The 61010-nt window shown below is 44.2% G+C and overlaps 1 protein-coding gene across 10 annotated transcripts; it reads right to left on the bottom strand.

Annotated features, from left to right (window-relative positions):
• Window positions 1–2898: 2898 nt before the first annotated feature.
• Window positions 2899–39759, bottom strand: LOC124049022 (serine/threonine-protein kinase ULK1-like). Of its 10 annotated transcripts, none has more exons than XR_006841342.1 (27): window positions 38992–39759; window positions 38098–38190; window positions 37946–37987; window positions 33284–33316; window positions 25398–25434; window positions 24394–24567; window positions 23166–23239; window positions 22809–22910; window positions 19890–19948; window positions 19481–19563; window positions 19332–19382; window positions 19056–19141; window positions 18140–18299; window positions 16677–16740; window positions 16468–16554; window positions 15771–15905; window positions 14447–14601; window positions 14269–14346; window positions 13682–13932; window positions 13202–13514; window positions 9516–9638; window positions 8877–9061; window positions 7728–7918; window positions 7426–7544; window positions 6980–7217; window positions 6494–6629; window positions 2899–5691 (listed from the first exon to the last, which is right to left on the bottom strand). XR_006841342.1 is itself a non-coding variant. In XM_046370306.1 (27 exons), the coding sequence occupies exons 1-27, from the start codon at window positions 39079–39081 to the stop codon at window positions 5636–5638; spliced, it is 3129 nt and encodes a 1042-aa protein (XP_046226262.1). In that variant the 5' UTR covers window positions 39082–39759; the 3' UTR covers window positions 2899–5635. The 10 variants fall into 10 exon arrangements, 8 of the variants coding, with proteins under 8 accessions (XP_046226262.1, XP_046226258.1, XP_046226260.1 ...); XR_006841343.1 differs by having other exon boundaries at window positions 7020–7217; XM_046370306.1 differs by having other exon boundaries at window positions 7060–7217; window positions 16677–16737; window positions 18140–18296.
• Between the last annotated feature and the right edge of the window lie 21251 nt (window positions 39760–61010).

The following is a 61010-nucleotide window of genomic DNA, read 5'->3' as shown; positions in this document are numbered from 1 at the left end:
GTGTTTACATCCCCGTCAGTGAGCATTTCTCATTTGCCAAGATAATCCATCCACCTGACAGTTGTGGCATATCGAGAAACTGACTAAAGAGCATGATCATTACACAGGTGCATCTTGTGCTTGGGACAATAAAAGGCCACTCTAAAATGTGGTTTCCTCACACAACACAATGCCACAGATGTCTCAAGTTTTGAAGGAGCATGCCATTGGCATGCTGACTGCAGGAATGTCCACCAGAGCTGTTGCCAGATAATTTGATGTTCATTTCTCTACCGTAGGCCACCTCCAACTTAATTTGAGAGAATTTGGAAGTACGTCCAACTGGCCACACAACCGCCAACCACATGTAACTACGCCAGCCCAGGCCCTCCACTTCCGGCTTCTTCACCAGCAGGATGGTCTGTGACCAGCCACCTGGACAGCTTATGGAATTGTGGGTTTGCACAAGCAAAGAATTTCTGCACAAACTGTCAGAAACCATCTCAGGGAAACTCATCTATGTGCTCATCGTCCTCACCAGGGTCTTGACTTGACTGCAGTTTGTCGTCATAACCGACTTTAGTGGGCAAATGCTCACCTTCGATGGCTACTGGAGCTGGAGAAGTGTGCCTTTTACGGATGAATCCTGGTTTCAACGTATCGAGCAGATGGCAAACAGCGTAGCGTGTATGGCATTGTGCGGACAAACAGTTTGCTGATGTCAATGTTGTGAACAGAGATCCCCATGGTGGCAGTTGGGTTATGGTATGGGCAGCCATAAGCTACGGACAACAAACACAATTGCATTTTATTGATGACAATTTGAATGCACAGAGATACCGTGATGAGATCCTGAGGTCCATTCATCCGCTGCCATCCCCTCATGTTTCAGCATGATAATACACGGCCCCATGTCACAAGGATCTGTACACAATTCCTGGAAGCTGAAAATGTCCCAGTTCTTCCATGGCCTGCATACTCACCAGACATGTCACGCATTGAGCGTATTTGGGATGCTCTGGATCGACAGCATTGTTCAATATCCAGGAACTTCACACAGCCATTGAAGAGCGGGACACCATTCTACTGGCCACAATCAACAGCCTGATCAATTCTATGCAAAGGACATGTGTTGTGCTGCATTAGGCAAATGCTAGTCATACCAAATACTGACTGGTTTTGTGATCCCCGCAGCCTCCTTTTTTAAAGGTGCTTGTGACCAACTGTTCCATATCTGTATTTCCAGTCATGTGAAATCCATAGATTAGTGTCTAATGAATTTATTTACATTGACTGATTTCCTTATATGAACTTTAAGTCAGTAAAATCGTTGAAATTGTTGTTTCTATTTTTATACAGTGTACAATAATGTTATAAGTATAGAAGTAGCTAGACTAACATCAATTACATTTGAGAGTTTGTTGCACACCTCCAGAAGTATAACATTGCAACTTCAACTTCCTAGAATATAAAACCACCAAATTGACCACATGCACTAATAAAACAAATAATAACTTCATTTCTTGCACAATTTTATTTTTTTAAACCAAAAAATGATACATCACACAGACATTTAAATGTGTATAGTTTAAAAAAATATTTTACAGGCTTAAGTGTACAACAGTCAGAGATATACAGTGAGCTCCAAAAGTACAGTGACACTGTTATTTTGGCTCTGTTCTCCAGAATTTTGGATTTGAAATGATACAATGACTGAGGTTAAAGTGCAGACTGTCAGCTTCCATTTGAGGGTATTTAACCGTTTAGAAATTACAGCACTTTTTGTACATTGTCTCCCCATTTTAGGGGACCAAAAGTATTGGGACAAATTGACTTATGTGTATTGAAGTAGTCAAAAGTGTAGTATTTGGTCCCATATTCCTAGAACGCAATGATTACATCAAGCTTGTGACTCTACACACTTGTGCATTTGTTGTTTGATTATTTTGTGCCCAATAGAAATGAATGGTAAATTATGTATTGTGTAATTTGAGTGACTTTGATTTGATATTTGTGCTTCTGTAACTTTCCCACGCATCATTATTCAGGAGTATTCATAATCATAGTAGCATCCATATGAATGTAGAAGTGTTCTATCAGGCACAAAATAATCTGAAACTCAACCAAAACAAACAGCAAATGCATCCAACAAGTTTGTAGACTCACACACTTGACGTAATCCCGGTGTACTAGGAATATGGGACCAAATAACAAAACATTTGACTACTTTAATATACGTATATATGTGGCACCTTCATTGGGGAGAATGGGTTGGAGCGGAATTAGTGGACTGGTATCAAATACATTAAACACATGGTGTCCATGTGTTTGATGCCATTCCATTTGCTCTGTTTCGGCTATTATTATGAGTCGTTCTCCCCTCAGCAGCCTCCTGTGAATTTTGTCACGATACTTTTGGTCCTCTAAAATGGGGGAATCTATGTACAAAAAGTGCTGTAATTTCTAAACGGTTCATTCACACGATATAGATGAAAATACCCTCAAATGAAAGCTGACAGTCTGCACTTTAACCTTTTAGTCATTGTATAATTTCAAATCCAAAGTGCTGGAGCACAGTCAAAAAAGAGTCACAACCCCAAAAATGTTGGAGCTCACTAACTCTCACTAAAATCTAGAATTTACTGTAGGGATTGTTCTAATACTATTATTTTGAAATATGTTTTGAAATGTGTGTGTGCGGGGGGGGGGGGATTCTATCCATGCTTTGTAATATAAACACATTCAGAGCAATAACATACTTTATAATCATTATTTATAAGTGATAGAGTCTGAGATAGTAAGGTAAATTAGCAGTGTGGAACAAACTTGCAGGTATACTGCATTTATAAAGCATAGAAGCAAAACTGCAAACCTCTCAAGTTGTATGGCAAAACCTTGTTTTTCCAGTAATATCCCTTATGGAAGTGGGCATGTATTGTTTATTCATCATCACCTAAGCATTGGCGTGCAGATCAAGCTTTTACGTCATGGGCTTTTCAATTAACCACCTTCTAAGTTGTAATTCTTCTACAGAGTGATTTATTTGACATTTATGTGGCTTTAGGCTACTAATTGTAAGAAACAAAACAAAAAAGTGACAGATGCATAAAAAGCTTAAAGGTCTACCATTGCCTTGCTACCAGCCACTCGTTGAACATTTCCCACTTTACACTAGCTGATCTGTAGGAATCACACTGGGTGACAAGAAGCATATGGGTCACTAGACATGACATAATAATCTGGAATGTGTATCATATAAAACTAGAAATTAATGCATTGTCATACGCTGTATGCAAATGAAACATTTCAGAGTAAGAAAAAAAATAGACTTTTTACTGACTGGTGAAAGGAAAAGGCCAGAAACATCTATGGGGAAACCAAAATATTCAATCTTCACAGGGGAAATGCTGCCTTCCTCATACTGCTCTAACCATGACGAACAAGGCAGTCAGGTAGGATCCATAGCTCGATATGCAACAGAGCTGCAGGACTGCTCTCGTTTCTGTTAGTTCCCTGTAGTGAGGAAATATAAAAGCTCTTCACTCTTTCACAAACACGGTTTCACACAAATGCATACACGGAACACGCAAGCCTCTTGGAGTGGGTAGAAGAAGTCGCTTCTAACCACTGGTCCATTGCACCGTCAGAGATATTGTCAGATGTTTTATCTAAAAATAAATTGTTATTGCTGGGGTTACAATGATGTGGTCCTAGAGCTGTGGTTGGGGAAACAGCCACCCACCTCAAACAAAACTCTTTCCAGCAAATATCCATTTAACAACCGATACACTACAATTCGATAAACTCCAAGTATCAGTCCTCATTTTGGCTACTGTGAAAGGAAACAAACACACTCAATACAACAAATAATTTTTCAGTGTACAAATGTAGAGTTTTTTTGTAGGGGGGGGGGGGTCTTCTTCTCAAAGGCACCTTTCAAAATTTAATAGCTTATGACACTTCCCTGTCAAGATTCAGACACCCATCATACATCTGACTATGAATAAACCTAAAACAAAACCGCCTAAAACTACAATAAAACCCATAGAAATGATCCTATATAAACTGAAATCTCTCCTAATATGTACATGAAAAACTGAACATATAATGTTTCATGTACATCTTATAAGTCACCTTCCCTATTCTTTCTGTACAGTACTGATAAACCTCAACACAGTGCTATAACACCAGTAATCCATCACTGGTGTAGTCCAGTCACAGGGGCTGCTACTCTACTGCCAACATGTCTTACAAACTGATTGTGATTGCTGTACTCCGATAAGAAGTTTGAATGGGAAAATATGCAATAAATAAAGCTCAACTAAATCTCACGTGTCTGGTCAGAGATCAGTGCAAATTGGTTTATTTTTCAATTCGGGCAATATTCATTTGTCTGATTGGTCTACAAAGTGCTATTCCTGGCCTATACTGGATAAAATAACAATATTTGTTACAAACTTCAGGAAATATTAATAAGATGATCCATCTCAAGCACTCAGACTAAAAAGCTCAATGGGGTTTATGCAGTTCCAGCTGTTCTTCCACCATGGCAGCCATATCAAACACTTTGGTCAAAAGGAAATGCGCAGTGAGGTCCATTTCCTGTCAAGGCCCAGAAGTGGCACATACAGCAATCCTCTCTACATTCTCCTGTTTATGGTAAAAAAAAAATCTATCTGCTGGGTCCAAAAGGGCAACATTGTCATTGTTAATACGGCAAACTTAGCATCGACAAATCGTCACAGACAGGGATGAATAAAGTACAATACTTCTGTAACAGCCCCTTTATATGGTTCTATCACAGGAATGTACATTAAGCTGGGTCAATAACAACACACATTTTTTTCTCCACACACAGGCCTGTGGGCTGTGACAGGCCATACAATTGTGTTTAACGCTCTTAAACTCTTCTGGTTTCCTTGAAAACGACAAATAAAATATAAATCAATGTAAACCATCAAAGAAACCAAAAAGAGGCAAACAGACAAGTTAAGCCCACTCGCTGTAATATCACGCTATACTATTGTCCACAAATCACCATTACAAGCCAAACTAAAAATAGCACAATGCCCCGCGTAGGGGTTGAGATTCATATTTGTTACACAGAGTGGCTTCTTATAGAGTGATACCTCATGTCTTAAGAGGAGTGAGGGTCTATTTGTGATTGCTTAGCGCTGAATTATTGACAGAATCAAATGGAGCGTGTCTGTGACTGCAATAGAATCCTCCGGCAGACCGCTTGGCTGCGATTGCTCAGGGCAGCGTTACTGACTGTAAGAGGCTGTGTGTATGGGACACTGCACAGAAATGAATAGCTAACACACTCAGTCCGTGTAGTGGGGTCCTGTCTGACACACGGAGGAGTGAGTAGTGGCCTTCTCACAAGCCCTTCATCTCCAACATCAACCAGGCAGTCACAGGCTCCACTGTGAGTATGAGAGACCAGCGTCACCAGTCCCAAGCATACCCAGTCCAGGCCCTTCATAACACCCCCCCCCCCACCCCCCCACTGGCTGGTATCTCCATGGAAACTAGAGGGAGGAGGGAGGATACTGAGTTGGTAGGGAATGGGGTCAGATTGAATGGTCATGGTGGTATCTGTCCAGAATGAATGACATCATAGTTTAGCAGCATCCACAGGTGCTGAGCAGAGTCCTCAGATGCAGAGCCCTGACTGTAGTGCTGTGAGGCGACGCTCGATGTACTCCTTACCTGCAGAGAGAGAACGGGGATGGGGGTTTAGAAGCAGTAGTTAATCAATGGATATGGTCAAAGGGACAAGTCACTGAGCTAAGTAAACAACAGTATACTTCCAAAACTATTTAGTGTGAAATTGCATTCCTGTAGTCATGGAAATAAAATGGTGTTCTATGAAGATATATGTTCCTTTATTATTTTCCCCTAACCCCATCACACCTCCCGATTGGAGAAAACTAATGGACAACAATACTTAGGCTTCTATTTCCAGCTATACATACATTTTACAGACACAGTATATTTAAGCAATAAGGCACGAGGTGTGGTATATGGCCAATATACCAGTGCCCGGACACATACCTTAGTCGTGGTATATTGGCCATATATCACAAACCCCACAGAGGTGCCTTATTGGTATTATAAACTGGTTACCAACGTAATTAGAGCAGTAAAAATACATGTTTTGTCATACCCGTGGTATGCGGTCCGATTATAATTTACATTCGTTCTCTTTTGTTTGTTTTAGTCCCATCCTTCAGCTTTCTCAACCCTGCCAACCATCTCTGAAGAACATCCAGTTTTGTTTGTTTTAGTCCCATCCTTCAGCTTTCTCAACCCTGCCAACCATCTCTGAAGAACATCCAGTTTTCTAGCTGCCATTTATTTTTTCCACTGTGCTGTTTCACAAAAGTTCTGAACCTTCCTATTCTCATAGTTTCTACAGATTGTAAATTAAAGATACACATTTTTGCTAAGAATATTTTAGCTACCCCAGATCTAGGTAAGGGGTTGTGGTGAGAGATGAGAGATGACTTGCATTTGGTAACGATGAGGATGTCTTCGTGCTCGGTGAGGAGCAGGGACAGGCCCTCCATCAGCAGCAGGGCCTTGTGGTAGCGCTGCACCGACGCCTCTCCCTGGTGGAACATCTCATCCAGAGCAGCAGCCTGCACCTGGGGAGAGACAGAGGGGGAGTTAGTGGGCAAAGTCAGAGAGGAGAGAGGAATACTGCCACGATAAAGGTTTGTAAATGGGTTTGAATACAAGGGATTCCGTTTGGAAGTATGGGTGAATAATAGCAAAGAACCCAATCATACTCCTTATTATCAGGTTAACTCAAATATCACTTTATGACAACTACACACTACATGCACGAGGTTGATGAAAACATGAAGCTGTATAAATGGTTAAACGAGTCAACCACAAGCCTAGTAGAGGGTGAAGAAGAGATCAGATGCTGAAGAAGAGATCAGATGCTGAGATGACAGAAACGGTGTTGAGCTGAACACAGTGTCTCCCTCACCATCTGAACGGTGTTGAGCTGAACACAGTGTCTCCCTCACCATCTGAACGGTGTTGAGCTGAACACAGTATCTTCCTCACCATCTGAACGGTGTGGCTGAACAGCAGCCTCTCGGCGGTGATAGTGTTAATGTGGTCCATGAGACGGTGCTTCCTAGAAAAGAAGCGCTCTAGACGGGCGTTGAGGGAGAAGCAGGACGACACGCTGGACTTGAAAAGCTTGTTCAGTCTCTTCACCACTAAACACACAGTCACAGAGGAGAGGGTTAAGAGAGGAACAGTGTTATATACAGACAGAGAGCTTATCTACTCCAAGTAGGGTTGGGCTCAAGAATATTTACTGATATATCATCTACTACTTAGGTTTAATGTTATATCCTCCTGTAAATGTTGGCTTTTAATTTTGGCTTCTCCAATCAGCCATTTTGTAAGGTTGTTGGGTCTTACCTTGTTTGACAGTAGCAGAGGGGTACAGTTTGCCCTGTTTGATGCACCCCATGGCTGTGTGTAAGGCAGACGACAGGAGCTCTGCAGTCTTCATGTACAACACCAGCTGCTCTGCATAGCTGAGACACAAACACACACAGATCAGACTCATGGCAAGTTTTTTTTAGCTAGTGCTACAGTCATCTCAAAGTGTCTCTGAATGTCAAAGTGAGCATCCATTTGTAAAGAGCTCCTCTTCCATAAAAAGGAAATACTGGACAAAGTCGTTTCAGTAATAGTGGTAGAACTGGTTGAGCTCTCACCTCCACTCCCGGCTGAGGGAGCTGATCTGGTCTGCCACCAGGCTCTGCTGCTGCAGGAGGGAGGGTGGGGAGGTGTCCCCTTGCTCCGCCACAGCCCCAGCCCCGGTCCCCCTGACTCCTGCCACCTCCATCAGACAGCAGGCAAAGTCCAGGGTGAAGTGAAGGCTCCTCAGGGTCTCTGTGTGCTCCTGCTGCTCTCAGACAGTCAGAGGGAGAGAGAGAGAGAGAGACAAGGTCATTCACATTGACCACTACAAAGTTCGCTATTACAAACCTAATTATCTTAACATGTCACGTTAATTCTCCTAACCTGCTACAAAAAGTCACTTCTGCTATTCAAAACTGGCAGATATGCCCTGAGAACAGTCTTGGTTTCCACTAATGCGATAGAGCCGCTCTGCATTTGAGTAGCCATAGCAACTGCTGCGTTTGGCTGCTGCTCTGCGCTCACAAGACAGTTGCCTAGGCTGCACACAGGTGATAATAACCACATTATGAGATTTTGGCAATGAAGGCAGCCCTTGCACTTTATTTGACCTGATGAGAATCTGTTTGGGATGAAAACATTGTCAATAAAGTAGTGAATTGGGAGCTTTAACAGTGTGAGGGCCTTCATGTTCTATACTAGTATTCTTTATTAGCCCTGCACCTAGGTTTTTAAGGATGTGCATATGACCACAAACTTTTCTAAAGACAGCCCTTGTACTTACCCAGAGTTGGATGAACTCATGGATATGGACATGTGGAATTGTGTAAATCTTTGCATGCATTTGAGGTAAAGTAGTGACTGGCTACAACTGGAGCGAGACTGAGCCGACATGAGGGGGAGGGGCAAAATGACCATGGATTTTTTAATAGATTTCTATTAAGTTAACTATTAGGCCTACAAACAGTCTCCTTCTGAAATTATCCACATAATACATATTAACCCCCCAAACAAACTCTGTTTAGAACTACTGCCCGTTACTGTGGAGTGTCGATTCTGTCCTGTCCTGAACTTGACTCTAGAACTTCACTCCCATTCCTGCTGGAATACCACTGGACCTGCAAGACACATGGGAGTCCTGTTCCCGTGTCACCCTCTAATGGGCATTCCTTAATACAGACACAGATGAAATGACCACCCCATGCCCACTCTCATCCTCTCACCGCCATCAGTGTCTCCTCTGGCAGCTCAGGGGCCAGGAAGGTGACCGGTCCCCCCATGTTGGCCGTGATGGGGTCCGTGAAGCTGTAGCGTGGACTGGAGGGATCCTCGAAGCCTTCCAGATAGGTGCCTGTCTGATATCGGCTGGTAAAGGACCCCACTGGGCTGATAGAGCTGGAGGAGCCTGCTATAGAAAGTAGAGGTTAGAGCATGGCAAGAAGCTCAGAACAGGCACTGGGTGCACTGGGTAACAGGCACTAGATCATGGCTAAACATAGGGAAATGTATTGTGTACATTGTTGCCACTGAGATCGCCATAGCCAGTCGCATTCTAATTTTGTGGTGGGACAGCTAGGAGGGGTCTCACTATCTTCCTGGCAGGTGGGAGCTGGGGAGGGGGGATGGGAGGGTCAGGTCTATGGGGACCTGGGATTGTGGGAGGAGGAAATCTTATAGTCTACCACAACCTTTGTTTCATTACTGCCATATCCAAATTGTACCATTTGTAACCTTTACCAAACTGTGCCATTGTATACTCTACTGCTGTTTTTCATCATTGGTATCAATATAATTTTTTAACACATTACATAGTGGTGCTGTGCTGAGGAAAGGATGACATCACCAGGCTGCTGAGAATTTACCTGAGTACTGCCTGGTCCTGGAGGTGTGTGGTAGGGTGCTGCTGTTGGGCGGGGAGCCCACAGTGAACACCACCTGGGCTGGGCTGGCTGAGCCTGCAGCCATGGCACCATCACCAGAGGGTGCTGATGGACAGAAACACAGCACTAATCATTTTTTAAATGTATTTAATTTCCCCTTTATTTAACCAGGTAGGCTAGTTGAGAACAAGTTCTCATGTGCAACTGCGACCTGGCCAAGATAAAGCATAGCAGTGTGACACAAGCCAATAACACAAACAAGTCAATGACACAGTAGAGAAAAGAAAGTCTATATACAGTGTGTGCAAAAGGAGGTAGGCAATAAATAGGCCATAGGAGCAAATATTTACAATTTAGCAGATTAACACTGGAGTGATAAATGAGCAGATGTGCAAGTAGAGATACTGGTGTGCAAAAGAGCAGAAAAGTAAATAAAATAAAAACAGTATGGGGATGAGGTAGGTAAATTGGGTGGGCGATTTACAGATGGACTATGTACAGTTGCAGTGATCGTTTAGCTGCTCAGATAGTTGATGTTTCAAGTTTGTGAGGGAAATAAAAGTTCAGCGATGTTTGCAATTCGTTCCAGTCACTGGCAGCAGAGAACTGGAAGGAAAGGCGGCCAAATGAGGTGTTGGCTTTGGGGATGATCAGTGAGATATACCTGCTGGAGCGTGTGCTACGGGTGGGTGTTGTTATCGTGACCTGTGAACTGAGATAAGGCGGAGCTTTACCTAGCATAGACTTATAGATGACCTGGAGCCAGTAGGTCTGGCGACGAACATGTAGCGAGGGCCAGCCGACTAAAGAATACAGGTCGCAGTGGTGGGTGGTATAAGGGGCTTTGGTAACAAAACGGATGGCACTGTGATAGACTGCATCCAGTTTTCTGAGTAGAGTGTTGGAAGCTATTTTGTAGATGACATCGACAAAGTCGAGGATCGGTAGGATAGTCAGTTTTACTAGGGTAAGTTTGGCGGCATGAGTGAAGGAGGCTTTGTTGCGAAAAAGAAAGCCGATTCTAGATTTGATTTTGGATTGGAGATGTTTAATATGAGTCTGGAAGAAGAGTTTACAGTCTAGCCAGACACCTAGGTATTTATAGTTGTCCACATATTCTAGGTCGGAACTGTCCAGGGTGGCGATGCTAGTCGGGCGGGCGGGTGCGAGCAGCGAACGGTTGAAAAGCATGCATTTGGTTTTACTAGAGTTTAAGAGAAGTTGGAGGCCACGGAAGGAGTGTTATATGGCATTGAAGCTCGTTTGGATGATTGTTAGCGCAGTGTCCAAGGAAGGGCCAGAAGTATACAGAATGATGTCGTCTGCGTAGAGGTGGATCAGGGAATCGCTCGCAGCAAGAGCGACATCATTGATTTAGACAGAGAAAAGAGTCGGCCCGAGAATTAAACCCTGTAGTACCCCCATGGAGACTGCCAGAGGTCCGGACAACATGCCCTCCGATTTGACACACTGAACTCTGTCTGCAAAGTAGTTGGTGAACCAGGCGAGGCAGTCATCAGAAACAACAAGGCTATTGAGTCTGCCGATAAGAATACAGTGATTGACAGAGTTGAAAGCCTTGGCCAGGTCGATGAAGACAGCTGCACAGTACTGTCTCTTATCGATGGCAGTTATGATATCGTTTAGTACCTTGAACGTGGCTGAGGTGCACCCGTGAAAATGGTCAGTGATCTGTTTATGAACTTGGCTTTCAAAGACTTTAGATAGGCAGGGCAGGATGGATAGGTCTCTAACAGTTTGGGTCTAGGGTGTCACCCCCTTTGAAGAGAGGGATGACCGCGGCAGCTTTCCAATCTTTAGGGATCTCAGACGATACGAGAGAGTGGTTGAACAGGCTGGTAATAGCGGTTGCAACAATGGCGGTGTAGAGTTTTAGAAAGAGAGGGTCCAGATTGTCTAGCCCAGCTGATTTGTACGGGTCCAGGTTTTGCAGCTCTTTCAGAACATCTGCTATCTGGATATGGGTGAAGGAGAAGCTGGGGAGGCTTGGGCGAGTAGCTGCGGGGGGGATGGAGCTGTTGGCCAGGCTTGGAGTAGCTCGGAGGAAGGCATGGCCAGCCGTTGAGAAATGCTTATTGAAATGTTCAATTATCATGGATTTATCAGTGGTGACCATGTTACCTAGCCTCAATGCAGTGGGCAGCTGGGAGGAGGTGCTCTTGTTCTTCATGGACTTTACAGTGTCCCAAAACCTTTTGGAGTTAGAGCTACAGGTTGCGAATTTCTGCTTGAAAAAGCTAGCCTTGGCTTTCTTGACTGACTGCGTGTATTGGTTCCTGACTTCCCTGAACAGTTGCATATCGCGGGGACTGTTCGATGCTATTGCAGTCCGCCACAGGATGTTTTTGTGCTGGTCGAGGGCAGTTAGGTCTGGAGTGAACCAAGGGCTATATCTGTTCTTAGTTCTGCATTTTTTGAATGGGGCATGCTTATCTAAGATGGTGAGGAAATTACTTTTAAAGAATGACCAGGCATCCTCGACTGACGAGATGAGGTCAATATCCTACCAGGATACCCGGGCCAGGTCGATTAGAAAGGCCTGCTCGCAGAAGTGTTTTAGGGAGCGTATGACAGTGATGAGGGGTGGTCGTTTGACCGCGGACCCATAGCGGATACAGGCAATGAGGCAGTGATCGCTGAGATCCTGATTGAAAACAGCAGAGGTGTATTTGGCCCATGTTTACGGATTTAGGGTTGTACCTGGTGGGTTCCTTGATAATTTGTGTGAGATTGAGGGCATCTAGCTTAGATTGTAGGACTGCTGGGGTGTTAAGCATATCCCAGTTTAGGTCACCTAACAGAACGATGCTAGATGGGGGCGATCAATTCACAAATGGCATCCAGGGCACAGCTGGGAGCGGAGGGGGGGTCGATAGCAGGCGGCAACAGTGAGAGACTTATTTCTGGAGAGGTTCATTTTTTAAATTAGAAACACATAGGCCAGAGAACATGAACCGTAGTAACTAATGACCTAGCTATGTGCAGTGGAGCAAGTAGTCATCTACCGTGGTAGTTGGATGCATGCTTTTAACATCCAGTTTGCCCATATTATTAGCAGAGCAGTATAAATAAAACCTGATGTCCTCCAACAGCAGGGGTTTAAAAACAGTTAATGTTTTAGTATGTTGAAACATAATATTCCAGTAAGGAAACCTCCATCTTATCAGAATCAACTTTCACTGACCCACTTAGACAGGCAATCTTGAAAAATGATTGGCTCTTTGTGTGGTTTTGCATGCCAAATGTGCTAGTTACAGTCCAAAGCCACACTGAAAGCCTCTCTCCTGACCAAACTGACTAGCATGGTATTCCACCTTATCCCATCTAGAATACAATGGGATCCTTGTCCCTTTTTCAAAGGTTTAAGTGTTGAAATTGACCCCTGTGGAATATCACCCAATTGATACCGTGACCCCAGTTAAAAAAGTGAGTGAAGAAATCTGTTTAGTCTTGCTGAACATTCATACAAAGAGTGAACCAACGAAGTTGCTTAACTTTAAACAAGGATCTCCAGTCAGACACTGATATATACAGTATATATATAATCTAGTCAAGCTCAGTTCATGAACATAGCAGTTCTCTCTTTAGTCATTCAGGTAGTCATCTACTGAAGAGTAAAACTTGGTAAACAGCTCTACTAAGCCCACCTGTGATGTCTATGGCTCCTCTGTTAGAGCAGAGGTTCTCACTGCTCCCCCGCTCCCCCAGCGGCTCTCCAAATGCAGCCATCAGCAACATGTCAGACAGACGACTTGCACTCTGAGACCTGCCAAAGCTCTTGTTGTCCTCTGCGGTCCTGTGGCTGTATTGACCAAGCTGCCCAGTGGGCGGCTGTCCTGGGTCCCTGTGGTCTGAGGCAGTCCTGCTGCCAGGTGGGGCCAGAACCAGGCCCTGCTGGGCCAGGAAGGTCACCAGGTTGGGGGTGCTGGGAGGTTTTGGAAACTCAAAGGGTGGGATGGCCTGTAGACAGGATGTCAGTGTCAGAGGCAAGACTCAGCCAAAGTAGAGAATATAAAGACTATGGACAGTGAGATTGACTGATTAAAGCCATTTGCTGGATACCTCAGCTTCCTGTAAACACAAGCATAGGTCTTATACTTGATGCGCTGTCCAAAACATGAACTTACTCTCGAGGGAGATCCTAGAATGGTGGGGAGGGGGCTGCGCTGCATGAGTTCACTCAGCCTGGGGGAGGAGTGCAGGGGCCGCATAGTCACCATGCCTGCCCGGTGGTTGGCCACCACTGGGTCAGAGTGCTGCTTCCTGATATTTTGCCTGCCGCCCCTGCTAGCAGCCTCGAGGAGACATGGGGCGCTGTGAAGCCGGGTGACCAGGCCTTGCTGCTGAGCGGGAGGCCGCATGTCGAGGAACTGGAGAGCTGGAGAGGGACAGGGGTTAGAGGAATAATAGTGTAGCACAATGTGAATAATGAAATGTCAATATATATTATACTAGATGAGGGACTAACTATATACACCGACAAGGTGAGGGAAAGACACATGGAAGTAAAACATCAAAAGGTTCCTTTAAGTCAGTTTTAAACCCCACTGATCAAGCCAACAGGAAGTCATTAACCTTGGGATACAAAGCAAGAGTCTCCAGTGCCCCTGACCAGTTTAACCATGACATCCACCACTAACAAAACACTAAAACAGTCAACATAGAAGTTAGGGGGACGAAAAGGGAAAGAAAGAGGGGAACTCTGGGTTCTCACCTCCGTCCCGCAACCCCCCACTACCGGTGTCTGTGCCCAGCGGGCGCACCTGCCCTGGCAGCTCAGGGATGGTACCCACTTCAGACACAGAGGGAAATGAGAGAGGGGGGGGGAAAGAAGAAGAATAAGAGGAGAGAAAAAGAGACATTTTATGACACATCAGTGCACTCTGGCAGACCTTGAGGTGAAAGCTGGAAGGGTCTGGCCCCTCCTACAGACAGCCTGCGGAGGCCAGCCAAGGCCCCGTGGCCTCCTGGGTAAGGCAGAGATGGGCCAGTTCTTCCAAATCCCAGTGAACTATTGCTGCTACAGCGACGCACTGGGGTGGACAGCCTGTGGTGGGGAGAGAAACAGAGAAGTCACAGAATAAGACAATATTCCCCATTACCGCCAAGCCAGAAATTATACTACTGTGCCGCAGAGGAGACAGGTTAATATAAGCGTGTGTGTAGATAATGCATGTATATTTGCAGTGCTTTCAGAAAGTATTCATACCCCATGAGTTATTCCACATTTTTTTGTGTTACAGCATGAATTCCAAATTGATTAGATGCACGTTAGAATCACCTTTGGCAGTGATTACAGATGTGAGTCTTTCTGGGTAAGCCTCTAAGAACTTTGCACACCTGGATTGTACAATATTATTTTTAACATTCTTCAAGCTCTGCCAAGTTGGCTGTTGATCACTGCTAGATAGCCATTTTTATGTCTTGCCATAGATTTTCAAGACGATTTAAGTCAAAATTGTAACTAGGCCACTGTCTTCTTGGTAAGCAACTCCAGTGTATATTTGGCCTTGTGTTTTAGGTTATGTCCTGCTGAAAGGTTCAATTTGTCTCCCAGTGTCTGTTGGAAAGCAGACTGAACCAGGTTTTCCTCTAGGACATTGACTGTGCTTAGCTCTATTCCGTTTATTTTTATCCTAAACAACTAGTCCTTGCCGATGACAAGCATACCATAACATGATGCAGCCATCACCATGCTTGAAAATATGAATCGTGATACTCAGTGATGTGTTATATTTGCCCGAAACATAACAATTTGTTCGTTATTCAGGACATGCAGTTTACTTTAGTGCCTTATTACAAACAGGATTAATGCTTTTTACCCATCTACCAATAGGTGTCCTTTTTTGCGAGGCATTGGAAAACCTCCATGGTCTTTGTGGTTGAATCAGTATTTTAAATACACCGCTAGACTGAGGGACTTTACAGATTATTGTATGCGTGGGGTACAGAGATGAGGTAGTCATTCAAAAATCATGTTGCACTATTATTGCACACAGTGAGTCCCTGCAACATATTATGTGACTTGTTAAGCAAACGTTTACTCATGAACTTATTTAGGCTTGTCATAACAAAAAGGTGAACTTACTAATAAAACAATTCTAAAAACGTAATACCACTTTGACATTATGGGGTATTGTGTAACAACAAAATTTAACAACAAAATGTGGAAAAAGTTAAGGGGTGTGAATACTTTCTGAAGGCCCATACACTGACCGTGGGGAGCCGTCCTGGCTGGGGGAATGGAGCTTCTGCTCCATACGCTGGTAGTTTTGGACCTGAGTGGGAACCGGAATGGGCACCGACTGACCATAGTTACCACAGTTACTGCCAGAGAACTCGTTAGGCCGACTGAAAGAAGAGAGAAAGGGGGCGTTGGTTACGTTTAGCCATTCCATCTGTTAAATGCATTAAGAGAGTGAAATGGCAAAAATACTGAGGAAGAAATCTATGTAAAAGTGTGTGAGAGAAAGAGTGAAAGAGAGAGAGACAGAGTGAGAGAGAATGAGAGCTGAGAGAGCCCTTGCTTTGGGGTTGACCTACTGGCCAACCGAGTGGCGCAGTGGTCTAAGGCACTGCATCTCAGTGCTAGAGGTGTCACAACAGACACCCTATTTCGAATCCACGCTGTATCAGAACCGGCCGTGATTTGGAGTCCCATGGGACGGCGCACAGGGTTTGGCTGGTGTCGACCATGAATTGTAAATAAGAATTTGTTCTTTACTGACTTGCCGGTCATCGAGCCTTACACACTAATCCTCTTACTATAGAAGGGTATATCATCGACCTTTGCTTTCAGTACTCAATACACCACCCAGCTACCAGGGTGACCTGACTAGCATGTCTAGATGGCTTAATCCTTCTGAACACTGAGAATTAATTCCTGTCCAGTAAGAGTGTGTTTTGCTCTTACCTGATAGGATTGGGGGAGCCACTGTAGGAGGGGGAGTGGGGTGGGGTCTTGCCCTGACTGCCCAGGCCACCAAAGGCTAGCAGAGAGCTAATGAGGAGTTGAGAACACAAATATTTTGTGATTATAATGTATATTATATTACTATGAAGAAGTAGGATTGGGTGTATTTCCCATCAGCATCTAGGTACGACCATGACCACTAAACTCACCCGCTGTTCATCAGACTGTCGTGGAACACCTTTCCAGTAGGCCCCTCACAGGTGAGCTCACCTGCTGAGAAACCATGGCAACACATCAAACTGATGAAACCTTGGAGTAGAAACCTACTACATCCTTAAATCCAGACTTAGTACGTCTCATTTAAATAATTTGTGATTATGAAATATCAAATTGTCGAGGCGACAAAACAAAACCAGGCAAGACATAATGTAAACAAACCCAGACAAGACGTCATAATGTGCTCTATCTGAGAGTTCTCAAGTGGCTCCTGGGCCAGCCACCCTTCCATCAGTCAGTACCAGACAAGCATGTAGGTTACTCTACTGCATAAAAATGACAATTTGCAAGTGAGTCACCTACGAACGTTGCAGCACTAAAATGTAATTCTAATTGACATAGACATGTTCAAAAATATAGGCCGTCTATTGCCATGCAATGGTAGCGCTGTCATAAGCTTGATCTCTTGCAGTGCAAACACTTGCCTGGAAAAGTTGACACTCAGCAACTATAGGGTTTAATAAATTTGCCATCAAAAAGGTTGCATTAGAATAAACAGAATAAATAGAATAAACTCCACATCCAAGAGGAAAACAATAAGCCAGCTAGCAACTCCAGATAAATTTGCAAGAGTATGAATGTTTATTTAGCTGTAAACTAATCACCCAACGGTAGGCTATGCACATTTGCAAGCAATGCGTGTGTGGTCAGATCTATCTGTTTCCTAGCTAGCTTGCTTCACTTCCCAGTAGACAGAACTGACTTTTGTAAATATTATCCATAGTGTCCGGCATGCTGCTGGCACAGATCGTGCTTAGAAGTCTGAAATATGGTCAAACTAGCAAGTGCTGCACTAGGAAAATATTCTCAATCCCCTGCTGAATGAACATTGCCCACAATTCATTAAGAAGCTCAAGCTAGCAACATCAAATCAACTCTAACAACAGACCCACCAGTGGTTTCAAATCTGCAAATCATCAGCTGTCGCAGACAGACACACAGACAGGAGCCAATATTAATAACCTTTAAGACATGCATTTGTCAGCTAAATTACATGTTTATTCTGTATCACTCATCTCTCATTTGTGAGTCTTGTTTGTATTCAGAGGGATATAGCTAGATTGTGTTGCTGTAGTCGTGGATGGATCAGAGGGACAGATCGGCCTAGTGCATGTTCTGTGTCATAATTACCTGGATAAATCTTACCTGCAATTTCTTAACAATGCTGCTGTACTTAGAATTTGTAAAAACCTTCATTTGTATCACTTCACAGTGATCCAAATGACAAATTCATCATACATTGAGATATATATTTTTTTAAAGTAACATTTTATTAGTCTGGCTTTAAACCTTTATTTTTTTACTCAGAGAGAAACGTCACTCACAATTTCTGGATTCTATACATCACTGACTGAGCTCTATGGGAGTACATTGGTAGAGTAAAGAGTGTACTCACTGGGAAAGTGGGCGGGCACCATGACAAAGTCGTCTGTGTCACAGGAGGAGTTCTTACTGCTGCAGCCCCCTCCAGACGAGTCCTTGAGGAAGCCAGGGGAATCCTGGGTAGGAGAAGCGAGTGTCTTAGTACGGACCTGCTGGACCTCAGCCAGGGACTGCTGCAGAGAGAGAAAGGAGAGAGAAAGAGAGAGGTAGGCAGGAACGATGACCACAGCACCGACTCTGAACTACCCACACCGTCTATGTTTCAAACAATCAACCATCCACCATATACAGTATCACTGATAACAGACTATAATCACAAGGGTGTCATCAAATTTCACAGGCAGCAGCACGTTACACTACAGATTAGACAAAAAGCCCTATACCTGCCAGACAACACAAGACTGAACATAAACTTTGACAGTATATACCGTATTTTATACCATCTATTGCATCTTGCCTATGCTGCTCTGTCATTGCTCACCCATATATTTATATATTATTCCATTCCTTTACTTAGATTTGTGTGTATTAGGTAGTTGGTAGGGAATTGTTAGATGACTTGTTAAGATATTGCTGCACTGTCAGAACTAGAAGCACAAGCATTTCGCTACACTCACAATAATCTGCTAACTATGTGTATGTGACCAAAGGCAATTTGATTTGATCAACAGTAGCTCTAACCTAGTATGTTTCAGTTAACAACTGTTGGGCAATAACAGTCTATTCTGCCTATGGGTCATTAAGTCAGACAGCTGGGCCTTATCACACAGAGGTGAACACATCATCAGTGATAATACTGAGGCCCCACGGATGAGTTACTACGGTCACCTCTGAATCACGCTGCTTACAAGATGCTTTAAACAAACACATGGTATATACACTGTATAGCATGCACACAATCATGTATATATTGATGCACACACACTCACCGGTGGGGAGGCCAGGTGTGAGGTGGAAGAGCTGCTACAGGAGCTGGCTGAAGCGGAGCTGGGAAAGCACGTCATGGTCACAGTTGCTGTATGAAAGAAAAATATCAATATCAATTCTCAAAGTAATAAATCAGACTGTCCTCTTGATATGATAGATAGGCCAATTAAGTCAAACCCATCAAAAATCACTAAGAAAACAAGTGAAAATCAATATTGGCATGGTTTGGAGGTTTCAGTTAGGGATGGGAAGATGGATGAATAAGGACTATTAGTCACTTTTCTTCATGGACGAGCTTGCCTCCAGGAAGGGGTGACGGAAGAACTCCTCTACAATGAGAAGAGAAAAAGATTGAAAGTGAGGAACATGCTAGGGATTCCCTATCAATTTGAAACATCTCTTAAATAATGAGCGTGGCCCCACTGACCAAAGTCCATGCGGTCCGTGTGGTTTCGCTGCAGAAGACCCAGCAGCAGAAGCCTCAGGGGACAGGAGGTCTCTCTGGGGATACTGGGAGGGGAAACACACAAGTCACCATTAATGCGTGATGGTACTTTACACTTCATTCCTGCTGTAACAACTGATCAGGGGCATGTTTTGCAATTTGCCAAAAATGGTTAATTTTACAATTGTGGTAGTGAAAGCTGCTAAAAGCAGTATGTGAGAGTATGATAATCAAAAGTAATTTGTAACACAGGCAATGATGAAATGTGATCTCCCACAACATTAGTACATTAAAATGGAAGCTACATTCAATAAACAATCTCCTGTTAAAGAATAAATCAAGGAAATCTGAACCCTCGGTCTCTAAAAACAGACAGTTCGTGAACACTTACTTGGGGCTGAGGTTCTTGTTTTTCTCATAAAATAGCCGGAGGTCCTGGGGACTGCTAGCCTACGGGTACACACACACACATCAAATCAAAGTTGAATGGTCATGTACACAGATTTGCAGGTGTTATAGCAGGTGCAGTGAAATGCTTATGTTACTAGCTCCGAATGTGCAATAGAACGTCTCGCAAATACAATACAATTTTTTTATATACAGACAGAACAAATCACTTGAATGTTTGCATGCACACAAATTATTTTCAGAGTGGAAAGATCTAAAGTGGAAACAGTCAGTTGACCTTTAAAAATCCTGTCTGGACAGTTTGGCATTACTTGTATGTAGTTCACTCTCAGAGACAAGACACCTCTATGGTTTCCCTAAATTAGACTGTCATGTTTTGACCTACCTGTGAGCCTTAGGAAAGGCTGGATAAATAGTATTGTTGAGATAAGACGGTTTGTTTAGAAAAGTCAGTCTGTTTGGACAAGTCTCTGAGAGAAAACCAAAACAGATTGCTTCCATACCAGTCTGAAATATTGAAGTGCAGGCAAAGCACGTGTGTGCAAAAGGCTGAGGTACAATGAGTGTGTGCAAATGGCTGAGGTACAATGAGTGTGTGCAAATGGCTGAGGTACAATGAGTGTGTGCAAATGGCTGAGGTACAATGAGTGTGTGCAAATGGCTGAGGTACAATGAGTGTCTACAAAAGGCTGAGGTACAATGAGTGTATACAAAAGGCTGAGGTACAATGAGTGTCTACAAAAGGCTGAGGTACAATGAGTGTCTACAAAAGGCTGAGGTACAATGAGTGTATACAAAAGGCTGAGGTACAATGAGTGTGTGCAAATGGCTGGGGAACGACGGCTGGCTAGTGGTCAGTTTGTTCATATGGGCAGAATATAGGGTTTGAATAAATACAAATGTGCTGCATTCGTTGCCTTTCCTTGAAATAGAATAACCTAAATATAACAGGGTTGGGCAAATAACTTGACAAATTTAATCCATAAGCATACATTAATGGGTAAACTCATTTAAAACCCGTCTGAAGGTTCATATATTTGTTCACGTATGTCTTAAAAATACATTTGTTCATATGGGCAGAATATTGTATAAAATATATATATTTTTTTATAAACTGCAATCGTTGTCTTCCTTTTAGACACAGAAAATAAATCAAGGTTGGGGGAATAATGTGAAATCGATAAATCGATATTAATATATGAATATATTTAAAACTTTCACATATAAAGAGAAGTTATTTCAAGCGTGTAATTAATTTACTTTCAAATTGCTTCATGGAATCTAATTATCAATATAATAAAACTAGGCCTATGATAATTCCTTGATATTTGCTTCCCACCCCTTATGGCCCATCAGCGGGACAAGTCTAGCTGAGTCTATAAGAAGGTGCGTTATTAACAGCAGCACCGCTTTATCAAACGTTCATATTGATATTTTAGGCTGAGCGATGAAAACAGTTTTCATGGGCACACAAATCCAAAATGATTGCAAATTCAAATGCTTCTTCCTGAAAGCGTCACCTAACTTGTGTATGGTTCTTCAATAGGCTATGACAAAGTTAATGGACTTGCCTGTTGGATGTGCATTAGGTACCCGTTTAGTCAGGCCTAGTGATATTGTCAACCATCCTGGATCATTTCCTCCTGATCCAGGAAATACTTCACAGTGACAAACAGCTGTTGTGATCTAGCATACGATGCAAAAACACTGTGTCCAGAACATGTTGGGGCGGCAGCGTAGCCTAGTGGTTAGAGCGTTAGACTAGTAACCGGAAGGTTGTGAGTTCAAACCCCCGAGCTGACAAGGTACAAATCTGTCGTTCTGCCCCTGAACAGGCAGTTAACCCACTGTTCCCAGGCCGTCATTGAAAATAAGAATATGTTCTTAACTGACTTGCCTGGTTAAATAAAGGTTAAAAAAATGTTGAGGACTCATTCGCTGTGCGAGGGAAGTTGTGATCCGCGTGAGATCCAACCCAATACCCATACATTCATGTTGATTATCTGCTATTGTCTACAGATTTACAGTAGTGTACATTTTAAATACCAGGGTCTTAAATATTTAACAGAGAAACCACCAGGGTCTTAAATATTTAACAGAGAAACCACCAGGGTCTTAAATATTTAACAGAGAAACCACCAGGGTCTTAAAGATTTAACAGAGAAACCACCAGGGACTAAAAGATTTAACAGAGAAACCACCAGGGTCTTAAATATTTAACAGAGAAGGCATCAAGGCAATGAGTTAATGTTTTCATATGTTTCTGTGCATGGGATTAGACACCGAGGTCGGCTACTTTGCGTGACTGTGTAGGATAGCCTAGGCTGTTGTAGGAACACCTAAAGGTATTTCCTTTCTATTATCCAGGACATTTAATGACAACAAGTTAGTAGCCTAGTGGGCTTCTAAATACATTATTTGGTGCTTTTGAATGACGTAAATTATGATAATGATGATGGTAACAGACGGACTCTGGTCCCTTTATTCATAAACTATTGTTACCTCGTGTCTCTGAAATCACATTTCTAATGTCATGTAACAGTCTTGAAAGGACCAAATGTGGTTGGCCTTTAACCAGATGTAATATTTTCATAAAAACAGAAGCCTATGCTACAAAGTATAACATTCTGACCATATGAATTCATTTTAGGCCATAGCCTAAAGAACAGCTACATGATTGAATGAAAAGCAGCAAACAGACAACATTGAGTCATTTATTGAAGAATGTGAAACAAACAGAAACAGGCAATATGCTACGGTGGGGGGGGGGGGTCTGTTTCTCTCTCTCCCTCTCTGAATGACCCGTTTCTGCATTGAGTGGATTAATTTTAAACACCCTCTCCTTGAGTTGGGTATATCTGTGTATGATTGAGTCTTATATCGTTAGGACTATGGTGCTCACCTGAAACGGGGCTTTCCCTGTCAGACACTGGAACAAAATGGTTCCTATGCTCCACAGGTCAGCCTTGGCATCATAGTTCTGAGACATGATGACTTCAGGTGCCTGGCGGATACAGGAAAACATTTCAGAGTTGCACACATCAAACATTGTACCTTATGGCAGATAAAACATTAAAATAAATACAAATGCTGTATTTAACTAGGTAAGTCAATTAAAAACAAATTCTTATTTACAATGACGGCCTACCCCGGCCAAACCCAGATGACGCTGGGCCAATTGTGCGCCGCCCTGTGGGACTCCCAATCACGGCCGGATGTGAGGCTGTTTGAGGGTGTGTAAGGAACTAGAAGTGCTCACCATGTACATAGGGGACCCACACAGAGTAGCAGCCATCATGTTGTTCTGAAGGTACCGTGCAAACCCAAAGTCAGCTGGAGAGAGGAATAGGAGAGAGAGGGATAGAAGGGGGAAAGATGATTCAGCAATAAACCGGTTGGTTGTTTAGCAACAAAACCGATGCGAACACAACTATGGTGTAAAACAGACAGGGCTGGCTTAGATTGCTGATAACATATAAACTATACATCTTCTCCAAATGTTTATTGCAACAAATACATTTGTACAACGAGCACTTGTCTCTCAAATACACTGTTACAGTTGTTGATTAGCTAGCAATTTTTTGTAATATTAGCATTTACAAGAAATCAGTCAAAACACCTCTACTGAACTATATGAAATTGTTTTAAGGTCATACCAAGGATCATTTAGCTATTTGATTTTAAGTGTTGAGGCCCCTTGAAGTATCAAAATAAATATGATTTTGTAGGCCTTACTGCTATTAGCCCATACAACACACATTGAATAACAGATTCACTGCATGGAACAACAGGTAGTCCTTACTGCTATTAGCCCATACAAACGCATGGAACAACAGATAGTGCCATTCATTTTTCAATTGGTACCGGGGACCTTAGGACAAGTCTTGTGAGACCTGTGGGCGTCCTAAAGCAACATCTACGCGTTCTTGAGAGTCTCATCTTACCATAGAGGGGTATTAGTGTGTAGGCCAAACCGTTCGACGCTACAGACTATTTTGTGTGAAGAACCATTTTTGGGATGTCTTATGGTCTGACAAACACTGCTCTAGGCTCTGTCACCTTTCACCACAGATGCAGAACTGCAACATAGGCAGATGCCTGACTGATTTTTATGGGGATTTAGTTTAATGCTAATTAGATTTGTGGGGGTGCGTACATCGACCTTTGGGGGCTAAAAAGGCTAACATTCAAGATCAATGGGCACTGAGAAATATCCACACAAAAATAAATTAGCAAGTTTCAAAAGAAGTATCAGGATTATAGCAGTCTGTTGTGAAGCATGCTTCAGTCTTCACAAAGCCAATCAATTCTGTCTGCAGGATACATGGGCTTGAGAAGGATTAATATGAGTAAGGACTAACGATGTATACAATTCCTCTCTTCAGTCTTCAGCCCTGCACTCACTCATTCTTCACAGCTATAAGCTTGAACACGTCTCTATCATTTATATGATGCATTACTGAGCATGTGCACACACACCCCCCTACCTATCTTGATGCAGGTGTTGGTAGAGTGGGACTTGCGTCCTGCGGGGTAGGAGAGCAGAATGTTCTGTGGTTTGAGGTCTCTGTGAATGATCCCCTTGGCCTGCAGCACCCTCATGGCCCCGGCTATCTGCTGCAGGAACACTCGGATAGTGTCCTCACTCAGGGTGCCCTTGGCTAGGGGTGGGACAGGACAGACTGACATTAAGGGAAAATAAAATACTCCACCTTATTTGACTATCAAAAGTATGTAAATGATGTTATTTTTCAATACTGAACTTTCTTTTTGGTGCCATTTGACTGTCGTGTGGTTAGCCTTGCTTCACAGACCATAACAAGCATGTTCATTTCACTTCCAAATGTAACGGCAAAAAGAGGCCCAGACGAGGCATCGTCTCTCATTCCACCTTCCTCGGGCTCTCACCCCACTGACCTCTCTCACCAATCACTTCCCTGGCCCAGAGATGGTGTCATAATCCCTCCCTCCCCCTCAGTCGTCTGTGGAAGTCAGACAGCGTGCCCCCCTTGCAATCCTAACAGAAACACCAGACCTGTTCCTGTTCCCCAGCAGCCTATCAAAACACAGCTTCCCTGTAGCCTGGGACTGGAGTCTAAATAAACAAGCAGCCTAGGGAGGGCCTAAACTTCCTGTGCTAAATTCAGAGGCCTGGTTGCTTCATCCCACACCCTCATTACCCACCATTACATTATCCCAGCTTTAATTTTCACTTTGCCAACATACTCTAATACTCTGCCTTGATGCTCTAGGTGACTTTCAATATACCCAGCTTTTTCCACACACAAGCTGGTTCCATTTCATTGAGTGCTCTGAAACCTTCCCCCATTTCATTTAGTGCTCTGAAATCTTCCCCCATTTCACTGAGTGCTCTGAAACCTTCCCCCACTGAATTTGTCACACTATGTGCTACAGAGGCCCAACTGAAGGAAAGCAAGCAATTCTAATGAGAGCTTCTCTGGGCTTTTGACAGATTAAATAGTCCACTTACAGTGTAGATAATCCGCCAGGTCCCCACCATTGCAGTACTAGAGAAAGATGGAGAGATGAAAGGGAATGACATTAGGAGACATACAATCAGCAGAGAGCAACACACACAGAGGTTGAATTGCTGAAGAAACATTAAGGCTTTAAATGCCTGACATTACCCTCAATCAAATTACACTTTTTAGCAAATATACAAAGTTTTAGTCAGGGACAGCCCTAATGGGGATAGATACATAATACTCCTCACTAAGGAGGTGTGTGTGAGAGAGAGAGGGGTGGCGGCTAACTGAATGACACTGATGGTGCAGCATTAATATGAACGAAGCCTGGTCATTGGGTGGGGTACGTTTGGACAACAGGAGGTCTTTTGACTCCTTTGTATAACCCTGAACAGGTTTTGTCTTGTGTCACTTCACTCTGTAAGACATACAAGTTCCCTTTTAACAAGAAAGCTAGAGACACGATTCTGGACACGATTCGTCAGGACCTCCAACAGCCGAAGCTAAGTAGTAACATTAACATGATGCCTTCTAATTGCAGCCGCTGTGCTCGCCTTACGGCGAGGATAGCTGTACTGCAAGCCCAGCTTCAGACGCAATCGTTAGGCAAGGGTAATTTCAGTGTAGGAAAGGATGAAACAGCGTCTGTGCCACCAGTAAGTACAGATAGTAGTATAAATCCCCTGGCACAGTCCCCGCAGCCGGACAACTTTCTCACGGTTTCTGGTAGGAAATGCTGTAGGAACGCTCAACCGGTGTCGCTCATTCAGCAGACAGAAACTTTCAACCGGTTCTCCCCATTAAGCAGCGGGTCGGTGTCAGAGGCCGAGTCTTCTCTGGTCTCTACTCCTCCCGTTACGGGGTCTGAGACGCCGAAGCTTCCCACCATTAGCTCTGACAAATTGAAAACTCTAGTCATTGGCGACTCCATTACCCGCAGTATTAGACTTAAAGCGAATCATCCAGCGATCATACACTGTTTACCCGGGGGCAGGGCTACCGACGTTAAGGCTAATCTGAAGATGGTGCTGGCTAAAGCTAAAACTGGCGAGTGTAGAGAGTATAGAGATATTGTTATCCACGTCGGCACCAACGATGTTAGGATGAAACAGTCAGAGATCACCAAGCGCAACATAGCTTCTGCGTGCATATCAGCTAGAAAGATGTGTCGGCATCGAGTAATTGTCTCTGGCCCCCTCCCAGTTAGGGGGTGATGAGCTCTACAGCAGAGTCTCACAACTCAATCGCTGGTTGAAAACTGTTTTCTGCCCCTCCCAAAAGATAGAATTTGTAGATAATTGGCCCTCTTTCTGGGACTCGCCCACAAACAGGACCAAGCCTGACCTGCTGAGGAGTGACGGACTCCATCCTAGCTGGAGGGGTGCTCTCATCTTATCTGCCAACATAGACAGGGCTCTAACTCCTCTAGCTCCACAATGAAATAGGGTGCAGGCCAGGCAGCAGGCTATTAGCCAGCCTGCCAGCATAGTGGAGTCTGCCACTAGCATAGTTAGTGTAGTCAGCTTAGCTATCACCATTGAGACCGTGTCTGTGCCTCGACCTGGGTTGGGCAAAACTAAACATGGCGGTGTTCGCCTTAGCAATCTCACTAGGATAAAGACCACCTCCATTCCTGTCATTACTGAAAGAGATCATGATACCTCACATCTCAAAATAGGGCTACTTAATGTTAGATCCCTTACTTCAAAGGCAATTATAGTCAATGAACTAATCACTGATCATAATCTTGATGTGATTGGCCTGACTGAAACATGGCTTAAGCCTGATGAATTTACTGTGTTAAATGAGGCCTCACCTCCTGGCTACACTAGTGACCATATCCCCGTGCATCCCGCAAAGGCGGAGGTGTTGCTAACATTTACGATAGCAAATTTCAATTTACAAAAAAGAAAATGACGTTTTCGTCTTTTGAGCTTCTAGTCATGAAATCTATGCAGCCTACTCAATCACTTTTTATAGCTACTGTTTACAGGCCTCCTGGGCCATATACAGCGTTTCTCACTGAGTTCCCTGAATTCCTATCAGACCTTGTAGTCATTGCAGATAATATTCTAATCTTTGGTGACTTTAATATTCACATGGAAAAGTCCACAGACCCACTCCAAAAGGCTTTTGGAGCCATCATCGACTCAGTGGGTTTTGTCCAACATGTCTCTGGACCCACTCACTCTCACAGTCATACGCTGGACCTAGTTTTGTCCCATGGAATAAATGTTGTGGATCTTAATGTTTTTCCTCATAATCCTGGACTATCAGACCACCATTTTATTACGTTTGCAATTGCAACAAATAATCTGCTCAGACCCCAACCAAGGAACATCAAAAGTCGTGCTATAAATTCACAGACAACACAAAGATTCCTTGATGCCCTTCCAGACTCCCTCTGCCTACCCAAGGACGCCAGAGGACAAAAATCCGTTAACCACCTAACTGAGGATCTCAATTTAACCTTGCGCAATACCCTAGATGCAGTTGCACCCCTAAAAACTAAAAAATGTCTCATAAGAAACTAGCTCCATGGTACACAGAAAATACCCGAGCTCTGAAGCAAGCTTCCAGAAAATTGGAACGGAAATGGCGCCACACCAAACTGGAAGTCTTCCGACTAGCTTGGAAGGATGGTACCGTGCAGTACCGAAGAGCCCTTACTGCTGCTCGATCGTCCTATTTTTCTAACTTAATTGAGGAAAATAAGAACAATCCGAAATTCCTTTTTGATACTGTGGCAAAGCTAACTAAAAAGCAGCATTCCCCAAGAGAGGATGACTTGCACTTTAGCAGTGATAAATTCATGAACTTCTTTGAGGAAAAGATTATGATTATTAGAAAGCAAATTACGGACTCCTCTTTAAACCTGCGTATTCCTCCAAACCTCAGTTGTCCTGAGTCTGCACAACTCTGCCAGGACCTAGGATCAAGAGAGACGCTCAAGTGTTTTAGTACTATATCTCTTGACACAATGATGAAAATAATCATGGCCTCTAAACCTTCAAGCTGTATACTGGACCCTATTCCAACTAAACTACTGAAAGAGCTGCTTCCTGTGCTTGGCCCTCCTATGTTGAACATAATAAACGGCTCTCTATCCACTGGATGTGTACCAAACTCACTAAAAGTGGCAGTAATAAAGCCTCTCTTGAAAAAGCCAAACCTTGACCCAGAAAATATAAAAAACTATCGGCCTATATCAAATCTTCCATTCCTCTCAAAGATTTTAGAGAAGGCTGTTGCGCAGCAACTCACTGCCTTCCTGAAGACAAACAATGTATACGAAATGCTTCAGTCTGGTTTTAGACCCCATCATAGCACTGAGACGGCACTTGTGAAGGTGGTAAATGACATTTTGATGGCATCGGACCGAGGCTCTGCATCTGTCCTCGTGCTCCTAGACCTTAGTGCTGCTTTTGATACCATCGATCACCACATTCTTTTGGAGAGATTGGAAACCCAAATTGGTCTACACGGACATGTTCTGGCCTGGTTTAGGTCTTATCTGTCGGAAAGATATCAGTTTGTCTCTGTGAATGGTTTGTCCTCTGACAAATCAACTGTACATTTCGGTGTTCCTCAAGGTTCTGTTTTAGGACCACTATTGTTTTCACTATATATTTTACCTCTTGGGGATGTTATTCGAAAACATAATGTAAACTTTCACTGCTATGCGGATGACACACAGCTGTACATTTCAATGAAACACGGTGAAGCACCAAAATTGCCCTCGCTAGAAGCATGTGTTTCAGACATAAGGAAGTGGATGGCTGCAAACTTTCTACTATTAAACTCGGACAAAACAGAGATGCTTGTTCTAGGTCCCAAGAAACAAAGAGATCTTCTGTTGAATCTGACAATTAATCTTAATGGTTGTACAGTCGTCTCAAATAAAACTGTGAAGGACCTCGGCGTTACTCTGGACCCTGATCTCTCTTTTGAAGAACATATCAAGACCATTTCGAGGACAGCTTTTTTCCATCTACGTAACATTGCAAAAATCAGAAACTTTCTGTCCAAAAATGATGCAGAAAAATTAATCCATGCTTTTGTCACTTCTAGGTTAGACTACTGCAATGCTCTATTTTCCGGCTACCCGGATAAAGCACTAAATAAACTTCAGTTAGTGCTAAATACGGCTGCTAGAATCCTGACTAGAACCAAAAAATTTGATCATATTACTCCAGTGCTAGCCTCTCTACACTGGCTTCCTGTCAAAGCAAGGGCTGATTTCAAGGTTTTACTGCTAACCTACAAAGCATTACATGGGCTTGCTCCTACCTACCTCTCTGATTTGGTCCTGCCGTACATACCTATACGTACGCTACGGTCACAAGACGCAGGCCTCCTAATTGTCCCTAGAATTTCTAAGCAAACAGCTGGAGGCAGGGCTTTCTCCTATAGAGCTCCATTTTTATGGAACGGTCTGCCTACCCATGTCAGAGACGCAAACTCGGTCTCAACCTTTAAGTCTTTACTGAAGACTCATCTCTTCAGTGGGTCATATGATTGAGTGTAGTCTGGCCCAGGAGTGGGAAGGTGAACGGAAAGGCTCTGGAGCAACGAACCGCCCTTGCTGTCTCTGCCTGGCCGGTTCCCCTTTTTCCACTGGGATTCTCTGCCTCTAACCCTGTTACGGGGGCTGAGTCACTGGCTTGCTGGGGCTCTCTCGTGCCGTCCCTGGGGGTGCGTCACCTGGGTGGGTTGATTCACTGTTGTGGTCGGCCTGTCTGGGTTTCCCCCCCCCCTTGGGTTGTACCGTGTCGGAGATCTTTGTGGGCTATACTCGGCCTTGTCTCAGGACGGTAAGTTGGTGGTTGTAGATTTCCCTCTAGTGGTGTGGGGGCTGTGCTTTGGCAAAGTGGGTGGGGTTATATCCTTCCTGTTTGGCCCTGTCCGGGGGTGTCCTCGGATGGGGCCACAGTGTCTCCTGACCCCTCCTGTCTCAGCCTCCAGTATTTATGCTGCAGTAGTTTATGTGTCGGGGGCTAGGGTCAGTTTGTTTATCTGGAGTACTTCTCCTGTCCTATTCGGTGTCCTGTGTAAATCTAAGTGTGCGTTCTCTAATTCTCTCCTTCTCTCCTTCTTTCTCTCTCTCGGAGGACCTGAGCCCTAGAACCATGCCCCAGGACTACCTGACATGATGACTCCTTGCTGTCCCCAGTCCACCTGGCCATGCTGCTGCTCCAGTTTCAACTGGCCTGGGCCCTAGGACCATGTCCCAGGACTACCTGACATGAGGACTCCTTGCTGTCCCCAGTCCACCTGGCCATGCTCCTGCTCCAGTTTCAACTGTTCTGCCTTACTATTATTCAACCATGCTGGTCATTTATGAACATTTGAACATCTTGGCCACGTTCTGTTATAATCTCCACCCGGCACAGCCAGAAGAGGACTGGCCACCCCACATATGCTCTCTCTAATTCTCTCTTTCTTTCTCTCTCTCGGAGGACCTGAGCCCTAGGACCGTGCCCCAGGACTACCTGACATGATGGCTCCTTGCTGTCCCCAGTCCACCTGACTGTGCTGCTGCTCCAGTTTCAACTGTTCTGCCTTATTATTATTTGACCATGCTGGTCATTTATGAACATTTGAACATCTTGGTCATTTTCTGTTATAATCTCTACCCGGCACAGCCAGAAGAGGACTGGCCACCCCACATAGCCCGGTTCCTCTCTAGGTTTCTTCCTAGGTTTTGGCCTTTCTAGGGAGTTTTTCCTAGCCACCGTGCTTTTACACCTGCATTGTTTGCTGTTTGGGGTTTTAGGCTGGGTTTCTGTACAGCACTTTGAGATATCAGCTGATGTACGAAGGGCTATATAAATAAATTTGATTTGATTTGATTTGAAGTTGAGTTCAGCAGGAATTGGGTCTTTTATTTTGTTAAGCTACTGAGGTGTTTAGTCAAAACCCTCATAGATGGAGGGCGGTTAAGTTGACATGACCCAATGGAAACCACGAAACCTACTAGCCTACAGTGGCAAGAAAAGGTATGTTAACATTTTTGGATTGACCTGGATTTCTGCATAAATTGGTCATAAAAATAAAATCTTAATCTAAGTCACAACCATAGACAAACACAGTGTGCTTATACAAATAACATACAAATGATTGTATTTTTCTTGTCTATATTGAATACATCATTTAAACATTCACAGTATAGGTTGTAAAAAGTATGTGAACCCCTAGGCTAATGACATCTCCAAAAGCTCATTGGAGTCAGTAGTCAGCTAACTTGGAGTCCAATCAATGAGACAAGATTGGAGATGTTGGTTAGAGCTGCCCTGCTCTATAAAAAAAACCTCACAAAACTTGAGTTTGCTATTCTCAAGAAGCATTACATGATGTGAACCATGCCTTGAACAAAAGAGATTAAGATTAAGAATTGTTGACTTGCATAAAGCTGGAAAGGGTTACAAAAGTATCCAAAAGCCTTGATATTCATCAGTCCACAGTAAAACAAATTGTCTTTAAATGGAGAAAGTTCAGCACTGTTGCTACTCTCCCTAGGAGTGGCCGTCCTGCAAAGATGACTGCAAGAGCACAGCGCAGAATGCTAAATGAGGTTAAGAAGAATCCTAGTGTCAGCTAAAGAAATCTCTGGAACATGCTAACATCTCTGTTGACGAGTCTACGATACGTAAAACACGAAACAAGAATAGTGTTCATGAGAGGACACTACGGATGAAGCCACTGCTGTCCAAAAAACAAAACAACGCTGCACGTCTGAAGTTAGCAAAATAACTCTGGATGTTCTACAGCGCTACTGGCAAAATATTATTTGACAGATTACACTAAAGTTGAGTTGTTTGGAAGGAACACACAACACTATGTGTGGAGAAAAATGAGGCACAGCACAACAACTTCACCCCGACTGTAAAGTATGGTGGAGGGAGCATCATGGGTTGGGTCTGCTTTGCTGCCTCAGGGCCTGGACAGCTGCTATCATCAACAGAAAAATGACTTCCCATGTTTATCAATACATTTTGCAGGGGAATGTGAGGCTGTCTGCCTACCAATTGAAGCTCAACAGAAGTTGGGTGATGCAACAGGACAACGACCCAAAACACAGAATGGCTTCAACAGAAGAAAATACACCTTCACCTCATCCCGATTTGAGATGCTGTGGCTTGACCTCAAGAGAGCGGTTCACACCAGATATCCCAAGAATATTGCTGAATTTAAACAGTTTTGTAAAGAGGAATGGTCCAAAATTCCTCCTGACCGTTGTGCAGGTCTGATCCACAACTACAGACAACGTTTGGTTGAGGTTATTGCTGCCAAAAGGAAGGTCAACCAGTTATTAAATTCAAGGGTTCACATATTTTTCTCACCCTGCACTGTGAATGTTTACACAGTGTGTTCATTAAAGACATGAAAACGTATCATTGTTTGTGTGTTATTAGTTTAAGCAGACTGTTTGTCTATTGCTGTGACTTAGATGAAGATCAGATCAAATTTTATGACCAATTTATGCAGAAATCCAGGTAATTCTAAATTCCCTTTTTCCCCCAGAAATCCATGTTGGAGGATTCTTGTTTTCCTGCATATACCAACCCTCCTGATTCCTCCAACTGGGATTTTGGGAAACCAGGGAGTTATAGAAAGTTTCCCGAATTGTTCAACCCTAAGCCTAACCGAACACAATAGCTGTCCTGAGGTCTGATTGTAATTTGATTAGGCACAACCGAGGGCTCTGTAGCTTTTTCCCCCCTTCTTTATACAGAAATTAATTCTCTCCCCCAATGCACATGTTTCCTGCGAGGCGAAGGACCTAGCTCATTACAGTCTCAGTAAGGGTCGAGTTAGAGCAGGAGTGCTTGTGTCGAACCTCCGACCAAAACAAGGGCCAAAGACAAAAATGACAACACCAGAAGCTTACCTCCATGACCAGGTACACAGAACTGGCCGTTTCCTAGAGAGAGACAAACACACACAAGTCAGGGTGGGTGCAGAGGACAAAAAGGAAAGAGCAATACATCCAGGTGTTGGAGGTTTTCGCATGTCAACACTTTGGCCACTTGGAACAATTGGATCTGTGACAATGTGTTATGGAGCAGGAGTTGATGAAGGCACATACCTACTTGTGCTCTGTGACTTAAGTAAAAAGTAATTGCTTCACTGGAGTAGGTAGGGTAAATTAAGAAGGATGACTTCTAAACAGGAACATTTTTAGAGAAGAATATGTAATCAAAAAAATGTATGTTAGTCAAATTAAAGTCTACCTCTCTGGAACTTATGTTACATATTCTTTGACATAATCCACTACAATGACTACTGGCTTTTTAAGTTGTTTGAGCTCAAACCAAAGATAGAGGCAACGGCACATCACTACACTAAGTCTCTGGGCCATCCATGCTGAGCTAACAGTATGGTCCGTGTTTGCCTGGGGGTCACAGAGGTTAATGCAGAACAGGAGTGGGGAAGAGTTCAGAGGTCCCCCTGTTGTGACAGATAAAGTGTGAACCATGCTAAAGCGATTATCTGAGTCATCGTGCTCATTCAGCTAAAGGTGGAGAGGATCAACATCTAGCAAGCTAACCTCTACAGGGTTCTCCAGTACTGCTGCCTTCAGCACAAGTAGCACACCGATCGAACTGAGCTCATCATAGAACATATTGGGAGCAAGAATTAACCTGACTAATTAAAATTCAGAAGCATCATGAATGTGCCACAGAGCCATATGAATATGGGGGCTGCCTGCATGACACACAAACAGGAAAGTTCCATTTAGAAACTGATAGGCTCGTCTTCTCCCATAGCAACAGTTGGCATGTCAAGAGTATAATGGATTATAAAGCACTGTAATAAAAAATTACTGTATGCAGTGTCTGAGCGTTCATTTCAGAGAGTCATCTGCATTAAAGCTAATTGGGTTTTTGTGGGGGGACAGCTTGACTTGGTTGACAAAGGCAATATTGGACCACCAGGGAGGTTCACTGTTAAAGAGATGGTACAAGTCTATTGTCTGAGACCAAAACAAATGATCTTCCAAAGCACAAACAAACAATTAGAGTTGTACGCCATATTACGCCCACCTCAGTAGCTTGTAGGGCTGTGACGATACCAGTATCAGAATATATTAAAGCAAGAAGCAGACCAAACTCGGTGGTCCTTTAAAAACCTGCTGTATGTCAAATATTGTGTGCTACATAGCTTGGGAAATACATAAAATGTGACCCTGGATGACAACATAATGTTTGTTTCCAACATTAGGGCTGTTTTCCTAAAGAAGTTAAATCAGCCTGTTTTGTTTCCTTGCCACGATACTAACGAGTATCACGATACTGGTATCGTCCAGGCCCTAGTAGCTTGGCTGCTCTTTGACACTGAAAACAGATGGGCATTACTGAGCCCTGGCAACCATTTCTTTCTCTCTACGTTTTACCAACAGCTTGTCAACCATGGCACATGCCTTATGAAAACAAGACAGTGCAGCACACTTCAAAAAGCACTTCACATAGAAACAGATGACCCTGCTCTTTCTCTATATCTCGGTCTCTTTCGACAGCCAATCAGAGCTAGAGTACTGGCTGATCTCAGAGTTAACTACTGCTGAGTCAAAGCTTCTGAAGTTGTTTTTTTTGGCCAGATAGCAGCCAGCCATCTGGTTTCCATTGTACTTTGCCAGGCAGGCAGGGACAGAGATACAGTATGTCTGCCCAAGGTGGTTTTGGCTTACCGACATGCTAACATATCCTGTTTATGACAACCAGCATACAATAGAAAATGATGCATACAGCGCTCCTCCCCAATGCTACGTGCCAAGAGGAGTGTAAGGCCTACATGCCAGCCAGGTGTTAGCACATGCCAACACAGGAGCATAACACAGGGCATGGCTTTTCTTCTCCACACACCACACCACTCACATGTAGCAAAGAGCCCAGTGAACTGCAGCACATATCATGCAGGGATGCACAGAACTGTGTTTACCTCACAGGTCAAACATACATGTATGTTTGCCCAGTGGCCTAGATCAGACTAGCCTCGAAAATTACCAGACTGTAAGCTTCCGAGATTTCTGGATGGTTTTACGAGGTTAACTGCAGCAAAGGTAAATACAAAAACCTATCGTATAGAAATACTGTAGCATGAAATACAGTATTTAGATAGCTAGCAATCCCAAAAACTTTAGCTGACACGGGCTCATTGACTGACATAAGAGTAAAACTGTTGATACACAACCAAATTTCGAATTGCAACTTGTGTTCTCGTCACTTCCTGTTGAACGCAGAACTAAGGAGAGCTCGGTTTGTTGTTTTGGAAAAGTTTGTAGTATAGGAACAAATTGAAAGGCTATTGAAAAAATTAGGAAACTAGATTGAATCAAATGTTATTAGTCACATGCGCCAAAAACAACCTTACAGTGAAATGCTTACGTTTCCTGTTTGCTTATGGCAGACCCCAGCTCATTGAATGCGGTCTTAGTGCCAGCATCAATCTGTGGTGGTATGTAGACAGCTACGAAAAATACAGATGAAAACTCTAGGTAGATAGTGTGGTCTACAGCTTATCATAAGATACTCTACCTCATGCGAGCAAAACCTCGACACTTCCTTAGATATCTAGCACCAGCTGTTGTTTACATATACCAGACGCCGCGGTTCTATCCTGCCAATACAGTGTATAACCAGCCAGCTGTATGTTGATATTGTTGTCGTTCCGCCACGACTCTGTGAAGCCTAAGAAATGTTTTTAATGTCCCGTTGGTAGGTTAAATATCCTTGTAGGTCGGCGATTCCCCCCCCAATGATGCATGCATGCAACTAGTAGAACGGAAGGCAGTGGCGGTTTGCTCGATCGCCTATGAATTCTCAGAAGGCAGCCTAACCTCTGTCGTCTTTTTCTCCAGCTTCTCTTCATGCAAAGACAGGGATTTGGGCCTGTTCCTGGGAAAGCAGTATGTCCTTCACATCGGGCTCGTTAAAGAAAAAAAAGCATCTGCCAGTTTGCGGTGAGTAATCGCTGTTCTGATGTAAATTTTGTAAATTTAGTGTGGGAGAGGTGTAAAAATAATTTTTACCGATCAATAATGGCAACCCTCCTGGCATTGACAACTGAACGCTCAGCTAAGAAAAGCCAACTGCCATTAACTCCTGAGGTGCTGACCTGTTGCACCCTCTACAACCACTGATTAGTATTTGACCCTGCTGGTCATCTATGAACGTTTGAACATCTTGAAGATGTACTCTTAGAATATCTGCACGGCACAGCGAAAAGGGGACTGTCAACCCCTCAGAGCCTGGTTCATCACGCGGTTTCTTCCTAGCCACTGTGCTTCAACATCTGCATTGCTTGCTGTTTGGGGTTTTAGGCTGGGTTTCTGTATAAGCACTGTGAAATCTGCTGATGTAAATAAGGACTTTATAAAGCAAAGTGATTTAGGTAGCAGTGGTTCAATTACAATCCTTACGATCCCCAGTTTTACGTGACTCCATAGGAAAACAAATAAAACGCATCATATATCTGAGAACACAGTTTGCATGGCTGCCTAGGCTGCGGCTCAGAGGACAGGTGTAAACATGGCAGGCTGCTGTATTGGCTTAGCACTGTGACAACACAAACCTCTGACTACTGGAACACGCCTGTATGAGATCATCTTCAATCATCGCCACTTAGAGCCATATGGTTTCATAGTGGGACCACAGAAAGATGGCTACCAACACCCTTCAGTGGGATGTGACATTCCAGTTTCTGGAACCATTTACCACCTGACCGTGACCTTGTTATTGCTTGAGGCGGAAAGGATCGTCAAATGAGCTAACGTGTCTTAAAATTAGCACAGATCAAGCTACACTGGGTCGGGCCAATTTGTGTTGTAAGATGTGGATATTTTGAAGCTGCTCCAGTATTCATGATTGTCAATGTTTTCATGTGTAGGAAGACTATGAATATTACAAATGTAGATCATTGACAAAACGTTTTTTATAATAATATTGTAATGAAACAGGCAGGGAGCAGGCACTTTAACCTTCTAGCCCGAAGTCCAGCGCGCTATCGACTGTGCCCCAAAAGCATGCTCAAGCGGCAGAGTCTAAATGCTCAAGCGGCAGAGTCTAAATGCTCAAGCGGCAGAGTCTAAATGCTCAAGCGGCAGAGTCTAAATGCTCAAGCGGCAGAGTCTAAATGCTCAAGCGGCAGAGTCTAAATGCTCAAGCGGCAGAGTCTAAATGCTCAAGCGGCAGAGTCTAAATGCTCAAGCGGCAGAGTCTAAATGCTCAAGCGGCAGAGTCTAAATGCTCAAGCGGCAGAGTCGATATCCGCGATTATAAACCCAGGGTCGTTACAATATAAACAGGCCTATGATCAAACTTTGGTCACAATCAGCAAGTGATGTAACAAAGATTAAATGAACAGAAGTGGGTAAAATGAGAATTTCATCCAACACGCACCAATGCTCTACTTGGCTGATATGACAACTGGGACATGGAAGAACAACATGACACGCTTTAAACTTAGTGTAAACAGAAGTTCAAACTCCATAGTAGAAGTCTTGCCCCGTCCACACATTTCTTCAAAATGTATTTGGCTTAATAATACATACCTGAAAGTCATGTAATGCAACAATGTTTTCATGTTTTAGTTCCTGGGGAAAATAAACAGGAAATGTTAGTTCTTTGCAAATAAAAACTCCATTTGAGTAAACATATGGAAATGATTGAATATACTACTTCAAAATAAAACTGGTTGCCTTACCTTGAGAATTTTGATCTCTTTCCCCAAAAGGGTCTGAGACTTTGCCAAGTTCTTCTTGTTTATGCATTTCACGGCCACCTCCCAGTCGTGTTTCTAAAGACAGACAAACAAGAATGATGAATTATAATGCAGTTTGACTAGAGTTTTCTGAATGCCTGTAAGGCTGTTTAAAGAATGCTAATAGGTGAAATGCATTGAACATAAAATAATGAAAGTGGTATGGTAGCCTACTATATAGCGAAGGAATTAACCATGGACACAGGACTTAAATCCTTAGTTACCTACTAGCTATAAGAGGCATGGTGACAACATATAGAGGAATGTATAGCAGGCTTGGCTCCATTTTCCCATGGACCAGAATCCTCCCTCAGCATTAAGTGTGTTGGACAGACATGTCTCAGCATGCCTTTGTGGTCAATACTTACATTTGGTCTTTTGGAATAGCATTTTTTCCCCCCTCTTTATCATTTCACATCTTCATCTCGATTTGAACACCCTACCCACCCACTTCAACATAAAATTCGAATTCTAGCCTAGATGTTAGACCATCACAACAAACCCACCGACCAAACTGTTAAAGAAAAATACTAATGTATGTTCATAATACACTTGTAATAAATTATCATCATGAGACTCAAAAGATCACATTTCATCTGCAAATGGCTGTTGATATTTTTCATCAACCCAGACGATCACATCCTTCAGCTGCCAGGCCTCTCGATTTAAGGTCGTACTAAAACAACATGGAGCAAATTCTACAAACGTAGGAGAAACATGATGAACAATGCATACGGGAAGACTTCATTTGAATAATAGCTAAATTGATACAATCGTGTTAGATCTAGAAGAAATACATTAAAACACGTTTAAAAAAATGCCACATCTTCGCCTCACCTCTCTATTCCTGCCTTTGAACACCACCGCAAATGCACCGTGTCCTATCAAATCCTTCCTGCTAAACTCGAATTTCCCCACGGTTTCCATCGCTCCAGAACCTCAGGGTTTTATTTTGAGGTAAAATGAAAAGCGTTGCAGGGTTGCAGATCTCTCTCGGATGTCCCTTCCTCCTCCGTGAAGTCGGCACAGCTGGAAAGTTCACCTCGTCTTTCGATTGCCATTGGCTGCCTTCCTGAGAAAGAACGATTTTCTTCTTGCATGTTTAGCTAACGTATGGAAAGGAGTCTGCCCCCTTTCAACAATATACGAGTCCCATGTTTCTTTGTTATGGTAGTTAGCTAGCTAGCACAACTGACGCAGTGTTTACAAAGAGACTAACTCCATTGTAGACTGGCTAGGTAGCTGCTAGCTTAAATATCCACCTTAAAAACAGAAGCCTCGGTTTTGTTTGTATACGGAGGAAATCGTTGGCTCCACTGCAACCCGTTCAATAATGTGTTGTAATTTGTTCCAACGCAAGTTCACGATAATTAGGCAAGCGGCATCTCGTAATCATTTCAATGGGCATGAGTAATAGTTATTTTTTCTTTGCAGAGCAATCCTCGTATCAATGGTGGTCTCCAAAAAGCCTTCACATACTCTCCAAACCCCGAAATGTTGCGCAGGCGCACGAACTTAAAGCTTTATTTTAAAGAGAGGTGTCACATCGGTGTTCTGTTGTTGCCTACTCTACTGCATGTAACCACGTAAATACTATACCACCTCCTACACTATAGTGTACAACAGTATGAGCCATATCACCCAGTACACCTAGCGGTCAAACAGGTAAATGGTTCCAATCGTTTTTCCACCATTAATTTTTCTCATAAGGGATTATAGAAAAAAAGGGCTGTGTTTTGTGTAGGCTTTTCCTGGGGTGACGTTTTGATACATGTAAATCTCTCTAGGACAAGGTGACTTTTATCTATATTTACCTCCGAAAAATGAAACGCTAATTAGCTGCTAATGTGGCAATCAAGTCAAATTTTATTGGTCACATATTTAGCAGATGTTATTGCGGGTGAAGCGAAAATCCTTGTGTTCCTAGCTCCAACAGTACAGTAATATCTAACAATTCACAACAATACACACAAATCGCAAAATAAGAATTTGTTCTTAATTGACTTGCCTAGTTAAATAAAGGTAAATTAAAAATAAAAAGTCAAATAATGGAATTTATAAATATTAGAATGAGCAATATCGAAGTGTCATTGACTAAAATACAGTAGAATGGAATACAGTATATACATATGAAATGAGTAAAGCAGTATGTAAACATTATTAAAGTGACTAGTGTTCCATTATTGAAGTGACCAGTGATTCCATGCCTATGTATATAGGACAGCAGCCTCTAAGGTGCAGGGTTGAGTAACCCTGTTTTTCAGTATTTATTTCCCATATTTGATGCACCTGTACTGACCTTGCCTTCTGGATGATAGCGGGGTGAACAGGCCGTGGCTCGGGTGGTTGATGTCCTTTATGATCTTTTTGGCCTTCCTGTGACATCGGTTGCTATAGGTGTCCTGGAGGGCAGGCAGTGTGCCCCCGGTGATGCGTTGGGCAGAGTGCACCACCCTCTGGAAAGCCCTGCGGTTGTGGGTGGTGCAGTTGCAGTTCCAGGCGGTGATGCAGCCCGACAGGATGCTCTCAATTGTGCATCTGTAAAAGTTTGTAGGGTCTTAAGGGCCAAGCCAAATTTCTTCAGCCTGAGGTTGAAGAGGCACTCTTGCGCCACACTGTCTATGGGGGTGGTCCATTGCAGATCGTCAGTGATGTGTATGCCGAGGAACTTGAAGCTTTCCACCTTCTCCGCTTTTTCCTGAAGTCCAGCATCAACTCCTTCGTTTTGTTGACGTTGAAGGAGAGGTTTTTTTTCCTGGCAACACTCCGCCAGGGCCCTCAACTCGTCATTGTTGGTAATCAGGCCTACTATGGTTGTGTCGTCTGCAAACTTGATGATTGAGTTGGAGGCATGTGTGGCCAAGCAGTCATGTGGAGCCCCTGTGTTGAGGATCTGTGAAGTAGAGGTGTTGTTCCCTACCTTCAACACTTGGGGGCAGACCGTCAAGAAGTCCAGGACCCAGTTGCACAGGGCAGGGTTCAGACCCAGGGCCCCGAGCTTGATGATGAGCTTGGAGGGTACTATGGTGTTGAAGGCTGAGCTATAGTGAATGAACAGCATTTTTACATAGGTATTTCTCTTGTCCAGGTGGGATAGGGCAGTGTGCAGTGCGATGGTGATTGCATCGTCTGTGGATCTATTGGGGCGGTAAGCACATTTAAATGGTTCTAAGGTGTCAGGTAAGGTAGAGGTGATATGATCCTTAATTAACTAGCCTATCAAAGCACTTCATGGTGACAGAAGTGTGTGCTACGGGGTGAATATGTAAATGATTGTCATTTAGTTATTAAAGTACTACGAATGCCATGATGATCTGGACGAGACTGCCCAATCGAGACAAAGGTAAGATTCTATGGATTAACTATCTAATGTTAGCTAAATGTAGTAATTAATAAATTGACTACATTTCAACTGCCTTGTGCAATTTTTAAATTGACACAATACCTGGTAGCAAAGGTGTCAACTAGAGATGACGTGCAGGAGCTTGCAGGTATTTGTAGTTTTCCATGGTTTTTCAAATCAAATCAAAGATGTCTACGTTGATGCTAATTAGCATTTTAGAATCTGAGAGTAAATATAGCCGAATATATTGATAAAAGTCACCTTGTCATAGAGAGATTTAAATGGGTATCAAAAGGTCATGCCAATGTAACCCTACACAAAACACAGCCCTTATTTTAAACATTTCTATAATCCTCTATGGGAAAAGAATTAATGGTGGAAAAATGATTGGAACCATTTCCCTGTTTGACCGGTAGGTTTTATAGGTATTATGAAACCTCCACTGTGGGGCGGGGCTATAGTTCACCTAGTCCTAGCCAATACCAGTAGTTAGACTACAATAAGCTGTTGTCTTTGATAGCAGAACTGATGTCGAGTCTTATTATGGGTCTTATTATTATTATAGTAAAAGCACACATTTTATGGAATCTTATAACACAAGTGTAATAATAACATTATGGCACCATGTGTTATAAATCAGTGTTGAATGAGGGTCATACACATCCCCAATACCCGTCTGCAAGCGTGTGTGTGTATGTACACAGACTTATGAGTTACTTATTATAGTTTTAAATATGAATGGCTACATTATTGAATATTAAAGGGCCATTATGATGAACACTAGCTAGCTGCCAACTGAACTACAGTACAGCTGTTTTTTAATTGAACCTTTATTTAACAAGGCAAGTCAGTTAAGAACAAATTCTTACTGTATTTACAATGATGGCCTACACCGGCCAAACCCAGACAACGCTGGGCCAATTGTGCGCTGCCCTATGGGACTCCCAATCACAGCCGGTTACAATGCAGCCTGGATTCAAACCAGGGTGTCTGTAGTGACGCCTCTAGCACTGAGATGCAGTGCCTTAGACCGCCGTGCCACTCGAGAGCGTTAATAATTGAATTGATAAAAAATGCCTTATGTGTTGTCCTGAGTGTTTTATCATGGCTACAAAACAAAATTTAATAATAAGGCTTGACATCACAATTTAATAGAATGTGAGAATAGAATGTTGTCTACTCTGTAGTAGACAGTGTTTCCAACATTCTAGGGACATACTGACTAACAAACAGTATTTCAATTGAATTCGATGCAATTTATTTTCCCTTGAAGGAATTTGAGTACTTGGAAGACTACACAGTACGCACATAACAAACAACATAGAGGACAGGACATACAGAACAAAACATCAGGAACAGCCAAATGTAGACCAACACAGCAGGTTAATGCTGCATTCGTAACCAAGTGGGAAATGGGAATTGACCACACACGACTGGGAAAAATCCACTTGAATGGCCCTCTAACAGGTCCTTATGAGTGGGAAACTTGTCTATCATACTGAGCTCCCATATGCTGACCTCTGATGTCACCTACCAAGGAAATGACCTCGACAACAGTATTTTTAGCAGTTAAATGCAACAACAAAACGTTATTTACGAAAAGCAATCTATTAATAATATAGTTTTTGAACACTATCATTTGTTTACAAGCATGATATCCGTACTTTAATTTATTGTTTACAGAGCAAGCTTGTTGGCCATTATCCAATCAGCATTTTTCAACTAATCAAATCACAAGAGTGCATCCAACTGGTATTTACTCCCACTTGGTTAAAAACAGCCAAAGTTGGCTCATGATGATATTCGTTTGCCATTCTTTTCTATTTAATTTAGAAAACCTTTTTTTACAAATACCAGAGCCAAATAATGTATGGATTAAGAATCTTTATTTTGGATATTTATTTTAAAAGTAGGCTAGAATCCCCCTACCTGACCAGGGATGACCCCCATACCCCTGATGTCCCCTGCACCTTTGGCAGCGATTACAGCCTCGAGTCTTCTTGGGTATGACGCTACAAGCTTGGCACACCTGTATTTGGTGAGATTCTCCCATTTCTCTCTTCAGATCCTCTCAAGCTCCATCAGGTTAGATGAAGAGTATTGTTGCACAACTATTTTCAGGTCTCTCCAAAGCTATTTTCAAGTCTCTCGATCGGGTATTAGTCCGGGCTCTAGCAGGGCCACTCAAAGACATTCAGAGACTTGTCCCGAAGCCACTCCTGCGTTGTCTTGGCTGTGTGCTTAAGGTATTTGTCCTGTTGGAAGGTGAACCTTTGCCCCAGTCTGAGGTCCTGAGCGCTCTGGAGCAGGTTTTCATCAAGGATCCTGACTAGTCTCCTAGTCCCTGCCGCTGAAAAACAACCCCACAGCATGATGCTGTCACCACCATGATTCACTATAGGGTTGGTGCCAGGTTTCCTTCATTAAGTCAGGATTCCTATTTGACTTAGACATGCCTCCTTGCCCGTCCAACATTTCCTCATCTCCCACCCTTTCTTATGCGACTATCCCTGATGCTTCTCCCGCTTTTTCCCCTGCAGTGACTGAGTCCGAGGTGCTAGAGGAGCTCCTGAAACTTGACCCCCAAAAAACATCTGGGTCAGATGGTTTAGACCCTTTCTTCTTTAAGGTTGTGGCCCTATCATTACCAAGCCTATCTCCGACCTTTTTAATCTCTCTCCTTTCTGGGGAGGTTCCCATTTGCTTGGAAGGCAGCCACTGTCATGTATTGTCATATATTGTCATGTCTTGTCCCTGTGCTTTCTCTTCTATTCGTTTCCCCCTGCTGGTCTTATTAGGTTTCTTTCCCTCTCTCTATCCCTCTCTCTCTCTATCGTTCCGTTCCTGCTCCCAGCTGTTCCTCATTCTCCTAACGACCTCGTTTACTCTTTCACACCTGTCCCCTATTTTGCCCTCTGATTAAGTCTCTATTTCTCTCTCTGTTTCTGCTTCTGTCCTTGTCGGATTCTTGTTTGCTGTTCGCTGTGTACTTGTCCTGTCGTGTTTTGCCTTATCTTCAGATGCTGCGTGTGAGCAAGTGTCTCTGTCAGCTACGGCCCGTGCCTACCCGAAGGGACCTGCAGTCGGTTGCCGCTTATCCTGCAATTCCCCTCTACAACTAGAGGATTTCTGTTATCCCCGTTTGGACATTTCCTGTAAAGGATTGAGGATTATGTTATTTCTGTTTGGACTTAAATAAACTCAGTTTCTGTTAAGTCGCTTTTGGGTCCTCACTCACCTGCATAACAGAAGAATCCGACCAAGAATGGACCCAGCGACTACGGATTCTCTCTACTCTGCCGTCGAGTTCCAGGGAGCGATGCTAGGCAGACACGAACAGGAATTGTCTGCTGCTCGACATGCCGTTGAGACCCTGGCCGCCCAAGTCTCCGGCCTCTCGGAGGAGATTCACAATCTCTGCCTCGATCCACCGGTTACCTCCTGGGCTTCCGGGTCTCCGGAGCCCAGAATTAATAACCCACCGTGTTACTCTGGGGAGCCCACTGAATGTCGCTCGTTCCTTACCCAGTGTGATATAGTGTTCTCTCTCCAGCCCCACACGTACTCCAGGGGTATTGCTCGTATCGCCTACGTCATATCTCTCCTGGAACGTCTCTTGTCATGTTAAGTGTTTAGTGTCTGCTATTCCTCCTGTTTCTTCTGCTCCCTCTTCACAGGAGGAGCCTGGTGATTTGACAGGGGTGCCGGAGGAATATCATGATCTGCGCACGGTCTTCAGTCGGTCCAGGGCCACCTCCCTTCCTCCTCACCGGTCGTATGATTGTTGTATTGATCTCCTCCCCGGTACTACTCCCCCACGGGGTAGACTAGATTCTCTGTCGGCTACCGAACGTAAGGCTCTCGAAGATTATTTGTCTGTAGCTCTCGACACCGGTACCGTGGTCCCTTCCTCCTCTCCCGCCGAAGCGGGGTTCTTTTTTGTTAAGGAGGAGGACGGGACCCTGCGCCCCTGCGTGGATTATCGAGGGCTGAATGACATAACGGTTAAGAATCGTTATCCGCTTCCCCTTATGGCTTCAGTTTTCGAGATTCTGCAGGGAGCCAGGTTCTTTACTAAGTTGGACCTTCGTAACGCTTACCATCTCGTGCGCATCAGGAAGGGGGACGAGTGGAAAACGGCGTTTAACACTCCGTTAGGGCATTTTGAATACCGGGTTCTGCCGTTCGGTCTCGCTAATGCTCCAGCTGTCTTTCAGGCATTAGTGAATGATGTACTGAGTGACATGCTGAACATCTTTGTTTTTGTTTACCTTGACGAGATCCTGATTTTTTCACCGTCACTCCAGATTCAGGTTCAGCACGTTCGACGTGTCCTCCAGCGCCTTTTAGAGAATTGTCTTTATGTGAAGGCTGAGAAGTGCGCCTTTCATGTCTCCTCCGTCACTTTTCTCGGTTCTGTTATTTCCGCTGAAGGCATTCAGATGGATTCCGCTAGGGTCCATGCTGTCAACGATTGGCCCGTCCCTAAGTCACGTGTCGAACTGCAGCGCTTTCTCGGTTTCGCGAATTTCTATCGGCGTTTCATTCGTAATTTCGGTCAAGTGGCAGCCCCTTTCACAGCCCTTACTTCTGTCAAGACGTGCTTTAAGTGGTCCGTTTCCGCCCAGGGAGCTTTTGATCTTCTCAAGAAGCGTTTTACATCCGCTCCTATCCTTGTTACTCCTGACGTCACTAAACAATTCATTGTCGAGGTTGACGCGTCAGAGGTGGGCGTGGGAGCCATTCTGTCCCAGCGCTTCCATTCTGACGATAAGGTCCATCCTTGCGCGTATTTTTCTCATCGCCTGTCGCCGTCGGAACGTAACTATGATGTGGGAAACCGCGAACTGCTCGCCATCCGCTTAGCCCTAGGCGAATGGCGACAGTGGTTGGAGGGGGCGACCGTTCCTTTTGTCGTTTGGACTGACCATAAGAACCTTGAGTACATCCGTTCTGCCAAACGACTCAATGCGCGTCAGGCTCATTGGGCGTTGTTTTTCGCTCGTTTCGAGTTCGTTATTTCTTATCGTCCGGGCACTAAGAACACCAAGCCTGATGCTTTATCCCGTCTCTTCAGTTCTTCTGTAGCCTCTACCGACCCCGAGGGGATTCTCCCTGAGGGGCGTGTTGTCGGGTTGACTGTCTGGGGAATTGAGAGACAGGTAAAGCAAGCACTCACTCACACTCCGTCACCGCGCGCTTGTCCTAGGAACCTTCTTTTCGTTCCCGTTTCTACTCGTCTGGCCGTTCTTCAGTGGGCTCACTCTGCCAAGTTAGCTGGCCACCCCGGCGTTCGGGGTATGCTTGCTTCTATTCGCCAGCGTTTTTGGTGGCCTACTCAGGAGCGTGACACGCGCCATTTCGTGGCTGCTTGTTCGGACTGCGCGCAGACTAAGTCCGGTAACTCTCTTCCTGCTTCTGCTCCTGGCCTTGCTGTGTCTAAGTCTGTCCCCAGACACCGCATCTCTCCTGGTCCTGCTCCTGGCCTTGCTGTGTCTCAGTCTGTCCCCAGCCACCGCATCTCTCCTGCCCTTGCTGTGTCTCAGTCTGTCCCCTGCCACCGCATCTTTCCTGCCCTTGCTGTGTCTCAGTCTGTCCACAGCCACCGCCTCTCTCCTGTTCCTGGTCTTAGCCTTGCTGTGTCTCAGTCTGTCCCTAGTTGTTACTCTCCTGGCCTGTTTGGTCCTGATTGCTCAAACTCTTACAGTTCTCTACCCGTGTCTCATTTTTATAATAGTAATTGCACTAGATTCCCTCTTCATCGTTTCCCGTTACGGTCCTGAGGAGAGGAGTTGGGTTCCATCTCGGGACGTGCTGGACCGTTCGTTGATCGATGATTTCCTCCGTTGCCGCCAGGGTTCCTCCTCGAGTGCACCAGGAGGCGCTCGGTGAGTGGGGGGGTACTGTCATGTATTGTCATATATTGTCATGTCTTGTCCCTGTGCTTTCTCTTCTATTCGTTTCCCCCTGCTGGTCTTATTAGGTTTCTTTCCCTCTCTCTATCCCTCTCTCTCTCTATCGTTCCGTTCCTGCTCCCAGCTGTTCCTCATTCTCCTAACGACCTCGTTTACTCTTTCACACCTGTCCCCTATTTTGCCCTCTGATTAAGTCTCTATTTCTCTCTCTGTTTCTGCTTCTGTCCTTGTCGGATTCTTGTTTGCTGTTCGCTGTGTACTTGTCCTGTCGTGTTTTGCCTTATCTTCAGATGCTGCGTGTGAGCAGGTGTCTCTGTCAGCTACGGCCCGCGCCTACCCGAAGGGACCTGTAGTCGGTTGCCGCTTATCCTGCAATTCCCCTCTACAACTAGAGGATTTCTGTTATCCCCGTTTGGACATTTCCTGTAAAGGATTGAGGATTATGTTATTTCTGTTTGGACTTAAATAAACTCAGTTTCTGTTAAGTCGCTTTTGGGTCCTCACTCACCTGCATAACAGCCACAGTTCGTCCTTTATTTAAAGGGGGAGATCAAGCTGATCCTAGCTGCTATAGGACTATTTTTATTTTGCCCTGTTAATCAAAAGTTTTGGAAAAACTTGCCTGACTGCCTTTCTTTATGTCTATAGTATTCTCTCTGGAATGCAATTTGTTTTCCGTTCAGGTTATGGATGTGTCACTGCAACCTTAAAGGTCCTCAATGATGTCACCATTGCCCTTGATTCTAAGCAATGTTGTGCTGCTATTTTTATTGTACTTGGCGAAAGCTTTTGATACGGTAGACAATTCCAATTCTTGTGGGCTGGCTAAGGAGTATTGGGGTCTCTGGCCTGGTTTGCTAACTACCTCTCTCAAAGAGTGCAGTGTTTAAAGTCAGAAAATCTGCTGTCTCAGCCAGTACCCCAAGGCTCAGTCCTAGATCCCACTCTCTTCTCTATTTACATCAACAACATAGCTCAGGCAGTAGGAAGCTCTCTCATCCATTTATATGCAGATGACACAGTCTTATTGTCATGCAGGTGAAAGAGGACCCAAAAGCGACTTGGCGAAAACAGAGTCTTTAATCCAGTAAAGTAAATACAAACAAAAAACACAACTTTCACTCGAAATGACGAGGACAAACTGGAGACTCGATCTTGAACAGCAGGTGAACAGCAGGTTGCCTCGGGAAGGCACTTGAACCAGACAGACTCAGACACCTGCTCACCACGCAGCATCTGAGGAAAACATGACACGACAGGGCGATACACAAACACAGCACGGTGAATTCTAGACAAGGAACCGACAGGACAGGAACGGAACACAAAGGAAGAAATAGGGACTCTAATCAGGGGAAAGGATCGGGAACAGGTGTGGGAAGACTAAATGATTGATTAGGGGAATAGGAACAGCTGGGAGCAGGAACGGAACGATAGAGAGAAGAGAGAGCGAGAGAGTGAGAGAGGGAGGGGGAGAGAGAGGGATAGAAAGAGGGAAAGAACCTAATAAGACCAGCAGAGGGAAACGAATAGAATGGGAAGCACAGGGACAAGACAAGATAATAAATGACAAAACATGACAGTACCCCCACTCACCGAGCGCCTCCTGGCGCACTCGAGGAGGAATCCTGGCGGCAACGGAGGAAATCATCAATGAGTGAACGGTCCAGCACGTCCCGAGACGGAACCCAACTCCTCTCCTCAGGACCGTAACCCTCCCAATCCACTAAGTATTGGTGACCCCGTCCCGAGAACGCATGTCCATGATCTTATGTACCTTGTAAATAGGTGCGCTCTCGACAAGGACGGGAGGGGGAGGGAAGACGAACGGGGTGCGAAGAAAGGGCTTAACACAGGAGACATGGAAGACAGGATGGACGCGACGAAGATGTCGCGGAAGAAGCAGTCGCACAGCGACAGGATTGACGACCTGGGAGACACGGAACGGACCAATGAACCGCGGAGTCAACTTACGAGAAGCTGTCGTAAGAGGAAGGTTGCGAGTGGAAAGCCACACTCTCTGGCCGCAACAATACCTTGGACTCTTAATCCTGCGTTTATTGGCGGCTCTCACAGTCTGTGCCCTGTAACGGCAAAGTGCAGACCTCACCCTCCTCCAGGTGCGCTCACAACGTTGGACAAACGCTTGAGCGGAGGGAACGCTGGACTCGGCAAGCTGGGATGAGAACAGAGGAGGCTGGTAACCCAGACTACTCTGAAACGGAGATAACCCGGTAGCAGACGAAGGAAGCGAATTGTGAGCGTATTCTGCCCAGGGGAGCTGTTCTGCCCAAGACGCAGGGTTTCTGAAAGAAAGGCTGCGTAGTATGCGACCAATCGTCTGATTGGCCCTCTCTGCTTGACCGTTAGACTGGGGATGAAACCCGGAAGAGAGACTGACGGACGCACCAATCAAACGACAGAACTCCCTCCAAAACTGTGACGTGAATTGCGGGCCTCTGTCTGAAACGGCGTCTAACGGGAGGCCATGAATTCTGAATACATTCTCGATAATGATTTGTGCCGTCTCCTTAGCGGAAGGAAGTTTAGCGAGGGGAATGAAATGTGCCGCCTTAGAGAACCTATCGACAACCGTAAGAATCACAGTCTTCCCCGCAGACAAAGGCAGACCGGTAATGAAGTCTAGGGCGATGTGAGACCATGGTCGAGAAGGAATGGGGAGCGGTCTGAGACGACCGGCAGGAGGAGAGTTACCCGACTTAGTCTGCGCGCAGTCCGAACAAGCAGCCACGAAACGGCGCGTGTCACGCTCCTGAGTCGGCCACCAAAAGCGCTGGCGAATAGACGCAAGAGTGCCTCGAACACCGGGATGACCAGCTAACTTGGCAGAGTGAGCCCACTGAAGAACAGCCAGACGAGTGGAAACAGGAACGAAAAGGAGGTTACTAGGACAAGCGCGCGGCGACGCAGTGTGCGTGAGTGCTTGCTTAACCTGTCTTTCAATTCCCCAGACTGTTAACCCGACAACACGCCCATAAGGAAGAATCCCCTCGGGATCAGTAGAAGCCACAGAAGAACTAAACAGACGGGATAAGGCATCAGGCTTGGTGTTCTTGCTACCCGGACGGTAAGAAATCACAAACTCGAAACGAGCGAAAAACAACGCCCAACGAGCTTGACGGGCATTAAGTCGTTTGGCAGAACGGATGTACTCAAGGTTCTTATGGTCTGTCCAAACGACAAAAGGAACGGTCGCCCCCTCCAACCACTGTCGCCATTCGCCTAGGGCTAAGCGGATGGCGAGCAGTTCACGGTTACCCACATCATAGTTGCGCTCAGATGGCGACAGGCGATGAGAAAAATAAGCGCAAGGATGAACCTTATCGTCAGACTGGAAGCGCTGGGATAGAATGGCTCCCACGCCTACCTCTGAAGCGTCAACCTCGACAATGAATTGTCTAGTGACGTCAGGAGTAACGAGGATAGGAGCGGACGTAAAACGTTCTTTTAGAAGATCAAAAGCTCCCTGGGCGGAACCGGACCACTTAAAACACGTCTTGACAGAAGTAAGAGCTGTGAGAGGGGCAGCAACTTGACCGAAATTACGAATGAAACGCCGATAGAAATTAGCGAAACCTAAAAAGCGCTGCAACTCGACACGTGACCTTGGAACGGGCCAATCACTGACAGCTTGGACCTTAGCGGAATCCATCTGAATGCCTTCAGCGGAAATAACGGAACCGAGAAAAGTAACGGAGGAGACATGAAAAGAGCACTTCTCAGCCTTTACGTAGAGACAAAGAACCCGGTACTCAAAATGCCCTAACGGAGTGTTAAACGCCGTTTTCCACTCGTCCCCCTCTCTGATGCGCACGAGATGGTAAGCGTTACGAAGGTCCAACTTAGTAAAGCACCTGGCTCCCTGCAGAATCTCGAAGGCTGATGACATAAGGGGAAGCGGATAACGATTCTTAACCGTTATGTCATTCAGCCCTCGATAATCCACGCAGGGGCGCAGAGTACCCTCCTTCTTCTTAACAAAAAAGAACCCCGCCCCGGCCGGAGAGGAAGAAGGCACTATGGTACCGGCGTCAAGAGACACAGACAAATAATCCTCGAGAGCCTTACGTTCGGGAGCCGACAGAGAGTATAGTCTACCCCGAGGAGGAGTGAAAGAACCTAATAAGAAAGAACCTAATAAGACCAGCAGAGGGAAACGAATAGAATGGGAAGCACAGGGACAAGACAAGATAATAAATGACAAAACATGACACTTATACTCAGCTGGACCCTCCCCGGATTTTGTGTTAAATTCTCTACAACAAAGCTTTCTTAGTGTCCAACAAGCTTTCTCTACCCTTAACCTTGTTCTGAACACCTTCAAAACCAAGGTCACATGGTTTGGTAAGAAGAATGCCCCCCTCCCCACAGGTGTGATTACTACCTCGGGGGGTTTAGAGCTTGAGGTAGTCACCTCATACATGTACATGGGAGTATGGCTAGACATTACACTGTTCTTCTCTTAGCACATATCAAAGCTGCAGGCTAAAGTGAAATCTAGATTTGGTTCCCTCTATCGTAATCGCTCCACTGGTTGATGCTTATTTATAAAACCCTCTTAGGCCTCTCTCTCCCCTATCTGAGATATCTATTGCAGCCCTCATCCTCCACATACAACACCCGTTCTGCCAGTCACATTCTGTTAAAGGTCCCCAAAGCACACAAATCGCTGGGTTGCTCGTCTTTTCAGTTTGCTGCAGCTAGCGACTGGAACGAGCTGCAACAAACACTCAAACTGGACAGTTTTATCTCAATCTCTTCATTCAAAGACACTCTTAACGTTAGTATTTAGCTAACCACGGGTTGTGGTCATCAGCTATCCTTTAGCTCGAAAAGCCAGTTTTGTACAACGCGACTCAGACCAGAACATACCGAACCTATTTTTCTCTCCATATCCCCGGATTTCAACCGCAAGCTCTGGACTTTTACACCTGGATCTCACAGCTAGTTGCTATCTGTGTGACTATTGGCTTACGTCGATCCCGGAGCAAACATAAATTATTCCGGAGCTAGCCAGCTGAAGAGTTCAATCAGCCACTCTTGGGCTACAATCACCTATCCGGGCCCGTTTTACTGCCGATGCAGAGCCCCACCGGGCCTTCACAACTGGACTACCGACGTTATCTGCCCGAAGGAGTTATCCAACTGGCCCCTCCGTCGTGACGTTACCTGAACGCCCATCTGTGGCCCGCTAATCGTTAGTTGTCTTATCGGCTGCTATCTGAATAGGTCTATCGGACAATTTGTCTTGGGTCACTATAACTATGATCTATTTTTCCAATTGGATTGATCCTCTCTACAACACGGAACCCCACTAATCTAGCGACGGAAACGCACGAGGTGGCCTAAAAAATACTTCCATCCTATGCTAGCTTGCTACCAATGGCCCGGCTAGCTGTCTGAATCGCCGTGACCCCAACCCATCTGGACAAGAGGAATGCCTATGTGAGAATGCTGTTCATCGACTACAGCTCGGCATTCAACACCATAGTACCCTCCAAGCTCGTCATCAAGCTCGAGACCCTGGGTCTCGACCCCGCCCTGTGCAACTGGGTACTGGACTTCCTGACGGGCCGCCCCCAGGTGGTGAGGGTAGGGAACAACATCACCTCCACTCTGATCCTCAACACTGGGGCCCCACAAGGGTGCGTTCTGAGCACTCTCCTGTACTCCCTGTTCACCCACGACTGCGTGGCCACGCACGCCTCCAACTCAATCATCAAGTTTGCGGATGACACAACAGTGGTAGGCTTGATTACCAACAACGACGAGACGGCCTACAGGGAGGAGGTGAGGGCCCTCGGAGTGTGGTGTCATGAAAATAACCTCACACTCAACGTCAACAAAACTAAGGAGATGATTGTGGACTTCAGGAAACAGCAGAGGGAAAACCCCCCTATCCACATCGATGGAACAGTAGTGGAGAGGGTAGCAAGTTTTAAGTTCCTCGGCATACACATCACAGACAAACTGAATTGGTCCACTCACACAGACAGCATCGTGAAGAAGGCACAGCAGCGCCTCTTCAACCTCAGGAGGCTGAAGAAATTCGGCTTGTCACCAAAAGCACTCACAAACTTCTACAGATGCACAATCGAGAGCATCCTGGCGGGCTGTATCACCGCCTGGTACGGCAACTGCTCCGCCCTCAACCGTAAGGCTCTCCAGAGGGTAGTGAGGTCTGCACAACGCATCACCGGGGGCAAACTACCTGCCCTCCAGGACACCTACACCACCCGATGTTACAGGAAGGCCATAAAGATCATCAAGGACATCAACCACCCGAGCCACTGCCTGTTCACCCCGCTATCATCCAGAAGGTGAGGTCAGTACAGGTGCATCAAAGCTGGGACCGAGAGACTGAAAAACAGCTTCTATCTCAAGGCCATCAGACTGTTAAACAGCCACCACTAACATTGAGTGGCCGCTGCCAACACACTGACACTGACTCAACTCCAGCCACTAATAATGGGAATTGATGGGAATGATATAAATATATCACTAGCCACTTTAAACAATGCTACCTTATATAATGTATATATATATACTTACCCTACATTATTCATCTCATATGCATATTCATCTCATACATATATACTGTACTCTATATCATCGACTGCATCCTTATGTAATACATGTATCACTAGCCACTTTAACTATGCCACTTTGTTTACATACTCATCTTATATGTATATACTGTACTCGATACCATCTACTGTATCTTGCCTATGCTGCTCTGTACCATCACTCATTCATATATCCTTATGTACATATTCTTTATCCCCTTACACTGTGTATAAGACAGTAGTTTAGGAATTGTTAGTTAGATTACTTGTTGGTTATTACTGCATTGTCGGAACTAGAAGCACAAGCATTTCACTACACTCGCATTAACATCTGCTAACCATGTGTATGTGACAAATTAAATATGATTCGATTTGATTTGATTTGAACCAACCTCACTACTCACTGGACCCTTATGATCACTCGACTAAGCATGCCACTCCTTAATGTCAATATGCCTTGTCCATTGCTGGTTAGTGTTGATTGGCTTATTTCACTGTAGAGCCTCTAGCCCTGCTCATTATACCTTATCCAACCTTTCAGTTCCACCACCCACACATGCGATGACATCACCTGGTTCCAATTATGTTTCTAGAGACAATATCTCTCTCATCATCAATCAATACCTAGGTTTACCTCCACTGTATTCACTTCCTACCATACCTTTGTCTGTAAATTATACCTTGAAGCTATTTTATCGCCCCCAGAAACCTCCTTTTACTCTCTGTTCCAGACGTTCTAGACGACCAATTCTCATAGCTTTTAGCCGTACCCTTATCCTATTCCTCCTCTGTTCCTCTGGTGATGTAGAGGTGCTGTGCCTAGCTCCACTCCTATTCCCCTGGAGCTCTCTTTTGATGACTTCTGTAACCGTAATAGCCTTGGTTTCATGCATGTTAACATTAGAAGCCTCCTCCCTAAGTTTGTTTTATTCACTGCTTTAGCACACTCTGCCAACCCGGATGTTCTAGCCATGTCTGAATCCTGGCTTAGGAAGACCACCAAACATTCTGAAATCTTCATCCCTAACTACAACATTTTTAGACAAGATAGAACGGCCTGCAGAGTCCTGTCCTACTATCCAGGTCTGTACCAAACAATTTGAACTTCTACTTTTAAAAATCTACCTCTCTAAAAACAAGTCTCTCACCGTTGCTGCCTGCTATAGACCACCCTCTGCCCCCAGCTGTGCTCTGGACACCATATGTGAACTGATTGCCCCCCATCTATCTTCAGAGCTCGTGCTGCGAGGCGACCTAAACTGGAACATGCTTAACACCCCAGCCATCCTACAATCTAAGCTTGATGCCCTCAATCTCACACAAATGATCAATGAACCTACCAGGTACCACCCCAAAGCTGTAAACACGGGCACCCTCATAGATATCATCCTAACCAACTTGCCCTCTAAATACACCTCTGCTGTTTTCAACCAAGATCTCAGCGATCAATGTCTCATTGCCTGCATCCGTAATGGGTCAGCGGTCAAATGACCTCCAATCATCACTGTCAAACGTTCCCTGAAACACTTCAGTGAGCAGGCCTTTCTAATCGACCTGGCCACGGTATCATGGAAGGATATTAATCTCATCCCGACAGTAGAGGATGCCTGGTTGTTTTTTTTGAATGCCTTCCTCACCATCTTAAATAACCATGCCCCATTCAAGAAATGTATAACCAGGAACAGACATAGCCCTTGGTTCTCTCCAGACCTGACTGCCCTTCACCAACACAAAAACATCCTGTGGCATTCTGCATTAGCATCGAACAGCCCCCGTGATATGCAACTTTTCAGGGAAGCTAGAAACCAATATACACAGAAAAGCCAAGGCTAGCTTGCCAAGGTTAGAAATGCATTATACAAGAGGCAGATAGGTTAGAAAAGCCAAGGCTAGCTTTTTCAAGCAGAAATTTGCTTCCTGCAACACAAACTCAAAAAAGTTCTGGGACACTGTCCATGGAGAATAAGAACACCTCCTCCCAGCTGCACACTGCACTGAGGATCGGAAACACTGTCACCACCGATAAATTCACTATAATTGAGAATTTCAATAAGCATTTTTCTACGGCTGGCCATGCATTCCACCTGGCTACCCCTACCCCAGTCAACAGCACTGCACCCCACACAGCAACTCGCCTTCCCCATTTCTCCTTCTCCCAAATCCAGTCAGCTGATGTTCTAAAAGAGCTGCAAAAGCTGGACCCCTACAAATCAGCCGGGATAGACAATCTGGACCCTTTCTTTCTAAAAATTATCTGCCGAAATTGTTGCAACCCCTATTACTAGCCTAGTCAACCTCTCTTTCGTTGTCGTCTGAGATTCCCAAAGATTGGAAAGCTTCCGCGGTCATCCCCCTCTTCAAAGGGGGGTACACTCTTGACCCAAACTGCTACAGACCTATATCTATCCTACCCTGCCTTTCTAAGGTCTTTGAAAGCGAAGTCAACAAACAGATTACCGACCATTTCGAATCCCAACATACCTTCTCCACTATGCAATCTGGTTTCAGAGTTGGTCATGGGTGCACCTCAGCCACGCTCAAGGTCCTAAACGATATCTTAACCGCCATCGATAAGAAACAGTATTGTGCAGCCGTATTCATTGACCTACCCAAGGCTTTCGACTCTGTCAATCACCACATCCTCATTGGCAGACTCGATAGCCATGGTTTCTCAAATGATTGCCTCGCCTGGTTCACCAACTACTTCTCTGATAGAGTTCAGTGTATCAAATCGGAGGGCCTGTTGTCCGGGCCTCTGGCAGTCTCTATGGGGGTGCCACAGGGTTCAATTCTTGGACCGACTCTCTTCTCTGTATACATCAATGAGGTCACTCTTGCTGCTGGTGAGTCTCTGATCCACCTCTATTTTTCTACTGTATTATTGACTGTATGTTTGTTTTACTCCATGTGTAACTCTGTGTTGTTGTATGTGTCGAACTGCTTTGCTTTATCTTGGCCAGGTTGCAATTGTAAATGAGAACTTGTTCTCAACTTGCCTACCTGGTTAAATAAAGGTGAAATAAATAAATAAAATGAAATAAAACATGTTGTGGGGGTGCTTTGCTGCATGAGGGACTGGTGCACTTCACAAAATAGATGGCATCATGAGGTCGGAAAATTATGTGTATATATTGAAGCAACATCTCAAGACATCAGTCATGAAGTTAAAGCTTGGTCGCAAATGGGTCTTCCAAATGGACAATGACCCCAAGAAGACTTCCAAAGTTGTGGCAAAATGGCTTAAGGACAACAAAGTCAAGGTATTGGAGTGGTCATCACAAAGCTCCATCCTATAGAGAATTTGTGGGCAGAACTGAAAAAGCATGTGTGAGCAAGGAGACCTACAAACCTGACTCAGTTACACCAGCTCTGTCAGGAGGAATGGGCCAAAATTCACCCAACTTATTGCGGGAAGCTTGTGGAAGGCTACCCAAAACGTTTGACCCAAGTTAAACCATTTAAATGCAATACTACCAAATACTAATTGAGTGTATGTTAACTTCTGACCCACAAGCAATGTGATGAAAGAAATCAAAGCTGAAATAAATCATTCTCTCTACTATCATTCTGACATTTCATATTCTTAAAATAAAGTGGTTATCCTAACTGACCAGAGACAGGGAATTTTTACCAGGATTAAATGTCAGGAATTGTGAAAAACTGAGTTGAAATGTATTTGGCTAAGGTGTAAGTAAACTTCTGACTTCAACTCTCTCTCTCTATATATATACACACACAGTATCATTCAAAAGTTTGGAAACCTACTCATTCAAGGGTTTTTCTTTATTTTTCCCAAATTCGACATCAAAACTATGAAATAACACACATGGAATCATGTAGTAACGAAAGTGTTAAACAAATCAAAATATAGTTTATACTTGAGTTTCTTCAAAGTAGCCACTATTTGCCTTGATAACAGCTTTGCACACTCTTGGCATTCTCTCAACCAGCTTCATGGGGAATGCTTTTCCAACAGTCTTGAAGGAGTTCCCACATATACTGAGCACTTGTTGGCTGCTTTTTCTTCACTCTGTGGTCCAACTAATCCCAAACCATCTCAATTGGGTTGAGGTCAGGTGATTGTGGAGGCCAGGTCATCTGATGCAGCACTACATCAGTCTCCTTCATTGGTCAAATAGCCCTTACACAGTCTGGAGGTGTATTTTGGGTCATTGTCCTGTTGAAAAACAAATGGTAGTCCCACTAAGTGCAAACCAGATGGGATGGCGTATCGCTGCAGAATGCTATGGTAGCCATGCTGGTTAAGTGTGCCTAGAATTCTAAATAAATCACAGACAGTGTCACCAGCAAAGCACCCCCACACCATCACACCTCCACCTCCATGCTTCACGGTGTGAACCACACATGCAGAGATCATCCATTCACCTGCTCTGTGTCTCACAAAGACACGGAGGTTGGAACCAAAAATCACACATTTTGACTCAGATTTCCATCGGTCTAATGTCCATTGCTTGTGTTTCTTGACCCAAGCAAGTCTCTTCTTATTATTGGTGTCCTTTAGTAGTGGTTTAAAAACTACTTTAGTAGTACTTTATAGTATTTTTACTTAAGTGCTTTACACCACTTTTCATGATGGTGTTTGGGACCGCACTTGAAGAAACTTTCAAAGTTCTTTAAATGTTCCGCTTTGACTGACCTTCATGTCACCTTCAAGTCATGTGGGACTGTCGTTTCTCTTTGCTTATTTGAGCAGTTCTTGCCATAATACGGACTTGGTGTTTTACCAAATAGGGCTATCTTATGTATACCACCCACTACCTTGTCACAACATTAACTTATTTGCTCAAACACATTAAGAAAGAAAATCCACAACTTAACTTTTAACAAGGCACACCTGTTAATTGAAACACATTCCAGGTGACCTCACCTGGTGGCTACTTTGAAGAATTTGTTTATCCCTTTTTTGGTTACTACATGATTCCAAATGTGTTATTTCATAGTTTGATGTCTTCACTATTATTCTACAATGTAGAAAACAGTTTAAAAAAATAAAGAAAAACCCTTGAATGAGTAGATGGTTCCAAACTTTTGACTGCTTTTGACTGGTACTAGATATTTATACATACATGTTGTTTCCTGTTTTATACCGTCCCATTGATTCCATTCCAGGAATGACAGTCAGCCCTCCTACTATAGCTCCTTCTACCAGCCCCCACTGCCGCAATAACTAATTTGTGTTTTATAATTTGGCCAATCATTAAAAGTATCAATATGGTCAGTAAAGCAAGTTCGAGCTCTCTTGTGGTGGTCACATTAGGCCTCCTACTCAGACTTTTCCCTCCTACTCGGACTTTGGTAGCCTATTACTACGAACCTTACTTTCTGTTTCGCTACAGACTTTGGCCACAGAGTGCTGTCTATGCTTTAGCCTCCTAGTCAGACTTTGCCCCCATACTCAGTCTATTTCCTGTCTTCTCCACCAACATTCTACCTTCATTCCTTAGGATAGGATTATCATCTTTCCACCGTTATCTTCTGAATGTAAGATTTGTTTGCAAGTGCAAAAAAAGTCCTATATTACGTAGATAAAAAATTGTTTTCGCACGTTATCACAATAGTATTTGATTTCTTTTCACCACTAGGGGACAGTGCAGTTCTTCCCAAGTGAGGACACGGAAGCTAGAGATGATGTACTGCAGATGAGCGACACCAAAAAGTTGTCACCGGGGGCGTTAGTTGGGTCCCCACACCCTAGGTAAAGACCAAAAAACTACTTTAAAGTTGGCAACAACAACAAAATGTAAAAATCATTCCAATTCCGATTAAAATGCAACGGCATTTTAGCATTATGGTTGACTTTAGGACCATGGGAGCACTGCTCGGAGAGCAGCCAGTCTTTTCTGTGCGCCTTTTCTGACTGTATTAGAAAGCTGAGGGCAGTGCACCTATTGCTTTGAATTTGATGTCATTTGAACATAGTGTAAATTGATAGCCAGGGGTTAATTTAACTGGGAATTGAGAGGTGGGGACCATTCTAAACTGAAACCTGCTTTATTGCTATTAAAATATAAGTTGTGATAGCTGTAAGCATAATTGTTATTTTAATTTATTTGCCCAATATTCTAGTGCAATTTTGGTTTCATGTAGGCCTATTGGTATGAACTGAACAACTTGCTATGTAGAGCATTTCCCCTAAACACGTCTTGTTTTTGGCTTCAAATACAATAACAATGGTAGGCAATAACAAATGTGCATTGCATTGCAGTGACAGAACGATAATTGAGAAAATGCAAATCATTAATGATTTAGTTGGGCTAACTTTTTAACTTCTTGCTGTAGGCCTACTTCATCATCATCATCCTCTGCCTGCATCCCTAATCCCTACCTGAAGCCTATCTGCCTCTGGTATAATGCATTTCCACCTCTCACTCGATCAGTCTTGCTTGCCCATCTTCCTGAATTAAAATGGCATATTCTAACTGATTAATCTTGCTGGCAAAACATCATTAAATATTGCTAAGTAAATATAATGAGCACCCAGATAGGGCAAATGCTATGTAGGCAACACAATAATCAGACAGAGGCAAGCTGTCCTGGTGAAACATTTGTGCAGTCCTCCTCCTTGTTGGCAACTATGTTGCAATGTTAATATTCTCGCTGCCTTGTTGATACAAAATGTTTCTATATTCTCAGAGCAGACTTCTTTGTTTATACAATCAGTGGCGATTTTAGCATGTAACTCTAACTCTGAAAGCTCTTACAATATTCAATGATGGCATTTCTCTAATACAGACTATAGCCTAAATGTGTGCCACCAAGTCAGAAAAGTAGGCTAAGTTATTAGGTGAAAAGGGAGAACATTATTAGGGTGAGGCACATGGGCTACGAACAGCTTACTACACAATATACACTTGGTATTGCTTTCTTAGCTATAGTATACGTATCTCCCTGTCATGTTACATAATTTATGCAGCAGGATACAATACATGTTTGGACTCACTTGAACAGGAAGGTGGCGCAGCGATCCTTTGTCGTTAATTTGGTCATCAAAGT

This window comes from Oncorhynchus gorbuscha, linkage group LG11 (genome assembly GCF_021184085.1).
Source record: "Oncorhynchus gorbuscha isolate QuinsamMale2020 ecotype Even-year linkage group LG11, OgorEven_v1.0, whole genome shotgun sequence".
In the NCBI taxonomy this organism is placed as follows: domain Eukaryota; kingdom Metazoa; phylum Chordata; class Actinopteri; order Salmoniformes; family Salmonidae; genus Oncorhynchus; species Oncorhynchus gorbuscha.
The sequence above is the reverse complement of the archived record's forward strand: the minus strand, read 5'-3'. Positions and strand labels throughout refer to the sequence as shown.

Bases quoted from the DNA above. Each gene is read 5' to 3' on its own strand.
- LOC124049022 (XM_046370302.1), bottom strand. From the start codon at position 39,081: ATGGAAACCGTGGGGAAATTCGAGTTTAGCAGGAAGGATTTGATAGGA. The intron at 37,988-38,097 runs GTAAGGCAACCA...TATTTTCCCCAG, and splicing joins AAGAGATCAAAATTCTCAAG to GAACTAAAACATGAAAACAT. The intron at 14,602-15,770 runs GTCAGTGTATGG...TCCCCACCACAG, and splicing joins AGCCAGGACGGCTCCCCACG to GCTGTCCACCCCAGTGCGTC.